Source organism: Magnolia sinica, chromosome 3 (genome assembly GCF_029962835.1).
Source record: "Magnolia sinica isolate HGM2019 chromosome 3, MsV1, whole genome shotgun sequence".
In the NCBI taxonomy this organism is placed as follows: domain Eukaryota; kingdom Viridiplantae; phylum Streptophyta; class Magnoliopsida; order Magnoliales; family Magnoliaceae; genus Magnolia; species Magnolia sinica.
The window spans coordinates 3,442,106-3,514,194 of NC_080575.1; the positions used below are offsets into that span (position 1 = coordinate 3,442,106).

General features: G+C 40.2%; 3 protein-coding genes across 3 annotated transcripts in view; all 3 read left to right on the forward strand.

Moving 5' to 3' along the window:
- Positions 1-5,397: 5,397 nt before the first annotated feature.
- Positions 5,398-37,017, forward strand: LOC131239310 (alpha-mannosidase At3g26720-like). The gene is made up of 29 exons (XM_058236953.1): positions 5,398-5,675; positions 13,748-13,831; positions 13,927-14,015; positions 15,141-15,315; positions 15,709-15,828; positions 16,500-16,583; positions 16,660-16,731; positions 17,375-17,488; positions 17,880-17,980; positions 18,381-18,474; positions 18,580-18,747; positions 19,118-19,207; positions 21,220-21,285; positions 21,389-21,445; positions 22,824-23,052; positions 23,142-23,281; positions 25,414-25,479; positions 25,655-25,714; positions 25,988-26,059; positions 28,462-28,509; positions 28,792-28,911; positions 29,063-29,128; positions 30,691-30,803; positions 31,475-31,559; positions 32,939-33,049; positions 33,328-33,423; positions 35,893-35,940; positions 36,145-36,213; positions 36,702-37,017. The coding sequence occupies exons 1-29, from the start codon at positions 5,481-5,483 to the stop codon at positions 36,924-36,926; spliced, it is 3,057 nt and encodes a 1,018-aa protein (XP_058092936.1). The 5' UTR covers positions 5,398-5,480; the 3' UTR covers positions 36,927-37,017.
- Positions 37,018-43,252: 6,235 nt separating this feature from the next.
- LOC131239312 (uncharacterized) lies at positions 43,253-55,596 on the forward strand. Its single transcript, XM_058236956.1, has 9 exons — positions 43,253-43,559; positions 47,644-47,690; positions 50,185-51,588; positions 52,437-52,525; positions 53,121-53,223; positions 53,305-53,409; positions 53,826-53,937; positions 54,076-54,264; positions 55,234-55,596. The coding sequence occupies exons 1-9, from the start codon at positions 43,268-43,270 to the stop codon at positions 55,389-55,391; spliced, it is 2,499 nt and encodes an 832-aa protein (XP_058092939.1). The 5' UTR covers positions 43,253-43,267; the 3' UTR covers positions 55,392-55,596.
- A 14,985-nt stretch (positions 55,597-70,581) lies between these two features.
- The window catches only part of LOC131239313 (transcription factor ICE1), a 6,130-nt gene continuing 4,622 nt past the window's right edge, over positions 70,582-72,089 (forward strand). The window contains exon 1 of the mRNA XM_058236957.1: positions 70,582-71,880. Within this exon, the coding sequence (XP_058092940.1) occupies positions 70,768-71,880 (1,113 nt within the window). The 5' untranslated portion in view covers positions 70,582-70,767. The remainder of the gene's footprint in view (positions 71,881-72,089) is intronic.

Here is a 72,089-nt window from a genome sequence, read left to right on the forward strand (position 1 = left end):
GTCATTAGAAGAGAAAGTTGTTAAGTTGAAGGTATCCTAAGATAATTTGGCAGAAAGTTACAAAGCATCTATGAAATATATACGGAAATATTTTCATCGCATTACCAAGGGACTTCACCAGATTAATCATTCCATACCTCCTCCATCTTCCTCTGGATCCGATTAGGCTAATTTACATTTTTTTAAAAATATTTTTGGATTGTATAACTTTAACTTTGTGTGTGCTTGCTGATCACTCTCAAACTCTACTCTCTTAATGCTTGTTAATGGCTTTTTGATAACTCCTTTAAATGATATGTTTATATGCATTTTCTTCTTATTATTCTACTGATTTTGTTGTGGTTAATTGCTTATAATCACATGAGTGATATTGTCTTTGTCATTTTGTGTCAAAAAGGGGGGAGATGATTGATAATTACTAACTGAGTAGAATAAATGAATGTTGAAACGCATTATATGAATGTTGATATATGTTTGGAGTTTTGCATTGAAATGGAAAATGTATATGTTATAATACAAGAGAAAGCTCACATTAAGGGGGAGTAGTAAAGTTTTTTTTGCACATTTATTAAAGTTGCACCAAATTTTATACAACATAGAATACAAGATGTCATTCTAGTTGTTGTAATAAATATGCTTTGTCACGAATTTGACAAAGGGAGAGATTGTAAGTGCTATATTGTATAAAGCACACCTTTATTTGTTAAATTTTATTTAGACAAAACAGCTTATAAAGTGGTGCCTCTAATGTAGATCATGATGGAAAGTTCAAGTCAAGTAATGGATTAGGATGGAAAGTTCAATAAGTTCAAGTTCTACTAAAGATCTAGTAGAAGATCAAGCTCCATCTTCAACTTCAAGCTCTATTGAAGAATCAAGTAGAACAAGAAGTTCCATAAGGTTCAGGCATCCTATCTACTTAAAAGTTCAGTCTTTTCAGGTATGACAGACCCTAGAAAGACCTTAGGCTTAGGTTCTTTAAAAACATAAAGTTAAATGGGTTTTTATATTTGTGATAAGCTAAAGTTCGACAAGTCTAGGCTAAGGTTCGACTAGTCTAAGCTGTGGCTCGACCAGTCTAAGAAATCTTCGACCATTCCAAGTTTAAATTACAGAAAAATAGATTTTTTCATTACTTCTTTGACCAGTCAAGCAAACTGCTTGACCAGTCAAAGAGGGGCGTTTAACCAGTCAAGGGTTGCTCGACTCGAAGTCCAGCAACTGAATCAATTTGAATTTTTGGCACCCTCGACCAGTCGAAGACCATGCTTGACCTATTGAACAGAGCCCTCAACCAGTCGAGTAGGGCCTTTGACCCATCGAAGTTTTGTTTTATCCGATCGCGCTCAAATTTGAAAATTTGTTGGAACGAAATCCAGTTCTTAGACAAGTCGAAGCAACAACTTTTCTACTTATAAATAGAGGGCTTCTCTCAATCCTACAATTCAAGTACATCAAATCCATCATCAAGAGAGATAGAAGTCCCTATTATACTCAAGTTATTGCATGGTATTTATAAATTTTTAAATAGCTTATTTGTTTTAATTCCTATATCTCTTATTCCTTGAATTTCATTTTATGAAGAGAATAGATACTCTTATTTGAAATCTTGAGGAATTCAAACAAGTAACCTTTGTTTGAATCTATTTAAAATTAATCTAGAACCTTGAACCTTTGTCTATGTGACTGAACATCGAACAATCTACAACAAGAGAAGTGGTTCTACGGCTACATCGACTAATATATCTTCAAAGGTGAAGATAAGTATATTCTGTCTTTTGTATTTTGGTTTTCTTGAAATAGATAGAAAATCTCATTTGTTAGTTTGTCCGAGATAGCTAGAAAATTCTCAAATAAGGGTTTTCTTGTTTATGATAGCCATTTAAAATCACAACTGTATCGGGTTTTAAGGTGACTCTGGAAAAACCTTGTTTATAGTAAAAGCTAATATCACGTGGATAGTGATTATTGAGAGTGGAGTAGGTGTGACTATTTGAGAACAGTTATTGTATACACCGAACCACTATAATTATTGGTGTTGTAGTGTATGGTTACTTTTGCATTTGTAAAGAATGTTTGTAATTTCATTTATGCAAAAGTAGTAAATGTTTGTAGTAGATAAAAATTTTTTTCCTCTTGCTTGATTTTAGATCTTGATTCTTACAACGTTCATAAAATAAGATTGCTCTACCTAAACTTTGTTTTGGGTGTACGTTGTCATAAGAATCAGTTTGAATCAATTTTTCAATATTAGTGCGATTGAGATTTCTGATTTATTTATTATTTCAGCACTTTAATTTTTATTTGACATAATCTTATTCACCCTCTCTTTAGGACTTCTTAAGCTCGCTTTTTCACTATTTTATGGGCCCCATGACCCATCTGTGTCATTAGTCCAAATTTGACGGTAATCGAATGTCTATATTGACCTTGGGAGCTTTATTTGCGATCGATAGTCACTGATGTTCGATCAAGGCCTCAATTATACGGATATGAGTAGAGAAATATCCTTAACTCATACCTCAAGTTCAATCGCAATTTAATGGTCGGAAAGCCATAACTTCACGAAATAGTGGGAGGTTCATTTCACTTAAGTTTCAGGTTTTAGCCTTGGGTATTTGCACATTTCAAGCACTCAGCCACTGGCCTAAGTTGTGCAGTTTTGGGTACTATCTTGATTCATCATCCGCGATGGACGTCAAGCCGGTGAGACGGACATTGTTATATAGTTTTGGAACTAGTAGCTCACTAACGAGCGACCTAGAACTTGTTCAGATAATCGGGGCATTTCTATAATGAATTAAGTATAGAGATTTTTTGTGCACAATGGTTAGGGTTTGGATTAGCTAAGTTCATAGTGTGGCCTATTCGCAATTAGCGGAAATAGTGATTCGCTCATAATCACCTTAAAACATCAATTTTTAGGTTAAACGGATAATTGGGTTACTTTGGTTTGTTAATTAAAATTTACTCCTTAATTATCTCAATTTTGGATAGATCTTTATTTTAATTGTGTTCGTATGTCTCGATTGGTCAGTAATAGGTTGACTAAATTTGATCTCTGGATAAACAAATTATGAAGTTAGACTTAATGTTTAAGTAATTGAGGGATTCGTTGACTTCCTATGGTTGATTAATCAGATTCATTTGGTTCTTTATTGGTATCACGTGCGTGTAGGCTCACCTCAAGTATCAAGGGTCAGTACGTAACGACGTAGGCTAATTAAAAAAATAATACTAATAATAAGAATTTTTTCAAAAATTCAAAACGAACATACTGAGTGTGGATTATTTCCATCTTTCACGTGCGATGCGACATCCAAACTCGCCTAACAAGTTTCTCGCAGCACAAGAACTAACCTCTGGCAAAACCCGTACCATCCATCCATTAGGTGCATTGTACGTGTATGTTTTTACTTACCAGCGAATATTCATTGTTTTCTGTGGTCGGACCCACAAGATGAGTATATGAAGCTGATTTTTGCAAGAAACAATCCTCATGATGTGTCCAACCTATTAGTCGGGTTGGATCTTGTACATAGATGACAGGTTTGAAGATATTTACTAGATGGACCGTAACTTTCAGTCCAATCTGTTGCACCGGAAACCTTTTGTGCATGAAATACTCGTACCAACAACGATATCGTCTTTTTTCCTCGAAGTCTGCGACTCAAAGCAAAACCAATCACTACTCTTTTATCATGTATTAATGCTTTTACAGCAGTCAAGAGGACTAAGTCCAACCGGTTGGACGGTAAGATATTGTTCAACCCAGTGAATTATTTCCAACCTTGGTGCGTGCGACATCCAACTCGCCTAACAGGTTTCTCGCACCACAAGAATCAAACTCTGGAAAAACCCAGACCATCCATCCATTAAGTGCATTGTACATATATGTTATTACTTACTAGTGAATATCCGTTGTTTTCTGTGGTGGGACCCACAAGATGAGTATTTGATGCTGATTTTCGTAAGAAATAATCCTCGTGATGTGTCCAACCTATTAGTTGGGTTGGATCTTGTACATAGATGACAGGTTTGAAGTTATTTACTGGATGGTCTGTAACTTTCAGTCCAATTTGTTGCGCTGGAAACTTTCTATGCAGAAATCACTCCTATCGACAACGATATCGACGATCACGAGTCTTATCTTGTATTAATGCTTTTACAGCGGTTGAGAGGACTAAGTTAATACAGCACTGCCAAGCCCAAAGTACACGACAAGATTCCGGACAGTTGACTAAGTCAATGCCGCAATGTTAAGCCCAAAGTGCACGTTAAGATTCAAGATAGTTGACTAAGTCAATATAACAATGCCAAGCCCAAAGTGAACGTCAAGATACAAGGTAGTTGACTAAGTCAATATAACAATGCCAAGCCCAAAGTGCACGTCAAGATTCAAGACAGTTGGAGCCTACACTTAAGTGCTGTGCACGTCAACTACACGCCTCGAGCTCCGAGTTGTATGAACAGTCCAAATGAGATCAAAAGTACATGGCCCTACAGTGATGTATTTATTATATTCATCTCGTTTATCCATTTTTCATGATCATTTTAGAATATTTGGAAAAAAAATTAAATCATATTTAAAGCTCAAATGAACACATTGAAAATAGCAGCGAGGATAATGATTTTCACAATTAAAAAATTTCATCTGAATCGTTCCCAACCCGATCTAACTCAGTTTTCTTGACCGAGTCGAACTCAGTTCAGGTCAGGCCAATCGTGAATCGGATCGGATCGAGTCAGATGTCTCAAACTCGATCCCGTATCGGATCGAGTTCGGGTGAGGCCATTGAGATTTCGGATCAATCAAGTTGGACCAATCCGATCCGACTCGGTCCGATGCCAAGCTCTAACTCAAGAGGACTAAGTCCAATCGGTTGGACGATGAGATATTGATCAACCGAGTGAATTATTTCCAACCTTCACGTGCGTGAGACATCCAACTCGCCTAACAAGTTTCTTGCACCACAAGAATCAACCTCTGGCAGAACCCGGACCATCCATCCATTAGGTGTATTGTATGTGTACGTTTTTTTTTTTTTTTTAGTTAGCTTGTTAATACACACCCATGTCAGTACACACACTCCATGTTAGCCACCCCCACCAGGGATCGATACCAAGACCTCAAGTGTTGAAACGATGTATCTCCACTCAGTCTACCAGTTGAGCTATGGACCATGTGTACATTGTTACTTACCATCGAATATCCATTGTTCTCTGTAGTGGGACCCACTAGATGAGTATATGAAGCTGATTTTTGCAAGAAACAATCCTCATGATGTGTCCAACCTTAGTCTGTTTGGATCTTGTACATAGATGACAGGTTTGAAGTTATTTACCGGATGGACCGTAACTTTCAGTCCAATCAGTTGTACCGGAAACCTTTTATGCGAGTAACAACGATATCGTCTTTTTTACTCATATTCTGCGGCTCAAAGCAAAAACAATCACTGAGAACGCTACCTTCGGCATCAATGACGATTACGCCGCTGCTTCTAGTTTATTTCTCGGCCTTCCTCTGTACGGAGGCGAAGTACATTGCTTACAATACGTCGCACTGGATCGTGCCCGGGAAGATCAACGTCCATCTTGTCGCGCACACGCACGACGACGTGGGATGGCTGAAAACCGTCGATCAGTACTTCGTCGGATCGAACAATTCTATCCAGGTAAGCAGCTTTCTTGTTTTTTTTGTTTTTTTTTTTTTTTGTTTTCACATCCAACTCAATGGACCAGAAGGTCATCGAACTTATGCAGCCAACGTGTCGCACGTGTAAGGCGCCCCTGGCGCAAAAATCAAGCTGATCCATTCATTTGGTGGGCCTCACCGTAGACTACACCGAACAGTAAATGGATACAATGTACGGCCAATGGATGTAGCCGACCTACAAGCATGGCCCACCTGATTATTTTCACAATGATCTGCAAGGTGGGTCTACCTTTTCAGCGACTAGGAAGCCTTGTATGTGAGATTAGTTAGCTTACATCGGAATGCGTGTGGGACGCAGATTGTGTAGTAACTCACCAAGCTATAGCATGAGTAAACTCAGTGGGGTCCACCTTGATATATGTGTCATTATCCAGTCCATCCGTCCATTTTTCCAGTTCATTTTAGGTCATGAGCCAAAAATCGAATCATATCCAAAGCTCAAGTGGACCACATCACAGGAAACAGTGGGGATAATGACATCCACCGTTGAAACCTTCATGACCCTCGCAGTGATGTTTATTTGTCATACTACCTGTTCATAAGGTTTCACGGACACGGATGAAGGAAAACACACAAATATCAGTTTGATCCAAAACTTATGTGGGCTCAAGAAGTTTTCAATGATAGGCATTCAATTCTGACGGTTTCCCGTAGTGTGGTCCACTTCAGCTTGGGTTATGTTTCAATTTTGGACTCATGCCCTAAAGAGAGCTGAAAAAATGGAGGGATGGCGTGATAAGATACATACATCACGGTGGACCCCACAGAGTTTATGTTGGCGATTGTGTTGCAAAATCACACAGATCTAGATTTAGGATGACAATTCAAGAGTATCAAGCAAACACAAGAAAACACAGCGATTTTACATGAAAAATTCTTGCGGGAAAAAACCATGGCAAAAAGCGATAGAATTTCACTATGAAAGCATATATTATAAAGAGACATGACTTACCCAATTCGAACAACCTCGAATCTTACCCTTTGCAAACCTTAAAACCCTTTAGAAATCTTTAAAAGCCTTAGCATTTTTTTAAGAAAAGCCCTATGGACTCCTATTTATAGTTTAAGAAACACCCCTTTTTGCACCGACTTGGAATAATCCGGAAACCGCTTCAAATTTACACAGTTCACGTGCAGTTTGCGTAACCTTCGACTAGTCGAAAGACCCCTTTGACTAGTCGAGCGTCCCAAAAATCCCAAATACATCGTTGCTGGACTTCAAGTCGAACTATCTTCGATTGGTCGAAGGGATCTTCGACTAGTCGAGCCAGCCCCTCGACTGGTCGAGCATCCTGGACCAAGATTCAAGACATCCTCTTTAACAACAATTTCCACCATGTCTTCAATCTTCAAACGTGTATCTTCTCTTATCTCTGCATCGCATCATAGCTTTAATCAACGCTTCTCATGCATACTCCGTCCTTCTTTTACGCCATCGTCAAGCCTAAAGAAGTTGTACGGAACTTGAACTTCTCTATAGGAACGACCTTGTGAGCATGTCTGATGGATTTACGCTGGTGTAAATCTTCTTCAGTGTTACGCCTCCTTCTTCAAGCACCTATCGAATAAAGTGGTGACAACATCAATGTGTTTAGTACGTGAGTGATAAACAGAATTTTTAGCCAAATTGATAGCGCTCTCGCTATCACAGTTAACCGGTAGGGCTTCTTATTGAAGTCTCAACTGATTTATCATGTCACTGAGCCAAACACCTTCTTTAAACGCTTCCGTCACTGCCATATATTCTGCTTTGGTCATGGAAAGAGCCACCACGAACTGAAGCTTCGACATCCAACTGACTGCTCCACCTGCTAGTACAAACGAGTATCCTGAAGTAGACTTTATGGAATCCACACTGCCTGCATAGTCTGAATCCACATACCCTACCAATTTTGTTCATGTCTTCTTAAAAGTTAAAACGTAGTCTTCTGTACCTCGAATGTATTGAAGTAGTCATTTCACCGCTTCCCAATGTTGTTTGCCGGGGTTTGACATATATTTGCTCACAACACCGACTGCCTGTGAAATATCCAGTCCCGTACATACCATAATATACATTAAACCGTCACCATATTTGAATAAGGCACATGAGACATAACCTGTTTTTTCTCATTTGATTTAGGACATTGTTCTGAGAAAAGCTTGAAGTGAGCCGCGTGGGGAACGCTCACCGACTTTGCTTGGTCCATTCCATACTTGATCAACACTTTTTCAAAGTTTTCTGCCTGTGATAACCAATGCCTGCTCTTCTTACTATCTCTATGAATCTCTATGCCGAGAACCCTCTTTGCAGCCCACCGATCTTTCATCTCGAATGTCCCTGATAACTGAGTCTTTAGTACATTGATTTCAGACATATTATGGCTGGTGATCAACATATCATCAACATACAATACCAGGATGATGAATTTATCATCACTCATTGTCTTGTAACAGACATAGTGATCGTATTCACTCCAAGTAAATTTTTGACTCAATATGAAAGAATCAATTTTTTTATACCACTGTCTGGGCAACTATTTCAAGCCGTACAATGACATCATTAACTTGCAAACTTTTTTATCTACCCCTTTAACTTCATAGACCTTTGGTTGCTTTATGTAAGTCTGCTCTTCCAACTACCCATGCAGGAATGCAGTCTTGACATCCATCTGTTCCTCGAGATCATATTGGGCAACCAACGCCAAGATGAATCTGATAGACACTTGCTTAATCACTGGCACGAATATCTCTGTGAAGTCGATTCCTTCTCTTTGAGCATAACCCTTCGCTATCAACTTTATTTTGTATCTATCCTGTTTCCTTTTGAATAATCACTTGCATCCAATCATTTTTCGGCCCACTGGAAGCTCCACCAGCTCTCATGTGTGGTTTTTGTGCAACGAGTTCATCTCATCGTCCATAGCCGTCTTCCACTTTTCTACATCAGGCTCAACAAGAGCCTCCTAGATGGTAGATGGGTCTCCATTATCTGTAATGAAGGCATATGCAATATTAGAGTTGTCTCTGTATCTTGCCAATAATCTGCAATCACGCAGTGGGTTCCTTCTCACAGGTGGCTGCTCCACCTGATCCTGAACCTCTGTCTGCGCATTTGTCTTTGTCTGAGTATCATCTGTGTCGAACACGAGGTCTACGGTTAACATTTCTATTCCTCTTGCTCCTTTTGATCATTCTTATGGAATATGGAGCTTTCATCGAATTTGACGTCACGGCTAGTGATAACCTTGCATGTGACCTTATTGAATAACCTGTAACCTTTCACACCAATGTCATGGCCAACAAAGATGTACTTTTTGGCTCTATGATCTAGCTTATCTCTCTCAACTGATAATACGTGAGAGTAAGCCTCACAACCGAATATGCGTAGATGTGAGTAGTCAATTTTCTCACCACTCCATATTTCTCATGGGATTTTACATTCAATTGCCATTGAAGGAGACCAGCTCACCAAATAATAAGCCGTATTAACTGCCTCTATCCATAGGTCTTTACCCAACGCAACATTATTTAACATGCATCTGTCCCTCTCTAAGAGAGTTCGATTCATTCGTTCAGCCACACCATTTTGTTCAGGCGTGTGGCGTACTGTGTTTTGCCTAATGATCCCTTTATCTTTGCAATATTTATTAAACTCAGTGGAAGTAAATTCTCCACCATTGTCAGTCCTTAAGACCTTTATTTTTCGCCCTGATTAATTTTCCACCATTGCCTTCCAATGTTTGAATATGGTGAAAACTTCGGATTTACCCTTCATGAAGTAAACCCAAACTTTCCTGGAGTAGTCGTCAATGAATGAAACAAACCATGACGACCCCCCAATGGAAACTTCTGGCGATGGCCCTCATATGTCAGAGTACACATAATTAAGTACTCCCTTACATACATGTTTTCCAGTTTTAAAAGATAATATAGATTGTTTATCATATATACAATGCTCGCATATATCTAAATTAAAAATTTTAAAAGTTGGAATCAAACAACGATCAGATAGTACCTTCATGCCTCGCTCGCTCATGCGGCCCAGACGAGCATGCCACATAGTCTCGACTGCACCGAGAGAAATTAGACTTGGAATCTACAATAGCTGCTGCCGCTTTACCTGATGAAGTGCTTTCGATCAACCTGTAAAGGTTTTCGTGCATTTACTCTCTCATAACCACCAGTGCCCCTTTTGAAACTTTAAGGACAACATCAATACCAGTGAACCTACACCCTATAGTCTCGGCTGCACTGAGAGAAATTAGACTTTTCTTCATATTAGGAACATGCCTGACATCAGTCAAGGTACTCTCCATCCCATCAAACATCTTAATGCTCACTGTACCAATAGCCACAACATTACAAGCATTGTTATTGCCTATAAAAACCTATCCACAATCGCATTCCTTGTAACTAGTGAACCAACTTCGATGAGGAGTCATGTGATATGATGCTCCTGTGTCAAGTATCCACTCGTCTTTATGATTGTCGTATAAGTGACCAATCATGGAAACAGACAACATTACCACTACTTGTTTCTTCATCAGATGTGACAACATCGGCCTCTTTGGAAGGAGCCGTTGAATTTTCTTTCTTCGCTTTAGGATTTCTATAATCTTTCTTCATGTGTCCAGACATCCCACAGTTCTAACACTTTAATTTTCCTTTGCCTTTGCCCTTGGATTTGGATCTAGGTCTTGAAGATCTTGTATCTCGCTCGGAATCTCTACCCCTCGTAATCAGTGCATCAGAAGATGTCCCCATGTCGTCGTTAGCTTTCTCATGGTCTTCCCTTAAAGGGCTGAGATAACGGTGTCAACACTCAGGGTTTTATTTACAGTGCACATTGTGTCCTTGAATGACTCATATGATACAGAAAGAGAATTCAACAATATACATGCTTGTTTCTCATCTTTGACCGCTTCCTTCATATCCAGCAATTTACACATCAATTTATTAAAGTTACTGGTGTGGGCCTCCAGATTTTCATCCTTTGTCATCTTGAAGGTATAACACTGTAACTCCAAGTGTAGGTAATTTTCAAATGACTTCTAGGCATAGATGTTTTCTAACTTCGCCCACAAACCAACCGCAGTTTTCTCCCTCAAAATATTATAGAGAACTTCATCCGTGAGACATAAGTGGATAGAAGCTAAAGCATTACTATCAAGGTTTTCTCATTCTTCATCTTTCATGATAGATGTCCGCTCCTCAAGAGCCTTAATCTCGCCTTGCTTGGTTAATAGGTTAATCATCTTAACCTTCCATAACTGAAAAATATTTTTGCCTAAGTATTTCTTAATATCAAACTTGTCGTTTCTTATTATTACAAATCTCGCAAATTCAAATATGTGCCTCAACGATATCTCTGATACCACTTATTGGGGATTGTGTTGCGGAATCACACCGATCTAGATCTAGGATGAAAATTCAATAGCACCAAGCAAACACAAGAGAACACATCGATTTTACATAGAAAACCCTTGCGGGAAAAAAACCATGACACAAAAGCGACGAAAATTAACTATGAAAGCATAAATTACAAAGAAAAATGACTTACCCGATTCGAACAATCTCGAATCTCACCCTTGCTATATCCTTTACAAACCCTAGAACCCTTTAGAAACCTTTAGAAAAACCTTTAGAAGCCTTAACATTTTTTGAAGAAAGGCCCTAGGGACTCCTATTTATAGTTTAAGAAACACCCTTTTCGCACCGACTTGGAATAATTCAGAAACCGTCTCAAATTTACGCAGTCCGTGCACAGTCTGTGTAACCTTTGACTAGTCGAGCCAGGGCTTCTACTGATCGAAGGACCCCTTCGACTGGTCGAGCCCGTCCCTCAACTGGTCGAGCGTCCCAAAAATCCCAAATGCATCATTGCTGGACTTCGAATCAAACTATCTTCAACTGGTCAAAGGGATCTTTGACTAGTCGAGCCAGCCCCTCGTCTGACCGAGCATCCGGAACCAAGATTCAAGACATCCTCTTTTATAACAACATTTTACTCACTTCCCAATCCGAGTCCATTAGTCCAGGTTGGCATCCTGGTTCATCGCGATTAACCTATCTTTATACACAGAGTCGGTTGATTCACGTGGCTTTCGTTCTATAGGCCACCTGCCTCAAGATAGATTAGATGGACGGTCTGGATTCACTGACAGTGCAGCCCCGTCTGCACGACAAAGGGTGACCATGATCCAACACCACTTCATACTTGTATACCCTCAACCACACTCGGTGCGCACCGAGAGCTGTTGTGCACACGTATCTCCCTCCATTTAAAAGCATTCAACGGGACTCTAGAAGCATTTCAATATAGGAATCCTCACAAGCACATTTTGAATTGCGTGTTAAGATTCTTTGTGTGCACCAATTCTCGGTGCACATAGGCCATAGCTCACGCATTCGTCTGTCGACAACAAGCACAAAGACTGTGGTAGCTCCACTATTATTTTTTTTGCAAAGACGGCATTGCTCTCAAGTTTTGTCTCAATTATATTTGCACTCCAACTCTGGCTCAACTTATGTAATGGACAAATCCTTAATTTACACCGATTTATACTCTGCTTTGGTTTGCTCGAGCATGACATTTATGGGAAAGCCCAAGTCTGAGAGAATTGAGCCTGCTCAATCTTATCCATTCAGCCTTATGTGTTCCTTTTCAATTGCCAATAAAAGGGACCCAACAATCACAATTCAAGGGAGGGGGGAGAGCCCTAGAGTAATCAGACCCCTACAAAGTCTGAGACAAAGCGTGAGGTAGAGAACTCAAAATAGAGGCTTTTGTTGTTCGATTTCTCTTCAATTTATTATATTTCAATTTCAAAGCCAACGTTGAATTCTTAATCTATCCTTTTTCAGTCTGAATATTCTAACCTTGCTACTTTGAACACCTGAGGTAGTAGACTTTGCTCTGACATCATGTAAAGTATGCTTTACAGTTGTCTTTCTCGAGGATTTTCTGCATCAGAATATGTGACTTAAATGAGTAATATAAAGCTCTATGTTCCTTTTCTTTTCTATACTACATTCAGAAAAACTATTTTTTCTATAATTTCAATTTCATCTTCAGTTTATGTTTTGTAGTTTAGATATTTAAATCTTAGTATCTTACTAGAAGTTCACTAAATTCCCTTTGAAAGCGTATAACCTGGTAAAGTAGAGACCGTGTTTTACACAGGTGGTAAAAGTGTGCTCAACCTCTTCCTTTTCCATAACCGAAGCCTTAACTCAGAATTTATGGCGCAAACCTATCTAAGAGTCACTTGAGTCGGGAATTCTTCGGTTTTTCAATCTCTAGGCAATTCCACGGATTGTAACCAACCGTGAATTTTGGAGCCTTCATTTTGGCTAGTGGTAACTCCTATAGTGTTGATAAGTCATTTTGCCAACCTTATGAAAGTTAGTACAAAATCAAACCAAGTTTATAAATCAATCACACCCCCTAGGGCTCAACATCCAAAAATACAAGCATATTGCATAAAGTATTACGAATGATATAAGTATAATTATTAGCTTCTCTTATCAACCCCTCCGCGAAGCTCGGGTATGAAGGTCTTAACTATGGATTTTACTGGATTTGGATAGACTTCAGATCTGAGCCTTTATACATTAATGCCCGTATCAACCAAGCACCTAAAATCATTAAAATTCTCCTCTTGACCCCTCCGTGAGGTCAGGGTATAGAGGTCTTAGTTATGGGTTTCACCAAATCTGAATAGACTTCGGATCTGAGCCTTTACATGTTATCACCCGTATCAACTAAGCATATAATATTTTTTAGGTTTACGAAAGACGTATGCTCTGTGATTTACCGGGTATTCGGATTATGTTACATTAGAAATTTGAGTAAATTCTAGTTTTACGTATAAATTCATCATTTGACTTCAACAACCATCAGACGGTCCAACCCAGGCCACTAGTTGGCAACCCGAGGGAAAATTTTCCGTCAGTGTCCACAACTTCCCTTTGTATTTCTTCATGATCTTTTCCCCATTTGAACTGAATTTTACATGAAATGCAATGTATATATGTTTATATTGGCAGGGAGCATCAGTGGAAAATGTGTTGGATTCTGTTGTTTCTGCATTACTGGCAGATAAGAATCGAAAATTCATCTATGTGGAACAGGCAAGATTTTCTTCTTTCTTATACGAATTTCATTTCATGACCGAACGACATTGAACTAAGGTTGCCGGTTCGGCGGTTTTCTTTGATGGATGAAGGCATTTTTCCAGCGATGGTGGAGAAAGCAGAGCGACGCAGTCCAGAACATAGTGAAGAAGCTCGTAGATTCCGGACAATTCGAATTCATGTATAGTATCTCATGTTCTTTCGATCATTTACTTTCTGCCAACTCCGGTGTTGATCCAATGCATTATGAGGCATGTTAATGCAGGGGCATTTTCACACTGGGCTCGAGTGGGGTCGCCTGTTCGATGCAGGGGCACACTCGGGGTGGGTGACCCATGCGATTTGGGGCCCATGGGGGAGGTCTCGTGTTCGAGACTCCTTACCAGGGGTGAGTAATGCGCATTTCACACCGGGCTCGAGTGGGGTAGCCTGTGGGATGCGGATACACACTTGGGGTGGGCAGCCCATGTGATTTGGGGCCCACGAAGGGGGTTCGGCCGAGGTCCTAACCCATGAGATGTGGGGCCTGAGCTATGAGATAAAGGGATTAATTCGCCATACTCTAACAGTTCGAGCTTTTAGAGCAAGTGGTTAATTGTCCTACATCAAATTGGTATCAGAGCGGGAGGTCTCGTGTTGGGGGTTCGGCCGAGGTCCGAACCCATGAGAAGTGGGGCCTGCGCTATGAGATAAAGGGATTAATTCGCCATACTCTAACAGTTCGAGCTTTTAGAGCAAGTGGTTAATTGTCCTTCATCACACGTGATGTTCTATGATTCCGTGTCATTGCTGCATACGTGGCATACATGGACCAGATTGGAACCATTCTTTTGGTAGGTCCAATAATGAATGGCCTATAGACTGAAAATCAAAGTGGACAATTTTATTGATGGACCCCCTCATGTACCCCACTTCACATGGATTCCGCTTCACACGAGCCACCCACTTCACATGGCTGGGGCCCACCTCACACGAGATATCCGCTTCACATGGGCCGCCCACTCCAATTGTGCCCCTGCATCCCACGGGCCAACCCCACTCAAGTCTAGTGTGAGAATGTCCCTTCATTAGTATTCCTTAGTTATTTGATATGGACTGTCCATAGCGTGGGGCCCACTTTTGATGTCGACCGCTCATCATATGGGCCCCACCTTTGTGGACGACCCATCATGTGGGGCCTCTTTTGATATGGACCATCCCTTGATGGCCAGCATTGCATTTTACTGTAGGCACATGGTGACTGAGATTTGTGTTTCATCATCATCTTTATTTGATTTTTTTTTTTTTACTTTTTTTGGATTTGCAGCAATGGCGGTATGTGCATGCATGATGAGGCGGCACCTCATTACATTGACATGATCGATCAAACTACTCTTGGGCACCGATTCATCAAGCAGGAGTTTGGTAAGACTCCGAGAATTGGTTGGCAGATTGATCCCTTTGGACATTCTGCAGTACAAGCTTACTTATTGGGGGCAGAGGTATGCATTTTCAATGATCGAAGATCTTGTTTGATCTATTGATTTTTGGGGTCTTGGTTATGTCTCTTTCTTTTTCATCTCCCGATCTTGGTAAGACTCCAAGAATCGGTTGAAGATAGATCCCTTCATATACAAACACGCTGTTAATGCATATAGCACATGCAATCACAGGTCAGGAAGATCAATTGCATACATGTTTAAGCAATTGTATGAATCCTTTCGTGAATGTACATACACATACCCACATAGAAAGTTTAAAAGAAGATAAGGGAGAGCTCTAGCTGCATTTAAATAAAGAAGAAACATAATGGAATCAAAGAACGAAAAACTCCCAACAAGGTCTTTTGTTGGTCTCTGGGCTCAATTTCTCAAATGGGGTTGATCTATTTGCAGGTCGGATTTGATTCTCTTTACTTTGCTCGTATTGATTACCAAGACAGAGTAAAGCGTAAAGACCAGAAGAGTCTTGAGGTTGTATGGCGTGGTTCAAAAACCTTTGGTTCGTCTGCACAGGCAAGTGACTAATACTTATGTTTGTTTGGCAATTCAGCTAATGAAACGAGTGAAAACTCAACATCTTAAGTATCAGTGTTGTTACGCGGCTATACATTAAATCACTCGCATGTTTGAATTTACCACCAAATCGTGGTCGGCGGGATTTTCAAGACAATAAGGTAGACTTGGTATTTAATGCAGCATGGAAAAATGAAATGTGTGTTTGTGTGCGCACATCAATGTAGAACCTGTAATGTAGGGGCATTTTCTCACCGGGATCGAGTGGGGTGGTATGTGGGATGTAGGGGCACACTCAAGGTGGGCGGCCCATGTGAGGCGGAATCCATGTGATGTGGGGCCCACGAGGGGGGGTTCGGCTGAGGACCTAACCCATGAGATGCGGGGCCTGGGCTATGAGATAAATGAATTGATTCACCATGCTCTATCAGTTCGAGCTTTTAGAGCAAGTGGTTAATTGTCCTACATCAAAGTGATATCAATAAAAGGATTGATTCACCATGCTATATCAGTTCAAGCTTTTAGAGCAAGTGATTAATTGTCCTGCATCAACCTGCCTGCTTTGTATGCATGCAATGTGGCACTAGCCTATTTTGTTGTCTCTAGGAACCAGGAACTTTCAAGTGCAGTCTTGGTTTTTATTTTCATTTTTCTTTTTTTTCTTTTTGCAGATTTTCACTGGAATATTCCCTCAGGGTTACGGTCCTCCTGATGGTTTCTCTTTTGAAGTTAATGACAACTCACAAATTGTGCAGGTAAATACCCAGATAAGACCTTGATTTTAAATATACAATCACGGCTTCATCGTTTTGTTTGTTTTCTGCACTGAAGGATGACAATCTTCTGTTTGATTACAATGTCCAAGAGCGGGTGAACGATTTTGTAGCAGCAGCATTATCACAGGCAAGCATGAACTGTTGTTTCTTCACTCTATATGTAGCATTATCACAGGCAAGCATGAACTGTTGTTTCTTCACTCTATATGTAGCATTATCACAGGCAAGCATGAACTGTTGTTTCTTCACTCTATATGTTTGGATTTCTGACCGCCCTTCAATTACTTGAGGTTAACCTTGCTGCTATCCTACCTAACTGGACCTATCCAAGGTAGTTTGGATGTTGTAAAAATGTTGTGTGGATGGGACTCTTGTCCATGCAAATCAGTATCTGAAATCCTTCAGGTGGAGTAATGAATCATATTCCCCACCATATGCCCAAAAGGTTGCTGTATGATGGACTATGTGAACCCTTCCATTGATGACATGAAATGGATGATTAAGAAAGACAATGTCAGTCCATATTCCATGGGAGAACATGACGAAGATTGGATGGCTAGAATCTTCTAACCTTAGAGATCTTCGGGGCATGTCCATCCACTGTGATTTATTCAATGATCTGGATCTTACTATGTGCCCCATATGCATGTATCCAAAGTCCCAAGGACACCATACATGATCTGCTCAGGCTAAGGATCATATAATTCTGAATCATATCATCTTTCTTTAAACCCGAAATATTCCAACAAATTGCCTTTTGTTTTCTTCAGGCTAACGTAACTCGCACGAATCATGTCATGTGGACTATGGGGACTGATTTTACATATCAATATGCTACCTCATGGTTCAGGCAGATGGACAAGCTCATTCATTATGTTAACCTGGTATGTGTCTCTTTCAAAAATGCCCCCTAAAAAGCACTTAGACTAATGATTTGTAGATTTAAAAATCCTTACTTGGATATAATTCATGTTCATGGTGCCAATGAGGCACGTGTTCGAGATCTGTAACATTCATAAGCGGGTCTCACTGTTTATGTGCCCTGACCCGAAAATAAGCTGTCCAGCCATCAGGTGAGCTCTACTTGTATGAAAAAGTTAGATTCTTAAAAAAGGATTGACCATACCAGTCTGGTTTTTTGGACAACAACACGTGTCATGGGGATCTCTTACATGGCATGCATGTGCCTTTGTTTATGCTTTTTTGCTTTCTTTCACTTTATTGTTTCAGAATTCTTCCACATATTACTGAAATCAGTGTTTTGGATGCTTTAAGGACGGGCGTGTTAATGTCTTGTATTCAACCCCATCCATTTACACCGATGCGAAGTATGCAACAAATGAGTCCTGGCCATTGAAGACTGATGACTTCTTCCCGTAAGTGGTGTATTTGGAAAATGTTGCAATTTTCATAATACCTAGAGAAAAAAAAGGAGGGGAAGCATAAGGTGTTAGTTTACCATGCTTAAGATAGCGATAGTAATGGTGAAAGATAAAAGACAGCGACCCCATGAAGAGTAAAGCAACCTGCTAATGTTCCTTTATGCTCCATGATGTCTCTTTTTGGTGTCATTTGGCTTTGCCATCTTAAAGCATGGCAATGCTGCACCATAGCTGGCCTCAAAAGAAAAGAAAAAAATCATATCATATCATCATCATCATTTAAGCCTTATCCCCAACTAACTGAAGCCAGCTACGAGAATCCTTTTTTCCAGTTTTACATGAAAAACAAGAAGAAAAATCCAATCATATATCAGTTAAATGTTGAAATTTACAGATATGCAGATAATCCAAATGCATATTGGACAGGATACTTCACGAGTAGGGCAGCCATTAAAGGCTATGTTAGAATGATGAGTGCTTACTGTTTGGTAAGTCTTTCCTTATCTTTCAATCCATATCAAGAAGTAATTTTTCTCACTCTCCCTGTAATTGTGGAATCTGCATTGGTTTATTTGTTTCCTGTCTATAATCAGGCGGCAAGGCAATTGGAGTTTCTCAAATGGACAAATAGTTCAGGGCCCAAAACAGACACTTTGGCTGATGCTTTGGCAATTGCTCAACATCACGATGCAGTTAGCGGAACAGAACAGCAGCATGTAGCTGATGATTATGCAAAGAGGCTGTCTATCGGTTATGCAGAGGTGCAAGTTTATCTTGAGAAATGTCAAGGCTACTCATGACCTCACATCATGAGGTGGCCCCACTGTACTATGGCATGAAGAAAAAAAGGCTGGTCTGCTAATGAGGTGGGTCACATGTGCTTGGTAATGGATGGTTAAAAGCAATTGACCAGTGGTCCACTTTCGCAATACATGTGTGGCCTACCTGCCTATTTTGGAGCCAAGTCACATACATGTGGGTCCACCTAATGAATGGCTCATGTGCCACACTGGCAAGTGTCGGGAGAGTAGCGGCTTATTCAGCTTGGGCATTACGATATTCTTCAAATGTTTCTCTCAGGCCTTTTAAGCTCAAAACTGTCATATTTCTACAACAATAATTCTTTTGCAGGCGGCAGAGTTGGTGGAATCTACACTTGCTTGCTTGACAGAGAAGACACCAAATGTTGGATGTGACAAACCATTGACTAAATTTGAACAGGCAAAAATTTTAAGACTCTTTGCTAATGATATTTTTCCCATTTCGCATATAGCATTTATCATTCTGGTCCAGGCTAATTGCATTAGATATTTCTAGGCAATGAAGATTTTAAAAAATGCTGGAAATGAAGTAAAATATAATTAGACCAAGTTCCATAAAATGCTAAGGAAATTTTTATGGGGCTGTTTGGGGTTAAGGGACTTGGGTCAGCAATCTGTGAAATCCATGGATTTGTTGTTGGGATTTGCCAACTTCGTGAATTTCCCAAATCCACACCTCCATAAATCATGAGCTTAGGGAAAATCCAAACCCCTCCCAGGGAAAATAAAAAGGCATTTCCTATGCAATAATGCTCTACCATTACAAAAAATGCTCTCTGCTTCCCAAACAGTGGAGTTTGGAATTTGCTCAATCCAAATCCAATTGAAATCCATGAATTTGACAAGTTCATGGATTTACCAAATGAACAAGTTGTCGTTTTTTTCAAAGTATGATTGGAATTTTGGTTTTACATCCTGATGTTTGTTAAGCATATCTGCTTAAAATATCACCATAATTGAATTTTTCTTCACCTTTAACTATGAGCCACTTGGCGCATGTGTGGGCGGCATGTGTATGTCATGTGTCATACACCTTGACATGTGCACATCACATGTGGACAACATGTTGTGAGAATATTGTGTACATGGGATTGTGTATGCGTTATTAGTTGTAATATAATATGTATAAAGAAGCTCTAAATAAGCTTCCTTGTATAGTCTTGTAGAGTGGTTATTTAAACCCACCTTTAGGTTGACGAAATACAGAAAAACATTCTCCAGATTCTTGAGTTTTCATGGTATCAGAGAGAGGTTTTTGAATCTCCCGCACGACCGGCGCTCCTCCATTGATTTCGGCTGCACATCATCGATTCCAGCACTCCCACATCGAGATTCCGGCGGCCCCCATTGAGATTCCGGTAGCCCCCATCGACATTCCATTGGCCCCTATCGAGATTCCAGCGGCCCTAATCGATTCTGGTGGCCCCCATCGATTACAACGGCCCCCATCGAGATTCCAACGGGCCCCCATCGATTTCGGCAGCCCCTCCAAATCCATTGCAACAGATTCAACAACAACTCTCAATTTCTCAGATCCATTGAAACCCATCTCTGGCTCGCTACCTCTGTCTTCACATCTGGATCCATTGATCTGAGATTTGTTGAACCCATCAAGTCGATTATTCTCCATCAACGACAGAGAAGCTCTAAATAAGCTTCCTTGTAGAGTCTTATAGAGTGGTTATTTAAACCCACCTTTGGGTTGAAGAAATACAGAAAAACATTCTCCAAATTCTTGAGTTTACACATGTCAATGCCACATGGCAATATATGTCCATACATGTGGATGACATGTATGCAGCCCATGCAGTATTTGGCTATTGGGGTACAAACCGTACATGTATCTCTCCTTAGAATTCAAATCAAAGCAATCAAAAGGAAGAGGCAAGCATCTTAGGAAAAAAATGTGTGATGAGGTGTCTCTTTATTCAAAAAGCTGCCTTTATGTGTAAAGGGATGTCTAAAAGTCACTCTCTCTCTCTCTCTCTCTCTCTCTCTCTCTCTCTCTTTAAAAAAAATACGGGAGAGTATTCCACCATAGCATTCATTCCAGAAATTGATTATGAGACTATCTCCCTCTTTTCTCTTTCATTCTCTAATCATAGAGCCTTCCATCATACTAGAAATGAGAGTACTTGATAGTATCATTCTCAAGAGTGGTGTATCTAGCCCTTGCATTCATTTTATTTTGGCACATTTGTTTCAATATGTTCGGGGTTGCCTTTAATGGTGCAGAGTTATTGTTCACCATTCTGCTACTTGTTCACAGTCTATGGATTCGACTATAGAGGGTGCAATTATTTTCTTACAGATAGCGATTTTCCAGTGATTCAACCATGATAGCTCTATATTCTATTCCATTTCCATCCTCTTCTTCTAACTGAATGCTAATGGATGAGTTTCCCTTTTCAGTGTCCGCTTTTGAATATAAGTTATTGTCCTCCATCAGAAGTAGATTTATCTCATGGGAAAAGCTTGGTAGGTTCACATTTCTTCTTGTTTTTTTTTCAATGCTAATAGAAGAATGGAAATTGATCTTTACTTTTGATATTGTTGATTTTATGTAATTGTTCTTTTATAGGTTGTCATTGTCTACAATTCTCTTGGTTGGAAACGAGAGGATATAGTTCGAATACCTGTACGTATTTCATATCACCATGACTACTGCTACAGTCAGTTCATTTCAAAAGAGTACTTGTATGGTTTATAGTTTTTGTTCCTTCTAATATTTCAAGTCTGCACAACAACCATGCTCAACTTCTTAGAAATAAGATATTTTTACTGACCTAAATTCTTTCTCTCACTCTTTTGTCATTGATTTTCACCAAATTCAGCCGTATGCAACCTAAGGAGCCACTGCTCAGAATTGTTGGCATTTAACCTATTTCTTTTCTAGATTTTTACTCCACCTACATGTGCCTATAACCATAAATGCCAACCTCAAATCTGTGGAATGACTTGTCAGGTGGGCCACACATGTGAAAAATCCTGCAGACAACATCCGATGCATATGTGTGGTCCACCTAATGAGTAATGAGTGGAACAGCCTGATTCTTGGTCCCACTAATCGACACTCTGGGCCCACCTGAAGCACAGCTTGATTGCCCCAAACATGTGCCGGGTTGGCACATGTGGCCTTCTTTAGAAATTCATGTAGTATTATTTCTTTCAGAGTTGTGACACATCAAGCCATCTCCATCCTCTACACTCTCTACCCTTTTATCATCAGGGTAACATAAAAAAATAAAATTACAAGCCCCTAATGATAATAAAATAAAAGACATGTATCCTAACACGTAGGCTTAGCAAAACTCTTCTTTTTCTATGGTCACAGAGAAATACATAAATCAACTTCCCTTTCTCTTCATCTTGTAGGAGAGAACTCTGTATTCTGCAAATTTAGATCAACTTAGTTCTTTTTTGGACTTCACCAGAGTGCCATATAAAAGATAACATGAAAACCGTTATCTTAACACTGATACCAAATGGCTAATAGCAAACACATCCTTTTCTATTGGTCATAAGATCGACCTTGAAAGTGTGCCTTACAGTCACAGATTTAGCACCAGATGCACGCTGATTTTGTACCTCTAACAACACAGAATTCAAAACATCAATTTCAATTTCATTTTTGGATACCAAAATAAGCCACACATTATTACTATCAATTTAAGTATCAAAGTTTTTAAATAAAACCTTGTCAAATAGGACAAGCAGTGACTTTTTTAGCAATGGTGGTTTGATATGCATATACTTGCAACCCCTCCTGTTGCAAGTTGCAACCCAACCTTGTAGGAAGCATGCCTATTCATGAGGTTTTTTTTTTTTTTTTTTTTTTTTCCATGGTAAAAAATGATATTATTGAAGTATTTGAAGCCAGCTTGGTAGAATCCTACTTACACTGTGAAACTTACTGCAGTTTGTCATTGAACCTGTTGTCACTCAGGATTTTGATCTTGGGGGACTCCAACACTAGTTTTTAAGAATCCCACTCACACAGTCAAATTCTGCTGCAGGTAATCAGTGAGTCTGTTATTGTTCGGGATTCCATAGGAAGACAAGTCGAATCACAACTTCTGCCTCTAGCCAATGCTTCAGTGGGCATAAGAAACTTCTACGTTAAGGCGCACTTGGGTGTATCTCCGAGTGCTACGCCAAAATATTGGCTTGCATTTCCAGCAACTGTACCACCTCTTGGTTTCAGCACTTATGTAATCTCAAGATTCTCAACTGCAGAAGGGGCAGGTATAGCTATCTGATTGTCTCTTTGGTATTATTAGATTTCTAACTGGCTTGAAACTTTATGTGCTGATGCTTTTTTATTACAACTTCAGGCTCTAGTTCGACAGTATCAATGACGCATACAACACAAGGGAGTGAAAATGGAACCATAGAAGTTGGGCAAGGAAATCTAAAGCTTACTTATGCTGTAGATGGCGGCAAACTTACTCATTACTTAAACAAAAGAAGTTTGGTATGTATCATTGATAGCACTTCTTATCTATGTTTTTCTGTTTTATGCGTTTCTCACTTCTCTCAGTAAATTTACTTTATCCCAATCTGGATTTCTCTAAACAGAAAGTAATTATTGTTGTTGTTATCATTATTATATAATGCGAGCAGTTTTGGACATTTTGCCCCTACAATTAGTCGTAGGAACTTTGTTTATTAGAGGGTAAAACCATCATAAAAATGTAGCTGCTTGGCAAGGGATGGTTCAGATTTCACCCGCAATGAACCTTTAAACAGCTTAGATTCTTAGATTGTACCTACGAAAGCAAACCGAATTTCATGTGATTAGCCCATTCTTCTTTGCGTGTAGATGGCCGTGATGGAACTTCTAGGGAGCTGAGCGACAGAGGCTATGTGGGGCCACCTTGATGACTGTATGAAATCTACTTGCTACATCTATTGTGCCACCTTATAATAAGACTTCAGCCCAAAAATGAGGTAGATTGAAACTTGAGTGAGCCAAGGCACCAGAAAAAAGTGGGGATGGGTCGCCCATTGTTAAAAACATTCTTCTCTCTTTGTGGAGTGTGTATCCATGCCCTTTCCATCCATGCATCTCTCCTTTTTTTCTCTCCCCTATTCTCCCTACCCCTAATTATTAAGAAGATGATTTTATACCCATGTTTTTATTTTTATAACCTTGTTTTGTACTTGTGGTATTATTCTAGTACCAATAGTAGAAAAGGGGTGTGTGTCAAAAGGTGAGGGTGTAAATATCAGTTTGATGTAGGACATGAAATTTAGATATGATGTGCAAGAATTCAGGCTTAAGATCACGTAGTTCAGAAACAATTACACAAATTCCATATCCCATATGAAAGTCCAAACATTCAATTAAGGGGAATCTATGCGGGTCCAAGCCTACACATGATAGGGTTGGATCAATAAAAATTATGAACCAAACGATACTCAAAGATAAGAAATAATCGTTTACACATGCATAGTAATCAGTCCCTAATCCATGGGATTCAGAAATTCCAATTCGGGGAACCCTAGGGTAAGAAAATGGGCATAAAATTGGAGATTTGATTAATTTAGGGTTAGGTTTAGGGATTTTGGGTGAAAGCGGAGTGAAAGAGAGGAGAGAGACGAACCAAAGAAGTACCGCACGTGTGGAGAACAACAATGGCCCAAACGCACGTGCGTGTGATCCCGGCCGCACGTGTGTGTGATCCACTATTCAAAAAAGGCCACCTTGGCCTTGGTCCGCTAGGGATGGATTCCAAAACCCCCAAATCTCAGCTCAATCTAATGTACGGTTTATGCGTGGTGCTCCGCCGAAGTTTCAGCCTCCTGTAGGGCCAGTTTTTGAAATTCTGTTGTGGGGAGGAGAATTGCTGCAGTAGATGATTGATTTGAAGTGTAGATGATGGGGTGAGATGAGAAGAATGGATGGTAGAAGATGGGGGTAGAGATGGCGATGGATGGGAGCGAATCGGGATAGATGTGGCTTCGCACCACGGTAGTTAACCCTTCGATGAAGGGAGAGCTTCGCACCCAATTAGGCTTCACAACTCAAAGAGTAGGAAAACGCATAATTTTTATTAATCTTCAATAAATGAAAAAAAAAAGCTACAAGGGGTGCCTATTTATAAGAAAACCCTATATCCCAAAACTTGTGCCATGTGCGCAACCTATTACTTTGCGATGAAGTAAACTAAAATAAAAACCAAACAAAGAAATTTAAAGCGTTCATGATGTTCTAAATAATATAAATAAGCAAGACCTAAAATATGAGATCAATCCGACTAGTGGGCCACGATCATGAGATCCCATGGTGGGCTTTTCTTGACTGTCGGACCCACTCTTCTGAATCAAAACTTCATCTCCTAACTAGGAAGCCCTCCCTGGACGTCGTCATCGATTCAGATCGACGGTGGGGTCCTCCTTTTGAGCGTACGTGCGTGTGTGCGCGTGATGTCCCCATCACAGTTCCTCCCAATTGTTTTTGTTGCTCACATAATGTTGCAATTTAAATGTTCTTTCTAGCAGCTCATGGTTTTTCCAGAAGCTCATGAAACTATCTTCATGTTTTTTTTTCTTCCTTATCAGGATCTTATACATATCTAATCTATTTTCTATTTATTATTCAAGGTTAACACATTTCTAGAACAATCATTCAGTTTTTACCCTGGAGATGATGGAAGTGGTGATTTTCAGGTACTTGTTCTAACTTCTCCCACCATGTCTTTTTCTTCTTCTTCTTATTCTTCTCTCTCTCTCTCTCTCTCACTCCTTTTTTTTAAATTTATTTTTATTTTTATTTTGAATTGCTTGCATTATGTTTCCCAAAAGAAGATCAGTTATATGGTGATGTTTGTTTTACTTGTTGAAGGCTTCTGGAGCATATATCTTCCGTCCAAATGGTACATTTCCCATAAATCCTGGAGTACAGGTAAGTCATCCCCTCTAAAATGATAAGTGGCGTGTTTGTGTATTGATGGTTCTCAAGACTGACAGATTGCGTTGCCAATTTAATGTTGGTTGAGCTTTCCAAACTTCCGTGCTCTAAGTTTGCTTGGCAAACGCTGGCAGTTGTGATTTGGCTATAAACACACATGCAACCTAGCTATCCTCACAATATTATATTCTTAACGATGATTATCACTGAAGAACTGCTAGAACGTAGAAGATTTGGTTAATGTCAAGAAAAATGTTTATTTTGCAGGTGCCATTGACTGTTTTAAGTGGACCTATATTGGATGAAGTACATCAGAGAATCAGTCCTTGGATATATCAGGTGCTTTACCCGTGCTACAAGAACTTTACAATGTTTGTGTGTGTTGAACTTCATCTTGACACAAATATTTGCCAATACGGCTGTATCATAACAATATCAGCTTGATACAAATATGCAATATGGGGCTGAATCAGCCAAGGCCAAAAAAATTAGTCCATATCAGTGCCGGTACAGCCTTGATATGGGCATAAAGGCCTAAATTGTTTTTTCTTTTTTCCAAAATTTCTCTCATTTTTAAATTTTTTTTTTTTTTTTACTGAAACCATGGAGAAAGTTTAGCAAGTCATTTTAGACTAGATTTTGGCCTATTTGGGGAACTAAAATACAAGATTTGAATGCGATTCAATAAATTGAACTGGAATGGACCATTAGGGGAAAAATCCATCATTTTTTCCCCCATATTTCCTCGTTTTTAATGTAATGGTCCCTAAGTCACCAAATCATGCTTGATTTGTGACCAATTATGGCCTATTTGGTTGACTTTCAGCAAGTCAAGTTGGTTGAGAACTTATCAAAGAATAGTCTGAGACACCCTTATATACATTTCCAATCACACAAAAGAATGATACTCTCTCTCTCTCTCTCTCTCTCTCTCTCTCTCTCTCTCTCTCTCTCTCTCTCTCTCTCTCTCTCTCTCTCTCTCTCTCTCTCTCTCTCTCTCTCTCTCTCTCTCTCTCCCCCCTTTTCTCTAATATTTTTACACTAAATTTTTTGCATTTTTGCATAAAAAATCAACCATCACAGGCAAACAAGGTATGCGTTACACCCCGTATCGTATCGGTTGTCAACTGGGCTGATACGCCCCCTGATACCAATATTCGGAAGCATGCACCCATATCTTGTACAAAGCGTGCATATTGAAGCTACTATCAAGGGGCCACTGCTGTTACCATTACTATATGGGCCGTAACTGCAGTTATGGCCTCTCTTTAAAATTAAAATTTTTTTTTTAAAAAAACATTCTATCGGCCCAGTAATGGATTGTTACAGGTATGGCCAGTCCAGGGCCATTATGGATCGTTCTTTCCATAACAGGCATTCTAATGAGTAACCATTCCCACTGTTATTGTTACATAAGTGTTTTCTAATAATTTGCCACTGTTAACTTAAATCTTTCAATCTACTAAAAAACTTGATTGTGAAATTTTGCGAACAGTGTTCTGAAAGTCAAAACAAGTGCTCAAAATTAAACAAGAACTGATTCCATATAGTTTCTAGCAATGAATGTCTAAGACTGATTCTTAAATTATCAATTATCTAACTTAGCTGGCTAAAGATATGAGCTTGAAAATTATGTGTTTCAGCAGTCTACTTCAAACATAAGGGGATTGCATTCAATTGGCCGTGATTCTTACTACTAGTAATTTTTTGCAGTCTTACATTCAATAAACATCAAGGATCCAATAAACTACAAATACCAATGAACTTTCCACATCTCTTGGTGACCGATCAACCTCGATTTTTGTATCCTAGCTGTCTGCTAATTGTAGCTAATATGCTTGCTCTGCTGGGTGGAGAATAATCTTTTAACGACTGCGTTCCCATTCACAATTGAGGATTTCACTGGCTCTTTCAATGGCAATTGTTGTTTGGCCACAATGCTTGGAGTTTCAAGATCAGTTAGTTAGGAGCATATGCTGTTCAATTTTTTTTTTTTAATTTTATTTTAAAAGGAAAAAGTAAAAATAAATAAATAAAAATAAAAAGGATAAAAGGATAAAGGAAAAAGGAAAAGGTCAGAGGTGCATATTTCAAGAGGTTTCCCCATTTGCTAGAATAAACATTCTAAATATTTTTCTTTCCTTCTTTTTTTTAACTGAGATAACACGGGGTGTTTGGACTCATTTCCACTACAAATATACTTTGGAACCTGTGTACGAGATTTAGAATTGTCCATGATCTTCTTTGGAGCCATTTCCCCACCATAAGTCCATTGTTCCCATAGACAATTCATTACCATTGTGTAAATAAATTTTAATATTGGTTGATATGTGTCGTATTGACCAATACATATCAGTAGTCACAGATATGATGATAATACTTAGCATGTTTCAAAGGAAAATCACAAGGGAAAAAAAGAAGAAGAAAACTTATTAATTTAATCCTTGAACTCAAACCTAATTTATGAATATATAAGGATTTTTAGTTGAAGAGAAAAAAAATACACACACGCGCGCGCACACACACACACAAGGATAAGATAAACAGCATTTTTTTTTTTCAATATTTTTTGACATTTCTCCCCAATTTGTCTGATAAGTCAATTGTATTGGTGTCACCAGTACAAATATGATACCTGATAATTTGAACCATGGGTGTAAGATAACTGAATTTTTTATCCACTTCTCAGTTTCTTTTTTTATTTCGTCTTTCTGTTTGACTAACACAGCAACCGTGTGCAGATAACCCGCGTATACAAGGGAAAGGAGCATGCTGAATTCGAGTTCACTGTAAGCACACATTTTTTAACCTGTGAAAAGTTATGTTCACTCACAAGAGTAGGATTTTGAATCTTACTCTTCTGACATGTGCCGCTATGGCATGAGTGTACAAGATCCAGGCTGTTTTGGGCCATGTTATATCAGCAGTTCCTGGATTTTACACACACTCGACACATTGGCATGCGACAAAGAAGAGTAACATTTGAAATCCTGCTCTTCTTGCAATTATTCACTAAATGTTCTTTCTCTGCAATAATTTTGATAACACTGATATGATATCCTCAATTTTAGGTTGGGCCTATACCCATTGTTGATGGAATTGGAAAAGAAATCGTCACCCAAATTACAACAACGATGATGACAAATAAAACATTCTACACAGATTCTAATGGACGCGATTTTATTAAAAGAGTATGCTTCATACTACATTACCTGCATTTCACTAGGATGAATGAGCAATGCACTAGTAAGATGTGGACAGTTTGATATTCCGAGGGTTATTGCTCTGCATTTTTTATGCTGGTACTAATATAATTTAGCTAAAATCTTATTTGATCTGCAGATTCGGGATTATAGATCAGACTGGGACCTGCAAGTGAACCAACCCGTTGCCGGAAATTACTATCCAGTAAGTTTCCTTTATAAGTGAGATTTCTATGTAAGGGCTTTAATGAAATGCACCCTTTCTACGGTGAAAACTTGACCATCTGTTAGGGAGGCCGAGGCAGAACTTGAGATGGAGACCTGTTAGAGTATAGCATCCACTGATATGTAGAGTACTTCTAGGGCTTGTTTGATTTTCCGGCTCAAGTGTAATTACCATGTAAATGGGTAATAATTATTTACCTAGGTAATTACCACATCTTTCCCCATGCGGATGTGACAACTTACTTTTTTGACACTTTAATTGAGAAATTTACACATCAATGTGGGGCCCATCGTGATGTATGCTACTTATCCACACCGTTCATTTGTTACGCCAGCCGAATTTATGGAATGAGCAAAAAAATGAGGCAGATCCAAAGGTCAAGTGGAGCACACCACAAGAAACAACAGGAATCAAATGCTTACCATTAAAATCTTCGTGGGGTCCTTAAAAGTTTTGGATCAAGCTGATATTTGTGTTTTCCCTTTATCCACGCCTGTGTGACCCTGTGAACGGATTAGATGATTAAAAAAACCTCAATGTGGGCCCAGTGAAGAAAATAACTTTCAATGGTGGACGTATTAAGGCCACTGTTTCCTTTACTGTGGGCCATTTGAGTGTTGGATCTGCCTCATTTTTCGGTTTATATTCCAAAATGTTCTAATAAAATAGATGGATGGTGTGGATATATCATATACATTACAGTGGGGTCCACATATTTAAGTCAACACTTTTGTTTCAATTTTCGAGGTGGAATTACTCTCATATTTTCAAACATGGTGAAAAAGTAATAATTACTTGTTTACCCTGATTTACACGGATCATGGAAAATCAAACTGGCCCCTAGGGAAATTGGAACAATTGGTTTGGGGGAGAACGATGTGAAGGGGCTTATATATATGAAAAATTAGAACAGTCGGACGGACAATCTAAGCCATCGCATTAGTTAGTGATCTTGGTTTCATTTCTTTCTTATCTTTAGAAGTGATGAAATTTCAAAAACAGAACTTTTCTGTAATCCTTTTGTTTCAGTCTTGCTCTCCTTGAGGTTGCATTTGGATGCATTATCAAATTGAATTAAGGTAGAAAATCACGTATTTGTAGTTTCCTTAGCAATCATAATGGTGGTTTGAGCTCCAAATTATAATTATATTACTTGCACATTCACTGAGGGTCTGAGCTCCAAATTATAATTATATTACTTGAAAGTTTGTCACGATAGAAACACAACCACAAGCTTATCATGTCCTCTTGATTAAACTGAATATTTTGCAATTCAGTTCACTTGTGTGCCCAAACACAACCTACATATGGGACAAACAATGATGTTTGATGGAATAGAAGGTCGTGTTGTTGATTCTTCTTCTTCTTCTTTTTCCTTTACTGTATGTGGCCTCTGCCTCACTTCTGAATTACATTCTTTTCTTTTCATGTGGGCTTTTAGACCTGTTTGTGGGCCATAGTCATTTGCAACATTATATGAAAGCTCAACATGTAGCTATTTTAGAGGATGACAGAAATATAATATAGGTTCTTTCTTTCAGATTAACCTTGGAATTTACATGGAAGACAACCAGACAGAGTTCTCGGTACTGGTAGACCGTTCGGTGGGGGGATCCAGCATATTGGATGGTCAAATAGAGCTGATGTTACATAGGTCTCTTCTTTGCAAATGCTTGATTCATTTATTGGAGCTTTGTTAAATTCACACACATGTGGAGTCCATTCCCTCTACATGCAGACAAATGCAAGATCCAAGCATTCAATCAGGTGCAACCCACCATGTAGATGCCCTGGCCCAAAAATGAGGTTGCTGTCTCATCCAGTGGGCCAGTGTACGAAACAAATGAACAGCTAATGAAAACTCGGTCAAATTTTTATCTGTCCATTTGTTCTGTATGTTGTGGCCTACCTGATTGGGGGACCCATCTATTTTTTGAGCCAGGGTGTCTAAATGGTGAGACCCACCACATGGACAACTTTTTTTTTCTTTTTTTCTTTTTTTTCGGTTAGCTTGTTAGTAGTTAGTACACACACTCCATGTTAGCCACCCCTGCTAGGGATTGATACCAAGACCTCAAGTGTTGAAACGAGGTATCTCCACTCAGTCTGCCAGTTGAGCTATGGATCTGGGTGTTCCAACTTTCTCGCAAATGCCAACTTGGTACATGAGTCGGCAATATAGGGACTGGGCTGTCCACATGTGGAACCGGCAAGCCTCAGCTTCTTGAATTATGATATTTTCTACTTGCCAAGAGAATTTGTGATGGTCAAGTTTATCATACAACATATTAACCAAGGTCTCTTAATTTTCGTTTTATTATACAGAAGGCTGCTTCATGATGATTCTAAAGGTGTTGCAGAAGCACTAAATGAAACGGTTTGCGTTGTTGATGAATGCGAAGGACTAACGGTAAGCTCATGTTGCACAACCCTCAAATCACAAGCTCAGATGTAGCTGTAACCTGTCTATTCTATGAATCAAAGGCTGATTTAGTTGCATGCTTTAGAGCCAGTTTGTACAAAGGTCTCCGAAGGAAGCGGTCAGCAAACCTCTCAGGACCCACTCACATTGCTTGGAAAAGAAACCTTGTTACTGATGGAAGGTACACTGCACAATGACAGCGTTTTCCTAGCTGGCAGAGTGGATTCGGCGAGGTTTGCAGACCTCTTCTTTAAGAAACCTCCATCCAAATCAGGTATTAATGTTATTTATAGATAATCCATCCCGTTAACTCCAGAACCATTGATCAATTTATTTTTGTTTTCACGAATGGCCCATATGTCTTGACACCATGGGTCAATTATTTCAACATCTCAAAGGTTCTTCAGCCATACTTAAACATTGGATTTCAAAAAAGGGTGTAATCCAACATTTTATCTACATAGAACATATTAGAGGTTAGAAGTATAGTTCAAAAACCGGAAAACTCGACTTGACTCGATGTTCAGCCGGGTCGGATTGACCTGAAGACTCGATTTGAATCAACTCGACGTCTAATAATTAAATTAAAATGTTTTTAGATTAACAATACATTTTTGAAATAGTATGAGTATAAAAAATGGTTTGCCTTCCCACAAAACAGCAAATGGCAGTGGTAATGATGTCCATACCTCATTCATGAGTTTGGTGTTCACTTGCCACCTCCCCTACTTTCAATTTTTTAATAAAATGTCATTCACTCAGTGAATGACTCAGTTCAAGTCAGGCCAAGTCGTGTCAAGTCAACCGAGTTGACGAGCTCACTCAATGTCTCGTTGAGTTGAAACCGAGTTTTGCTCAACAGCTAGTTTCTCGGTGACTCAGCTCGAAATCTCATTGAGTCGAGTTGACTCAGCCGAATTTGAGTCGAGCCCCTGAGTTTTAGAACTATGATTAGAGGCATGGTATGATGCTTTATAAAAAGAAATGCCGTTCCCTTGTTCAGCCCAGAATTGGTATAGGTTGGGCCCACCGTTTGGCAGGACCCGAACAGTGGGGCCCACAATAGTAGAAGCTGTTGATCTGCTTTGGCCTTGTCCGAATTTAATGAGAGCCTGGTCAGATGGCTAGAACCATATGATGGCGAAGATTTTTGTGGTATCTACTATCCATCATCTTCACTCTGGATGAATGATTTGGACAACCAAAAGGTAACCCCACAATTACAATTTGTTACATGTGGATGTATGTGTCATACCAATTCCTGATTGTCATTATGTGGAAGGTAAAAAAATGTGTTGCTGCGCCCAAAAAAATTAAATAAAGCAGAGGCAATTTTAATTCTGATGGTGTTGGTAATGTTTTGACAGGTTCAAGGAAAATTCTATCTTAGAATTGACCCTCTGGGTGAGGGTGCAAAATGGCGCCGGACAGTTGGCCAAGAGATATATTCTCCACTTCTTCTAGCATTCACACAACAGGTTAAAGACAAGTTGACTTGTTTCAAGTGTTACTAGTTATGGATTTGCTAAAGCTGTGTTTGGAGATCAGGAGTTCTTTGGGTGGGCAGGATTCTTTTCTGCCCAAACTGATCTTGGGAATGTTTGAGGTTGGACTTGAAACATTCCAAATATTCATTTGGGAGGAGAAGTTGAAAAAACAGAATCCATAATGAATTGCAATCCGTTCCCAAAATATTGTTCTGTCAGTCATGGCATATGCACATGCTAAACTTTAGTGATTGGTTCCCATTTTGTAGGATGGAGATAACTGGACGAGTTCTCATGTAACAAATTTCTCAGCAATGGAGCCCTCCTACAGCTTACCTGATAATGTTGCAATGCTCACCCTCCAGGTATGTGTCTTTTCATCAAACATGAAAATCCAATTCCCACATGGATGTTTTGTTGAATGTTGCTAAAGCAAAGAAAAAGGTATTATACAATCCTCAGGCCATAACTCGATAGGTTGTGCAGTACCTACATTTCGGGTTTTTAGTTGGGCTCATGGTTTAATGGTCAGCCACTGATATGACGGGCCTCATGCTAGATAGCCCATGCACCAAAACTCCCCAGGTTGAATGCTCTCAACTCATTAGCTACTTGTCTAGAAGGCCCCCTAACATAAGACATGACAGCTATAGCTGCTCACAACAGACCAGCTATGCCCCTACCCTTTAAAGGCACCAGCAAGCAATGCTAGCGGGAAAGGGTTGCACTTGGGCTGTATAATATTTAGCCTTTTTCTCTGTTGAATGTGAACCATTGACTCTATTTGTTGACTGCTTACAAAGGGTAAGGACTCCTAACCGAGGGATTTTGGTGCATGGACCGCTACAAGGTGGTCAACTTGTTGGATCACTGGATCTGGGTCCCACTTGACCCTACTTTACAGAGTCTACAGACTGAAAGCCCAAATGAGACTGTACAATCTTTTGGTCCAATCATTCTACAATACCTCAAAAAAGTTGAGGATGGTGCGATGAATGAATTATCGTGGTTAATGCAATTGATGTATAAACCGAAGTACTTAACATAATAGCTGTAATGAACTTAAGTTCTTAGATGGAATGTTCAAAACCATTGAGTAACTGCAAGTACATAAAGACTAAAGAAACTAGTAAAATTCTAATAGAATCTTAAATAATCATAACACAGCAACCAGAGATTGAACACTGACCAACTATTCCTCTTCTCCAATAGAAAACAAAATCAACAGTATTTAAGGGAAAATTGACCATCTTGACCCTTTCAGGTAATAGTATCTGGCCAAAAACACAGGACACTCCACACCCAACATAGGTGTCTTTATGCCAATGTTAGTGGTTTTGGAATTTTGAGTATTCATGATGTTGAGGTAACTTTGTTAACAGATATAGATTAAATCATGATGTGGCCTGTTCAACTGATATTTTTTCTGTTTTATAGTTGCTACATTTTGACCATAGATCTTCTCTTCTGCATTTGAATTACAGCTACCATTCTTTTAAGTGCATGTCCATGGAGCACTGATGCATCAGGACACAAGCAGGATATGAATTCGTGTCCTGATGCGCCAGTGCATACAAATGGGGTCCATGGTTTGGTGTTCCATGTCATTGGTCTGATGAGCCCCTACGTGTATGGGGATGCCCCAGAACTCCTCCAGATAAGATGATCCTAACCCTTTGATTGGTAGTGTACAAAAAGCTGTCTAAGAAAAAATACAGCAAGAGTTCAGAGGAAAAAAGGGGGTCTAAATTGAGACAATTTCCATCCACAATGGATCCCATCATAGTAATGGCCTGGATCAAGGAACATGAGGGCCAATTTTACTACATATACACTGTTCATGTCATGGTGCATCAGGACCTGTAATTCCTCCTACCCAAATCAGTTGTAACGAAGAAAAAAAAAAAAAAAGAGTCTGAATTGGATGGGTTGATCTGGGTGTTTTATGGGACATTTTCATCCACAATGGATACCATCATATGCTAATGGTCTGGATCATGGAACATGAGGGCTTACTAAGTTCACATATCAGGACCTGTAATTTCTCCCACCCAAATCAGTTGTATTTTTGTCAAGTCCAAATCATGCCAATCCTACATTTCGATCCTGAATGCATGGACCCTGTGTGGATGGTAAAGCTATTGCTGTTGCTTGCTAATTAGGTTGAATGCATAACCTGATGGCCCTCATTGAGTTTTGGGATATTTTAGCTAACCTTCATTTGTGTAGAGCATCAAGTCCACTTGCTCAAAAAAACTTAGCTGACTACATAGGAGAGTTTTTTTTTTTTTTTTTCCCATTTGAAGAAGTGGATCTAATCTTGCTCTAAAACCATGTAACAAATCCAATGGTGGGGAGAGAGAGAGAGAGAGAGAGAGAGAGAGAGAGAGAGAGAGAGAGAGATTTGTGTAGAGATTAGGTTCATCTCTCACATCCAAGCCTTTTTTATTACGAAACCATAAACAAAATAGTATGGTTTCCTGAGGGAACACTAAAATACCCGTGCACAATAAAATACTCTCACCCATACATCCACAAATACACAATCTCCTACAACTACTAAAAAACACACTGCACAGGCTTTTTAAAATTTGAAAAACTCAAATGAGTACTGAATCAAATCAAGCTTCAAGTTTCTAAAATGTTGGTATAGGCATGGTAATGGTGCTCATCCTGCTCGAGCTACAACAGTTGCTATTCAAATCTTTAATTTTCAAAACATCCTGATGAACGGGAAATGGAACAGAACACTGCTTGATATCAATCCTTTTTCTTCAAAATATCTTTTTTTTTCATGCTACTTGTAGTTCATCACATTCTGGGTGTTACTGCAGGAGCTTGAAGATGGAAGCACTCTTCTTCGATTGGCACACCTATACGAGGTCTCACTTCTTCTCACTTTCACTCAACTAACCATTAGAAACTGCTGTTTTGTCTATCATTTTCTGCCATATTTAAAAATTTTCAGTGACATTGTAGTGCAATATGTTTCTATGATCTGGGTCTTCACAGTATTTTTGAAAAACTGCCATCTTTGTGTTTTTTTCGCGTGATTCTATCTTCTGCTGATTGTATTAAAATGCAAGATGGGAGAGGACAAAGATCTTTCAGTTATGACGAACGTGGATTTACAAAAGCTGTTCCCAGGCAAGAAGGTAAAGAGAATAATGCACCCAGGTGAACTTGAAGCATATGCATGAGATGTCATGTATGGCGACATTGGTAACATGCCCATCTAATTTAAGACATGCACCGTAAATGCATTTTGGATGCATGTCCAATGTGTCTCGGGGTAGCGATGGGTCAGCCCATGATCGGCAGATCTATTTATTGGGCCCAGAATTCAGGCTGTGCCAAGCCCATTTACTCATCAAGCCTGGAATTTGGGCTGCGGCTTGTCTCATGACTAGTGTAGATGGACATGAACTGGAAAAGATGTCATAACTAAATTCACGTCTGGTGTGTTTCTCCGGTGGGCGAATATCAGGCCCAGTCTAGCCTGTTCATGGGACTACGCTCATCAGCCCAATGTTCCAGCCCTGTACCTGTCTGATATGGTTATTTCTGTTTTTTAAATCTGAATGTCCAATGTATGACTGAACTTGAACCTTTTTTTTTTCATCTGATTTGAATTTTTCTTCAGATCATCAAAGTAACAGAGATGAACTTATCTGCTAATCAAGAAAGGTCAGAAATGGAAAGAAAGAGACTAGTATGGAAAGTGGAAGAACCACACAAGGAAGAAACCAATATGAGAGGTGGGCCAGTCGATCCATCTAAGCTGGTGGTGGAGCTGGGTCCCATGGAAATCCGTACTTTCGTTATAATTTTTGACCGCAATTCATTTGTCAAGACGGTCAATCGCTGAAAGGTATTGAAGAAAAATTCCATGGAATTCATACAAAATTTTTGCTGGAAATCCACATCGAAAGCTCGCTAATCTATATGAAACCTTTCATGTGCAGCCACTATCATAAGAAACCAGAGCAGTGTTTGGTGAGGTTTGATCTTGAACTAAAGTATAAGAGCACATTTGGATGCACCATTGAATTGAAATCAAATCGCAATTTCTGCCTGTTCCAAATTAAAACTATTTGCAAGAAATATAATACATTTCAATGGCTACTTACTCATGATGAATTCTAGGAAACATCAATGACTATTGTCATTACCTACTGATTGAATAGAATCTCACAGTTCCATTTAACTTTGCATCATCCAAACATGGCCCAAAGATTTTGATATTTTCAACATTAGATTCTACCTAAAACTACCACTAAAGTAGTGAGACGGTGGTTGTGATCTTGAAATTTAAATAAGAATGTGTTTGTATTTGCTTTGCAGGTAATCAGAACAAATTTTTAGGAATAAGAAGTGAATCTTAGGAGTCGTTTGGCACCTTGGATTTGGAGGTAAAGGGAGTGTGTTTCAATTCCAGGTAGCTACTTTTTTTGTTTGGAAGCCTGTGGAATAGGAGGTATTTCAAATAAATTGATGCATTTTGAAATATGCTAGGATTCCAGAGTAATCTGAAATGCTTTTTGGCTCCTTTTGAAAGGCAAAAGAGTCTCACTTGTAATAAAAGTATAGCTTGCATGCTGCTTCAAAACAATTTAATTGTCAGCTGCATCACTAAAATCTTCGTGATCTTTATGTTTGTGGCTCATCCAAGGCCTAAAATTATCTCATTTTTAGCCCAAGAATATATTTCCATAGGCTTATTACTGTCATTCCATCAAATATTACACACACACACACATTAATTTGGAATATGAAAGCTTATTTTCAAATCCAGGTCTGTAAATATACGAAAGAATTCAAATGTATTCTAAATACAAGCTTTCAAATGAAAGATTTGGATTCCAGAGCATTTCAACCAGGATTCAAAATCACCTTAATTTTAATATAATTGTGATTTGGATTCTAATGAATTCAAAATCAAAGCTCCCAAATAGACCATTAGATTGATCATTCATGAAAATGAAGAGGTTGAGAAGGATGTTGCTCATAGAAATAATGCTAAGTGATGGAACCTAGTTAATGAGTCGGGCCAGGCCAGCTCAGCCCATTGAGTACAGGGCCGTGAGCCGGTACGACCTCCCATTTGTTATGTTGCGAGGGATTTGGGTAATTTCACCAACGCGGCCTGTGTATATCTAAGCCCATGCGTATGTGCTATAAAGCTCATGCACACGTGACCCACGTGCCAGCATGATACGATTGGCCCAAGATCTAATCCATCCATCATAACAGCATCATGAGATATTGATGCCCTAGCCCAAGAATCATCTTGATCCACTGGTCAGGTGGGCCATTGTTTGCAAAACAAATGTACATATCTGAGTGAGGAAAAGTAGAGTCGGATGGCCATGTGCTGTGGAAACTAAGAATTGCATGTTGAAGGTTATAAAAAGCAAATGAAAGCCTAGAAGGATATTGGTGGAGGTTTATATAAAAGGACGTGGCAGCTCAATCAACACTCTTTCTTATGGTGTGGTCCACCTGAGATTTGAATTTACTTCGTTCATAGAATCAACACTATTTCCTATGGTGTGGTCCCCCTGAGATTTGGATTTACTTCGTTTCTAGGCTCATCCCTAAAATGAGCTGTAAAAAACGGATGGCTGACGTGGATATGCAATACATAAAATAATGTGGACCCCACGATCAGTGCTGCGCGTGTTGGGTTGGGACGCGGATCAGCTACTGACAGGTTGAGTAGCGAGACCTGCTGCTACGGAAGTGACGTCACCAAGTTCTGTGGGGCCCTACCATGATGTATATTTTGTATCCACGCCGTCCATCCATTTGAAGAGGTCATTTTAGGGCAAGAGCCAAAGAATGAGGTAGATACAAATCTGTAGTGGACCCCACCACAGAAAACAGTGTAGAGAGTGATTCCCACCGTTGAAACCTTCCTAAGGCCCACCGTCATGTTTATTTGAAATCCAAACTGTTCACAAGTTAACACAGACATGAAAGAAGGCAAAACACAAATATCAGCTTGATTGAAAACTTTTGCGGCGCTTAGCAGTTTTTAATGGTCGACGTCACTCTCACCCCTGTTTTATGTGGTGGGGTCCACTTGAGTTTTGGATTTGACGCATTCTTTAGCTCTTGCCCTAAAATGATCTCTCCAAATGGATGGACGGCGTGGATATAAAACATACATCATGGTGGGGCCCACAGAACTTGGTGACGTAACTTCAGTAGCCAGTCTCGCTGCTCAACCTGTCACTACCTAGTCCACGTCCGTTGGGTGGAGGCCTCTCGTGCTAGAATACAGCCTCACGTATTGCAATAGGATGCGTCGGGTCTTTAGCCGTTCAATCTGGTTTATCTTCCAATGATCTAAACGGTCCATACTATGGGTCTCTGGTTTATCTTCCAATATCATTTCAGCGCTTCGATAATTTGGCCCTTTAGGTTTGAACATCAACGGCCATTATAATTTGGCTCTAGCATAGAGTGGCCCACCTGATGGGTTAGACGAGCTTGAATTTTGGATTGGTAATCTTCATCTGATTAGTTAACACGTGCGCTGAGCATGGTGATGCGTGTCTGCAACCAAGTCCAGATAGATTTATGGTGAGCACATGGCATATCATGCCATCCTCCACCGAATGAAGTGACCTTTCTTGTGTTTCGCCAAAGAGGATGAATTCTGTAACGTGCTGTTCCACCCGAAATGGTAGTTCTCCGTAATTCCTCTGCACGTGTCACGTTTTGCATCTCCTGGGCATGTACCGTGGGCAGAACTGCTTAAAATGTGCACCGATCTGATGAACAATAGAAAACGTTGAGACAGCAAGAACCAAGGGTCCCTGTTCAACGAGGGAAATGCCCATTGATTGAATGGTCCAGATCATCTTCTACGACTTTTAGGCCGCTGCCACCTTAGGATGGATATCGGGTTCGGGCCTACTTCTGGAATGAAAGGGAGACGGTACTTGCAATACAACTCCGTTTGTCGTTTTTTAGCTTTGTTGGCGGAGGAGGAATTTCCAGTTACCGTGGCGCATGAAATGTATGGTTCGACGGGGCTCGGGTTTCAAGTGTCGAGTCTCATGTTTGTGATCTGGACCGTTGGTTTGTTGGATCCACCGTGGATGGTCAATGCGACAGAAATCTCCCAAACGAGAGAAGGGATGATTTAGATTAAAAAATAAAAATAAAAACGAAACAGTAGTGCGCGTTCGACGGAAAATGGACCAATGATGGTAGATAGCCTGTCCAAGGTGGGTCCCACCATATCAAATGTCTGAATAATCGAAATCCACGTGAATTAGACCTTTTGCAAAAGGACAATAGATAGTGGGAGAGGTTTGCTAGAATACATCGGACCTATTACAACAGGATCTGGGACCGTTCACAAGATTGGCTGCACCATGGACGGCGGATATCTAATAAAGGAACTCACTGATTGGAACAGGACAGTACTTTGATGTTTCACTTGTGATGTTGCTTTGTGGGCCATTAATTTTCAATTTTAGGATTTTCAAACGGTGAGGATATTTTAGGCAGCTACCTTCGTCGGTAGTGACCCTGTGCCAGCGTTTATTGCTGGAAAAGCTCTGTGGACCCCACCATGATGCATGTCTTTTATCCATGCGGTCCATCCATTTTTCCAGCTCATTTTAGAAGACGAGACAAAAAATGAAATACATCCAAATTTCATGTGAACCACATCATAGGAAACAGTGGTGATTGAAGGCCTACCATTAAAAACTTCCCAGGGCCCACTGTAATGGTTATTTTCCATCCAACCTGTTGATTAGGTCACGCATGCCCGAATGAAGGGAAAACAGGAATATCAGCTTGATTGATAATTTTTGTGGCCTCCTCCAAGAAGTTTTTAATGGTGGGCGTTCAATCACTGCGGTACATCAGATATTTTCAGTACACACATCATGGTGGGCCCACATACCTTTTTCAGCACCTACGTCGCTGTATCTCGTCAGATCAATGGTAGGATTAGTATCACAGCATGTCACCAAAGATCCAACGGCTATTCCAGACGTATCCTATGGCAATACGTCGGGATTATTCTAGCAAAAAACCTCAAAGAGGGATTTGGAGGGAGCTGCGTGTACGAAAAGAGAGACTCGCGGCCTCCTCCAGCAGTCGCGCCAACCGTTCATCAGATGGGCCTCACTATACAAACAGGCTAATTCGTTCTTTATTGGGCTGCAAGTCTCTTTGTCGGTTAATCTCCTTTAACCAGCGTTTCATTCGAACACGCAGAGCCCACGTAATCATGGCACCAGTGTAATTCCCGAGGCATGGTACAGATAGCGCGAGGCCCACTTGATGAATGGCCTGTATCTCGCGGAAACGGATTGGCTACTCCCCCTGACACCAGCTCCGTGGCTGGTGGTCGGTGCTCTGTGGGCCCCACCATGATGTATGTGTTTCATCCATTCCGTTCATCCATTTTTACAGATCATTTTATTGCTTGATCCCAAAAATTAGAGGGATATAAATCTCAGGTGGACCACACCACATGAAAACAATAGTGATTGGATATCAACCATTAAAATCCTCCTAAGGCCCACTATATTGTTTATTTGACATCCAATCTGTTGATTAGGTCATACAGGCCCAGATGAAGAGAAAAAACAAATATCAGCTTGATCCAAAACTTTTATGGCCCCCAAAATGTTTTTAATGATCGACCCTCATTCAACACTGTTTCCTGTAATGTGGTCCACTTGAGACTTGGATATATCTAATTTTTGGACTCATATTGTAAAATGATCTGTAAAAAACAGATGGATGGCATGGATGAAACACATACATCATGGTGGGGCCCACATAGCACCGACCACCAGCCATTGGCTGGTGTCAGGGGGAGTAGCCAATCCGTTCCCGTATCTCGCACGCTTGCAACATCGGAAAGTAAAGAGAGATTTGCATGTGCATGCAACATCGGAAAGCAAAGAGAGATTTGCACGTGCACGCCACATCGGATGCATAGATCATCACCGTCGTATCTTTACTTTACTGGGTAAAGACGGGGAGCCGATTCGGTTAGGACGTGGACCGTGGGCCATCTTGATGATGAATTGTATATCCACGCCGTCCATCCGTTTTTCCAGCTCATTGTAGGGCATGATCACCAAAATGAAGCAGGTCCAAATCTCAGGCGGACCACACCACAGGAAACAGGGTGGTGATTTAATGCCCACCATTAAAAGCTTCTTAGGCCCCACCGTATTCTCTTTTATTTGCCATTAGACTGTTGATGAGAAACACAAATATCAGGTAGATCCAAAAGTTCTGTGGCCCACGACTTTTTTAATGGTCAATCACCACTGTTTTCTGTGGCGTTGTTCGTCTGAGACTTAGATATGCTTCATTTTTTGATCCGTTGCTTAAAATGAGCTAGCAAAATGGATGGACGGTACAGGTGTACAGCAGATACATCAAGGTGGGCCCATGGTCGCCGCATAACCGAACTCGGTGTTACCCCGATCCCACCGAATCCGCTCCCAGAAGGTGGCACAAACATCTGGTCCCTAGGATTAGATGGGACCCAAGGGAACGGTGGATATGGATCGGTTGCAAGTTTATCTAACCCGTCCACTGCTTCTGTAGAAGAGGAGTCCACCTAATGGATCGACCAGCAGCATTTTCATGATGTGGCCCATCTAGTCCACGGACCAGATTTCCACATAGCTACGTTCTTAGCACGTGCGGGACCCACCGACATCCCATTGTAAAATCAGCGATCATTGCGAGTCTCGTGTTCCATCACAACACTGTGGGCAGTTCCGTCATTTTAACTTCCCATCCTGTAACATTCTCTATATATTCGCGGCTCTGAATCCAGCGCGTGTCGCAGCCCACTGGGGCCCACAAGTTAACTGGTACGACGATCGTAACCGTCCATATTATGGAATCATCATATACAGACCACTATGAAAACTTATACTCAGGGAAGATCGTGACCATCATTATTTATAGATGAATTCCTTTCAATGAAAAGGAGTTTTTCAATGGCTAAATTTCAAATCTAGAAATCAAAGGCTAGAATTATAAATAAAACTTTACTATATGAAAAATACTTATTCTATATATTTTAGAAAATATGAACGGTTCACATCACCAGACCACTTTGAATGTGGGCCCAGTGGATGGCGACACACACTGGATCCTGAGTCGCGAGGGAGGTAATAAAAGGGATATTCCATCAAAGATGCCCGATAAATGTCTCTCAGTTCCAGGAATTCCTCTTCCTTGGAAAGCCCCCTCAGCTGTTGCAGCGCATACACCCTTTCTCCCGTATATAACATTTTCATGTCCATCTTGCCCACAGACGTCCAAAGATCCTCACCGTTGATTCCTTCTCTTTCTCAAAGCCCTAGCTCGGATCATGGCCTCTTTCGCCCCCTTCAATCCCCCAACTCTCCGATCGTCTCCGATACCGACGCCGCACCAGCTGCCATCGTCGGATCGCCGCAGATCTTTCCATCTGAATCCCTCTCGATCGGGAATTCCAGTAAGATATTCCTTTCCCTTTTAATTTCGTTTTGTTCTTCTGATTTCTGAATTCGTCTCTTGATTCTGCGAAGAAACCCTAGATTTCTGGCTCGGAACTGCATTGACGTTGAATGGGAATTTTCTTGATTTGGGGACACTGAGTGCGAATTGTCTTAATGTGGTTGTTTTAGGTGGGGTGTTTGATGCAATTTTGCTTTTGTTAGGTGGGAATTGATAAATACACCCATCTTTTTTGACAAATACGCCATTTTTTCTGCTTAGAGTGATGCATCAGTCACACTTTGTACTGATATTGCCAAAATTAGAGACAAAGGTTGCATCTTCCAAGGTGTAAACATTGGCTCTGTTGTGGTCTTTGTTGCTTTTGTCTTTTGGTCGTGTGTCGGTTGGTGTGGCCCGGAACCTGTACATATGGCAGAAGGGGTTGGGATCTGGACTATTCATTAGGTGGGGTCCATAGTTCAAGATTGTTCAGTGAGAATCCTTCAAATGGTTTTGATCGGATCATGGTGGCGGTAGTGGAATTGAGAATGTGGGGTGGGAATGACGCCTTTTTGCAGAATGATGGGTTTGGCTGCCATCCCAAATATTTATGGGATTTTAGGCATCCCCTTCAGGACTCAGCATTTAATGAACATGCTAAAACATGTTTTCATAAATAGCTGGTTATGGAGGGTCTAAAGAAGCTCTATGATTTTGATGAATTGCCATTATAGACGTGGTTGCGATGGAGGAAACATCTGAAGGATGCTGTTATCAGGAGGCAGTCTCAATGAGGAAAAGTGATCTTGGGGGGAACTTGGTTGTGCCAAACATGCTTGGTGGTTGACTCTTCTCTTGCCAAGGAATTCTTGGTGAGGCAGGAATAGAAAGACCAGAGCAAGAATGCACTTTATTTAGAAGAGCCGCAAATTCATCGATCTCCTCATCCTGAAGAAATCTTCTGCATGGAGTTCCCAAACCACCTTTACCCCCACAAAAGAGAAATAATTGGAAACTAGAACGGAAGGGTTAGGAGCAAGGCTGTAAATACTAGGAAAGTCTTCTTTCAGCAGAGAGTCTACTACCCACACGTCTTCCAAAAAATGGATCTTCTTTCCATTGCCAAGAGGAAAACCGACACCAACAAGGAATGCTAACTTGGCGGAGATAATGCCTCTCCACAAAGTCAACAATCTGTAAAGAGAAGAATCCCTAGTCCACCACCCCGACCTCCGTGCACCCATATTTAGCTTTGATAACGTCTTTCAATAGTGACCCTTCTTCCTTCCCGAACCTCCACAACCATTTTCCTAGCAATGCCAAATTCATAGCTTTGAGATCTTTGATTCCTGCACCACCTTCTTCGTGAGATTTGCATACCTCATCCCATCCCATGAGGTGAATTTTTTTATTTTTATTTTATCTTCCATCCCATGCCATAGGAAATCTCAACATGACTTCTCAAGCTTAGACAATACCAACGCCAGACACTTGAATAGAATACTGACATGAGATAGAGAGGAAGATTCGAGAGAGCTGCCTTTACGAGCGTTATGCGACCCCCTATAGGTAGCAACATTTCCATCTTGCTAGATATTTTTCGAATCTTTCGACACTTTTTCCCAAAGGTACTTTGGTGGTTTACCACGTTTCCAAGATAAAATTTCCATGATGAAGTATTTCCATCATACTAACATATCCATTACTCTCATCATCAAGGAGGTTCCTTCGGAATGTTTGATTCCACATTATATGTTCCCCCACCCTCGATGTGCACTGAGCGATGAAAGCATTTCTCACCCTCACCACCTGGCGTGAACATGGGAATGGCGACTTGGAAGGGTATTCGTCATGCGTGCCTCACCAAGATGTGTGGAAATTACAAAAATCAGCCTAATCTAAAACTCATGCAAGCCACACTGTGAACCTAGAGTTGTTAGATGTGATTTTACATTATTCCCCATGGTGGTGCATGCCTGAGTTTTGTATCTGGTCTGGTTTTTGCATGTACAGTGAACATGTGGGCCCACCTAACAGATGGAGTGGATGTCAAACAAAGCATCGTGGGTCCCACAAAGCTCGAGTGTTGTACCTTGTACTATAGTTCTTGTAGGGGATTTTGGTCCTTTACTAGAGATTGTCTGATCATTGATATGGACTATCCATTAGGTGGAGCCCAGCCTTGATGACCGATCCCTATTAAATTACTTCTATTGATTGATCTTTACCACCACCACCACCACCATCGCCTTATCCCAACTAATTAGGGTTGGCTACATGAATCATTTTCCGCTATTTTACTAAACCAAGGGCCATTGTTTCAGTTAGTGTTCGAATTGTCAGGATCACTACAAGTTTCGTTAGCCAGGGATATAGAAACAATATTGATATCGCCGATAACCGGAAATGTGGGAAGACATGGGGAAAACGGTGGAATTTTTTAGTGAAACTTCATTTGGTGTTAAAATACACGTATTTGCATATTTAGGGGAAAAAAAAAAAACTTGCCAAAAGAATGCATACATAATAATTTTCCATTACTGGGGGCCTAAGCATGTGTTGTTGTAAGAAATCAGTCCAACCATATCATCCAGCCCATTTATCCATCCAACCTCCAACCTTCCATCCAAACATCTATTGATATTTCAGAATATTGACAGCACATGATATTACCCAACAAATCGTTGACAACTAGAAAAGAAACGAAAGATTGTGGTCTCGATATCGACATGTTGTGATAATGATAATATTGTGATATTATTAATATTATCATTGCCAAATTGAACACCGCATACAAGCATGTGCCCACAAAAAACAATATGAAATGGGATTTTTTTAAAGAGACAAATTTTTGGTGATTTTTATACATTGGCGATATTATCAAAATATCACAGATACATTGGCGATACAAGTGACACCTTTAATTTACATAGTCGAAAATATTGGCGATACATCGGCAGTATTGATGCATTGGCAATACAAGCAACACCTGGAATTTACACAATTGAAAATATTGACGATATCGATGCATTAGCGATATTTAGCGATACATCGCCAATACCTAGAATTTCTTATACTAGCATTGTTATCAGTATCACTACCAGTGTTATCGATATCACCAAGCTAGAGATACAGATAATATTGAGGATATTTTGATAATATTGGAGATAATTCAAACAGTGGTTTCAATTAGACTATAGGCCTTCAAGTAATTTCTTACTACCTCCACCCATGTCGTTTTGGGCCTTCCTTTGCCCTTTTAAAACCTTCAACTTGTACCGACTCACTCTTAATCAGCGTAAGTCTTGGACTCCCTTGGTCTACATGACCAAACCATCTAGGTCGACTTTCTCTCATCTTATTACCTATTGGTGCTGCTTATAAGTGCCTTCAAATGCATTCATTTCTAATTCTCTCTCTCCTCGTCTTGCCATTCATCCATCTCAACATCCTCAATTCAGCCACACTCATCCTATGAGCATGTGGTTCCTTATCTGCCTAGCATTCTGTCACATAAAGCATGGCTGGTCTTGTACCTATCCTGTAGAACTTCCGTCTCAGTTTGAGTGATACATGACAATCACATGAAACTCTAGCGGCACATCTCCATTTCTTCCAATCCGCTTAAATTCTATGGGTAACATCCTTCTCAATCTCTCCACTCATTAGTTATTGACCAAAATATCAGAAGTGGTCATTTTGGAAAACTTCTTGCTCAGCAATATTAACCAATGCCTTATTCTGACTACCACTTAAACTTGTACTCCATTACTCTGTTTTAGTCAGATTAATTTAAACTCCATATACTCTGTTTTAGTCTAACTGACTTAATCATCTAGGAAGATATTCTTTTCCTTTTGTATGTTTACCAAAGATAATTACTGAGAATCAATTTTGCAAGAGCATTCATAGTAAACAATTCAAGAGAATTATTGATTGGGAATTAATTTTGTCATTGCTAGAAGCAATTTGAATTTGGCCCTTAGATTTGTCGCAGTGTTGCTTCCAAAATTTGACCCTTTATAGTTAACATAATGCATATTGTGACTCTTTTTGATACTTGAGCAGAAAATTAACATTTTGTGCAATTCTCTTGGCAGGTTCAATGGCTGCATCTTCAACCGATCCGTGTGGGTTTTCCAAGAAAGTAAGTTGCTGCCCCCACTTTGGTTTACTTTCCATCAATAGTTCGATGGAAGAAACTGAACATAGATGGAAGATGTACATGAAATCCTTTGGAAATGGGAAAACATGGGTTCCAATTTTCCATCCATTATTTGTTTTGTTTACATGTTTTGCATGGTTTTCACGTATGGTCACCTCATGTCTTCTCTACCTCAGTAACTAATGACATCTTTTTTTGGGAGAAATGATTGTCCACAATTTTTAGGAAAAGCTGGGAAGTAGAAATAGTTTCCAGGGATACTTCTTTTTCCCCTCAAATGGAGGAAAAGTGCAGTTTCCATGGTAACCAATCTCATTTCTAGGGCTCTCTACATTCCCAAATGCCCCCTTAGGTTCGTTCATTGCTTTGTTTTCCAGTTTCTTTTTCTTTTTATTTATGTTTGATGGTGCTTAGGTGGTAATTTAGATGGACACTTTGATGGATGTGGGGTCATGTAATATATTGGATTCATCATATTTGGAAGTGTTCATGTGAACCATGGCATTTTGTTCAGTTTTGTGACTCATAACCATTAGCTTACTTTTTCACCTTGCACCAAATTATGTCCTAAAATTGGGTAGTTACTGTTGATGGCTTTTTAGAAAGTTCTTTCATGGACCATAAATTTTTTGATGCCTTGAAACTAAAAACTTCACAAATAGGTTAGATCCTTCTTATGACATTTTTCATTGGGTTTTCCATAGTTGGATATCCAAACTCTAACCAAGGAATAGCTTTGACCATAAAAAAATTTTGCTTTGGGTCCTGTGGTTTAGGGCTGCTAGAGGGTTAGGCTTGTCTCGGATGCTAGGGTAACCATATTCGGACTCAACCTAAGGAATTGGATTTATGCTGTTTTTGGTTCAGATACCGGTTCTATATATGAGGTACCGAGAATTGAATGCCTCAAGAGGGTGCCAGATCTGAATCATCTTACATCCGAGCATTGGGTCCTGTCATGTTTAATTATGAGCACGAATTAGGATTCAGGATGGGGTTTGGATCCAGAGTTAGGTCCAGCATGATTTCTAATTAGATCCTTTTATTTTTTGAAAGATGACAGCAGACTTCATTAAAAGGGGGTGCGCTAAAAGAAATACAAAAAGCAAAACCAATTAGATCCTAATCCCTGCACGTGAATCTGACCCAATTATTAACTGGGCCTGAAGACTGGATCCAGATCCGATTAAATTGTTTGGATACTTTGGGTATCCATGGATTTGGGTACTGATTCACATACCTATTGTGGGTCCGGAATGTTCGGATACAGGTAATGTATGAGGTACAGCGTCTGAATCAGATCTGCTTCAGGCTCGTCAGGTCTTGTCAAGTTTACTTTCAAGCATGAATTAGGTTCATAAACGAACCCAATTCCAGAACTCTTTGGAATGGGGTATGGATCCAGATTTGGATTCAGATCGATACTAGAATCATGCCTTTTATAAGGTTGTTCTGAAATGACAACTAAAGAAAGGGTGAACATTGAAGATCATATATTCAGCTACCGACCTGGTCTGATGACTAATTGAATAGAAATCGTTGGACGTGAACCAGACCTGATTACCAATCTGGGAATATGGACCCAGATCTGACTAAAGTGTATAAGATACTTTGGGTGTCCATGGATATGGTGCCTGCCACTGACAGCTGTAACTGTGCCTTCTCCCTTGATCCTTACTCCATTGTGTCCTAGTTCTGTTAGTCGGATGACCTCCATCTGTCTGAATCCCGTACAGTTCTCAGGATAGACTCCAAGGAGATAGCAAATGTTTATCTTTAACCATTGTTGGTTTTCCGCTCCACCATATAATGCATTCTAGTAAACTTTTCATGTTTCTCTTTCTTAGTTCTAGGAAATTGACATGGCACATTGTCATTTGCACATCATGCCTTGAATCTTTCAACTGTACTTGCATATGTTTCTTTAGCACTTTGAAGGCATTACTGAGCTTGGAAGTTGTATTTGCACTTTATTTATTTTATTTTTTGAACTTTACCCGATAAGCTGTCTGCATATTGTTCAAGTACTTTGATGATACTTTATGAACAAATACAGAATGAGATGAATTGTGAGTGTAGCATAGTCAACTTGTTATCATTCCTTGCAATTTTATTTAAGGTTTAGCGTGATGGATAGTCCTGGTTGGGTGGATTAGTAGGAACTAGGGGCCTGCTTGTCAGATGTTTGTGATGCTTGATTGGTCAGCATGGCTGAAATCTTTCTTCTATCTGTTTTGAATCAGACTTCATTGCTGAGAGTAATTTTGGTGGACAACAAACCACATATTATCTCTTGTTAGACAATGGCCCCTTTTTATTTGCATTACCTCTTGTTTGATAATGAGCCCCAATTTACAGTTTCTTTTGCCTTCAAATAATGCCCAAATTGTGGATATGAGTAGATTATCTGGTGTTTTGGAGACTTGAAGTTGATGTTATTTAGTCACTTTAGCCTCACAGAATGTTACTGTGCCAGGTAACCAATGTAAGAACCCAGGATGGTAAGAAAGGCTCATATGGCCACAATCATGGCAGCACCTCTTTGCGGAACCGCTCTGCTGGTCGAGGAGGGTTATCTTCCCAATTCAGGTCTGATCATTCTAGATCCTCTCAACGCAATGGGAAGCAATCTGGAGCTGTCAGTTCTTCACATGTTGATCAACCAGCCACAGGCCCCATTAGTCCTCAGAGCAGTACAGCACATTCAATGGCAAGAAAAAACCAGATGATGAATGGTAACCACTTGCTGAATTTTCATTACGATCCCATCTCTCGTCCTCAACCAAGGATTCCTCCTCCTAGAAAGCCGAGGAAAGTAAGGCCTTACAATAAAGACCTGTTCCTACAAGCAAACTTCAAATTTGTTGTCTTAGATTCAGGCAATTACGCAACTGGGTCTATGGATCCAGATAAGATGCTGCAGTGGGAAGATGTTGTTTGTGTGAGGTACTCCACCCCATTCTCTGTACAGTGCCCAATATGCTTGGAAAGTCCTTTATGTTCACAGATTACATCGTGCGGTCATATATTTTGTTTCCCTTGCATTTTGCGGTATTTGTTGATGGGTGAAGAGGATCGTAAAGGTGACTGCTGGAAAAAATGCCCCCTTTGCTTTATGATGATATCTTCCAAGGATTTATACACTATCTATATTGACCATGTGAAGCAGTACTGTGTCGGTGATCATATAAATTTTACACTTCTAACTCGACCGAAAGATTCATTAATACCCTCTCAGAAAGATCATCAGGAGACGAGTTCTATACCGTACAGCAGCGATGGTCCCTCCCAGAAAGATCATCAGGAGACGGGTTCTATACCGTACAGCAGCGATGGTCTGTGTGATGCTTTTTCTAAGTTCCATTTGACATCAGATGTGGAACTCTCAATGCGGGAAGCAATAATGGAGCTCAATGATTGGTTAGCTAAAGCAGAATCTGGGCTGGTTGAGGATTTGGAACAGCTTCCATATGTTTGTGCTGCATTAGAGCAATTTGAGCAGAGGAAAAAGTGTTGGGCTGAGCATCAGACTATCAGCGGTAGTCCGCCTTTAAGGAATTGCACTAATTCTGTTCTTAAGGTCTGTAAATACAACTGCAGTAAGACAGAATCTCATGCAAATGCTGATGAGGCATATTCTGAAGCATGTGAATCTGCACCTGATACATCATGCACAGGTTGCAAAGATGAAGCAAGTGGGAACAGCCTATCTATGGAAAAGTTAGGTGGGGATGATTGTGTTGTTCTTCTTGTTGATCTTCCTGAGTCCTTTGAAGGTCCAGAAAAACTGTCATCATCGTATGATGAGGACAGAAGTTTTCGAAGGCATTCAAATGGCTGCAAAGATGTGAGGGAGAAGGACCTCTACACCTTCTACCAGGTAATTGAGATTTACTTTTTATTTCTCATCTATCTTGCTTAAGTAAATTGTAACAGTCTGTAAAAGAATAGGAACGTGTTAAAATTATGTTCATTTTGACACGTGCACATGTACTTGTGGCCCTGCATTTTTTTACATATGTGCCATTGCTATAATAAGCAGTAAGAAGTTGAAACAGAAGGTGAAATCAGGTAGCAAATGCGAAGTCAACCTAACACTTATCGGACTAGAGAGGCTTGTGGCATAATGAATGACAATTATCTTTGAAATAACTTCTGCTTCTTTCTACTGAACCCAAAGCACCAGATTTGCTCTGTGGTTTAAGCTTCTGCGTACTTTGGCCATAAAGTACTATAGGATCCTTGACTGGAGGTTTTGCACAATGTACTTGGGTCTTCAGTTTGAAGACCAAAAAAAGAAGCCTGTGGTTCACAGTGGATTTATGATGCTCTGAAAATCTCCACAATAGAACAATTTTAGCCACTCAATTTGTCGTCTACAGGCTACAGGTAGATAGTTTGAAAGAGAGAGACAGCAACAGCCCACCTTCAGCTGAAACAAGCTTCAGGATTGGTGTCTGGGTCTTCCGGGTCTTCCAATCAGGGAGATTTTTCAGGCATTATTTACAACATCCACTGTGGGACACAACATATTAGTGGTCTGGATTAATGAACCACTCTGTTCTCATATTTGCGAAAACCAAATTCCTGCGTACAGTGCACAAAGCCTCGGATTGAGAATCAAATATATCCTCTTTAGCCATTCCGATACCTTAATGTTGATTGGGCAATGGAAGTCGTTGTTTATTTATTTATATTTTTTTTATGCTTTGTTGATATTTGGTGCAGGCAGTTGATGGTCAGCACCTCATCCTTCATCCCTTGAACATGAAGTGTCTTCTTCACCGTTATGGGAGCCATGATTTGCTTCCATCTAGGTATGTTGAGAACAAGTAACAGATCTTTGTATCTGCTCCCAAAATGTGGATTGGAAGTTCCAAAATGGTAATTGTTCACAATTTCATATCTTTAACTTCTTCGAGCCTTTCTTTAATCATTATGAGGATCATTGTTGTAGTATTTTCTCTCTTTCTTTATTTTTTTATTTTTTTCTTTTTTGGAAAGTTGACTAATTTTATTAATAGCAAAAGAAACAATAATGGAGGGCAAAATTCTTGTTGTGTTTCCTAAAATGATTCCCAGCTATGGTATGGGCATATCATGGGTAAAACCAATTGACACAAGTAACATGTCATCTGCTACCAAAATGGAGATTAGGTTTAAAATTATCATGGTACATAACTTCAGTTGGTCCAAAAAGGTCTATTTCAAGTCGCAACTGAAAATAGGGAGCCTCATTCAGTACCCAATGGATAAACTCTCCAAGCAAGGGATGGAGGGAGGAAATCTCATTTACTATCCAACGTATGAGATAAAATAAGTAGATTTCATGCTTGGAATTCCCTCTGATGCCATGCAACCTTTTCTTGTTAGCGTCACGTGTCTCACAAACTAAAAGTAAACTAATCACAGAATTGGTGGAGAAATTTTACAATTGGAGACGGTGACTCAGTCAGAAGCCATGAGGAGGCGCTATCGTTTCTTAAGTCATTTTTCCCTAACGACTACATTCCAGGTACCTAGCTATTTAATTAATAATTTGATCAGATATTTTTTGTATTGCTTGTTCTCACTATTAATCACTGCATGTTTGCAGCTTTGTGAAATTGATCTGAGTGATATCTTGCCTCCTGATGCTTTGTCACCATTCATGGATGAAATTAAGAAGCGTGAAAAGCAGCGGAAGCGAGTTGCTAAGAAGGTACTGTCATCTGTCCATTTCTTGTGGATTATGACAGCCGTGGAGTCCACTTCTTTACCTTGTTAACTACTTGGACCATCTAAGTTCTCTAACCATCATTTGATGGTTCTTGCAGCGGTCATGCATTTTATTTTTTCTTGCAATCTTCATACATTTTTCTTGGCTTTTTTTCTCTTCAGGGCTTCATTTCTTTCAGTGTATATGGTTTAATGTCGTTTGAAGAACACATGCATGAAGTTTAGATTTTACTCACCAGCAGGAAGAAGGAATACATCTTCATTTTTCTTCTGTTTTCCACATTTTGCAAAACTTACTACAAAGATGTGCTGATCTATGCCTGCCGAAATTCCTTTAGAAGGTCATGTTTTTTAATGCAACATTTTGGCATATTCTGGACTACGCTTTCTTTTCTCCAGGAAAATGAAGGGAAAGCTAGAGCCGAAGCTGCTGCCTTGCAGGCAAGACTAATTCCACATGAATTTAGACACTCATACAATGATGCCACATTCTCTATTGATGACTTTGAGGGTAAGATTTTTCGTTGCAACGACGGTTTGGAATTATTTTTTCCTAACATCTCAGTTGCGCTTCATAGGTCTGTTGAGAAGGTTTTCATCTAATGAGGTCCTGTTAATGATATACTTTTTTCTTTTCCCATTTAAAAAGCGCTAGGAAGTTCCTCTGTGGTAACATCATCCACAAGTCCCCCTGTCCTTGGTGAAAGGAAGCTGTTCTCAGATGTGACGCGGCTAGGATTTGCTGCTGCTTATGATTCTCCTTCTCTGAAAGCAGAGGAACCTGTTGTTGATGCTTCGAGCAGCATGGAAGCAAGCGGTGGACCTTCTAGCCTAATTGGTAAGTCTGCTGGTACTGTTAATAATGCTAGGTTTGGTAAGCCCACATGCATATAGAACTGTGCTCATCCACATGCTTTCATGTTTGCTAATATCGCAAACATGTGCAAGATGCTGAGATCTAAGCTGTCCATCTGGTGGGATGCATTGTTTTATGATCTTACCTCAAAAGGTTGGCTAGTCACTCAGGTGGGTCACAAAATGTATGAAAATGGATGGTTAGCAATTTTTTTCTAGCCATCTGGTTTTTATTTTATTTTATTTTATTTTATTAACACACGTACACACACCCCTTAGTGGGATTTCACCACCTATGGATACTCGAACCCTTGACTGGGTGTTGAAACTCCCAAGAGTCTACCACTGGAGCAGGAGTAAGGATCCTCTAGCCATCTGTTTACTTTGTACACTGGCACCTGAGGAGTGGCCTATTTTAGGACAAAAGATGTAAATGGTGCAGGAGTGTGGCTGAAATGAGGATGTTGAGATTTGATGACCTATGATTTGGCTGTGGAGATAGTCTGTAATAGAGTGGAATGGCAGAATGGGGTTCAAGTAGCCAACCCCATATAGTTGGGATAGGGCTTGGATGATGATAATGATGACGATGTAAATGTCGTGGCCTGTGACGGAAAGCTCAGATCTCGCTTACAAATCCGTATTAGCATCTCTCTCATGCCTTGTGGATGCGCAACCTTAACTCGACCTAACCTGACCCGAATTTGCTCAACCTGAATTCTGATTGGGTTCGTGTTTTCCAACACGGGGACCTGGACAACCTGACACCAACTTGGGTTTGGGTTAACCCAACCCCAAGTTGCAGCCCTATTCCCACGTGCATTCTAGGCCCATACCACCTCATGTAGGCCCAGGCAAAGACTCCCGTCCATGAAAAACAAGTTCTCTTTTATTCCTGCTTTTTCTTAGCCACTTGCAGTTAAGCGAAGAGTCTTTTCCATCTTCTCTGCAGGTTCAAGGAGCACGGTGGCCACACCATCATTTGCTAATATCATATCCACGCTCCCGTCTGCTGGTGGCCCAGAGGCTGCAAAAATGAATGGATTTGGAAAGAAAGGCAAGAAACCGAGTAGGGTACTCCTCTCTACAGCCGGTGGTCGGCGCTACTGAAACTGTGGGGCCATCATGCCTGAGTGAACTATGTATTCAGTGGTGCCAGAGATTGTATATTTGAGTGGTAAATATTAGGGTCTTCAGAATAATAAAAATCAACCGAGTGTGGATGATGATCCTCATTTGTGGATTACCAGAGATTCTCAATCTGTCTGCGTAGTTGTATTTCCGTTTTGTTTGTAGATATTGGTATGTTTGAAGAGTCCAGGTTCGAAATGTGTGGGTGCAAAAAGGGCTGTATGTATGGGTGCTTTCCATGATTGTCAGTTTGCACAAGTGGGTTTCACTGTCTGGTAATCCAGACAATTGACGTGTTGGGCTTCAGCGAGGGTTAACCATGCTTCCAAGGTCTCCGAGATTTTGAACATCGTAGCAGTCTAGCTTGGGCTTTTTTGGAGTCGAACATGGACCATTGCTGTATTTTCTTTTATGAAATGTCTGTTCCCATGCCACAGACTTTTTGGAGCAGGATACATCAGACTGGGGCCCGAACAAACCAATGGTCCAGATCTCTGCGCCATGTGCTCACTAATGACATTTCTCTGTGAGAGTAAAATACAGCCCAGCGAAGGTGAAATTCTTAATGCTGTGGGTGTGATTATCCAGGACGCGAGTTTCCGCTGTCCGTCTTTTCATATCTTCCACTGAGGTTGTAAGTATTCCATCTCCTCTGTTGGCTTCCACTGTTAGATCCAATAGTCTTATGGTCCACTCAATTAGATGGTTGAACTCCATGGCGCTGATTGCTTGTGACCCCCACTGCAGGAAGTCAGAACCTAGGTGGGGCCCACCATGATGTTTGTGCTGTTTTGCCAGCTCATGTTTGAACGTGAGCCCAAAAATGTGGCAGATTCAAAACTATACGGAAAACGTTTTGAAGGAAATGCCTACAGTTCAAACCGTCTTGGGGTCGTCCATGTTGTTTATGTGCCATCGAAACTGTTGATAAGGTCATTCCCACTGAGATGAAATGAAAACATATTAGCCTGATCCAAGACCTTTGTGGCCCACGAATGTTTTGACGGTGGACTCCACTAATTCTGTGGTGTGGCGCACTTGAGTTTTGCATATGACTCACTTTTGGGCTGATGTGCTAACACAAGCTGCCAAAATGGAGGGCCCGGGTGGATTTCTTACAGGCATCATGGCTGCAGCCCACCCTCGCAGGCAATCGGCGTCCTTAGCTCGGTTTGGCATTTTTTGTGATCGAAGTTCCCAGCTGCAAACATCCCGATTTCCGACTAGATTCCATTGGCATATACATCCCTTCTCTCTCTCTCTCCTCTTTTCCGTAGGGGCTATTATAGTAGACCACAGCAGGACCCACTGTTTAGGTGGGACGCTGCTTCGGTGTATCGAGGTGAGTGAGACCCCTGACTCTGGGGCTCACCGTAATGTAACTGATTACATCCGTGCCGTCCATCCATATTGAAAGCTTAATTTTAGGGCATGATCCAAGAAATGAAGCAGATCCAAAACTCAGATGGACCGTGGTACATGAAACTGTGGTAATTGGTCATTAAAATCTTCTTGTGGGCCACAAAAGTTTTGGATCAAGATGATATTTGTGTCTGTCTCTTCATCTAGGTCCCTGTGATCTTATCAACAGGTTGGATGGAAAATAAACATTCTTCTGGAATCCATCAAGTTTTTAATGGTGGGGATTCAATTACAATTGTTTCCTGTGGTGTGGTCCACCTAAGAATTGGATCAGCTTCATTTTTTTGGTATAATGTCCTAAAATGAGCTTTTTAAATGGTTGGACGGCTGAAATTTTGTATGGAAAATGTTCCTGTTTAATTTGGTTTTGATCATAAGTTAACAATTTTGTTAAAAGAAAAGGAAATGTTCGGATTTATTGAAGTTTCTACTGAAAAAAAAAATGTAGTGAGAAAACATGTGTGTATATATTGCATATAAATAAGATTAAAATACAATTTAAAAAAAAAAAATTCAAATGGATAATTTTAATATGCATCACATTGGTTTTCAAATAGTGGTAATATTATTATTATTTTTTAATTCTTTTAGAAGTAATCCCCATGCACGTATTCACCTCAGGTATAAAAAAAAAAAATTTTAAATAAAAAATTACACCTTTCTCGATGGTATCAATGGTTGGTGACCGCTAATCTCTGTTTTTTAAAATCATTTTGCAATTTTTACTCCATGTAAATCCCAAAGTTACTAGGGGAGGTAGTGCTTTTTGAGAAGGAAAATTAGGTAACTTCTAACATTGTTTTTCTTCAAAAAGCAATAATTTTGAAATTTTTGGAGCTCACATGGTAAGTGTATGATATCCAGCCTATTAAACCGACACACCCAACTATAATAACCATACGGACTGAAATTCTTTTTGATCGTCCGTGTTGATGTTTTTAAGCGGTGTGTATTAATTTTTTTTGGGTGGATCATCTTATGTTTAGACTGACCAAACTTTTATTCTTTTGAGCACTACCATGGATTATATCTACGGGACAAGTTGGATATTATAAAAATATCACATGGGCCCACAATTTTTACTTTATCACTCTCTAAAGAGAAAAACCGCGCTGTGGCGTTTTGGTAATTTCACTTCTCAAAAAGCATTTCCCCTATGCTCAGATTCTTGGTTGGCAGAGACACTATCAGGGCAAAATCCTAATTTGTGAGGAATTTCAGGGTAAAATTCTCTTTTTAAGAAAAAAAATATATATATTTTTTGAAAACCAACATTTTTAATTAGGTTTGTGGAGTTTTAAATGTTAAAGCAACAATGTACGCCCTTTTACCAAATAATTCGGAGTTTTGCTAACTGTGGTTATTTTATCGCGGTGTTATGGTACCACATGGGGCGGGTTTTCTACCTTTTAAATGAAGTTTAGATGATGTTTGAAGCTATTCAAGTTCTCCTTACAACTGTATAAAAGTTATAATATGATAATCATGCTTAATTGATGATCCTGAGCTCAGCCTTTGCAATTGGAACATGCACCAATAAGGGATTCATTTTAAATATTTTAAATTTATTTTATATGCAATCATTTAGGGAAAAAAAAAAAAAAAGTTTCTTTTCATGGGCTCTGCCGTGTGAATTTATATCATAAATAGTTTAGATCTTCTATGATATAATACAAAAGTTATGATCTTATAATCATACTTCACAAGTGATCCTCTTGGATATAAGATAAATTATTAAAGAATTACTTTTCAATATTTCAAATTCATCTTCATGGATAATCTTTTGTTAAACATGTTTCTTACAATGGCCCGTGTGGTATAGGATTCAAAACAATAACTGTTTACATCCTCGTTTAAGATGCAAATCAAAATGTATGATTCTTGAATTTGAAGAGATACCTTTACAAATTTACGTTTAAATATTTCAAATTCATCCATTTGTTAAACTTATTTCCTATGATGGCTCGTGTAGCATAGAATTCAAAACAAAAACAACTTAGACCATCATTTAAGATGCAATTCAAAATGAATGACTCTTGACTTTGAATATAAGTCATTAAAACTTTACTTTTCAATATTTCAAATTCCTCCATCTATTAAACTTAATTGTTATGATGGCTCGTGTAGCATAGAAGTCAGAACAAAAATATCTTAGAGCATCATTTAAGATGTAATTCAAAATGAATGACTCTTGACTTTGAACATAAGTCGTTAAAAATTTACTTTTTAATATTTCAAATTCATTCACTTGTTGAACTTATTTCTTACAATGGATCGTGTAGTGTAGAATTCAAAACAAAAACAGCTTAAACCATCATTTAAGGTGCAATTCAAAATGAATAACTCTTGACTTTGAGCATAAGTCATTAAAAATTTACTTTTCAATATTTTAAATTCATCTACTAGTTAAACTTATTTCTTATGATGACATGTGTAGTATAGAATTCATAACAAAAACAGCTCAGATCATCATTTAAGATGCAATTTAAAATATATGATTTTTGAATTTGAACATACATCATTAAAAATTTACTTTTTAATATTTCAAATTCATCTTCACACGCAATTATCCATTAAAAAAAACATGCTCCTTGTGACGATAGCCATGTAGCATAGAATCTAGAACATGAACGGTTGAGATCATCATTCAAGGTGCTTTAAGGTGTGAAAACCTGCAAACCTGTCGTGCAGGGAACTGTGATAGTGGGGACTCGGTATCCTATCAAAGTCCTAGATAGAGAACACGTGTAGGGCATAGAAGTGTGCCTTGGTGGGAAGGTAGGTTGGGAAAAGCAACCGCTGAAAGTACACCCAAAAACCAAACTCTCTCACCTCAAACCAAATTGACTATTACATGAGAGAGGGATTCGCTGGCTTTAGGTGCGGTGTGAAATAGAGGGTTCACGAGAAACTTGGGGAAGGGCATCCCCCGTATCAGTCAATATTTATTCCCACGTCTGCCAAACCAAGCCTCTCCAGTCCCTGTGGGCCCCATCTTCACCATTTTTTTCTTATATGGTGGTGACTCTTACATGGAGCACTCCATTCTAACCTTAAGCTTTGTGTGGCCCACTACTATGTCCGTTTGACATTAATCAACTATATTGGTAGATCTAACTCAAGTAAGCCGCAACACAATGAACGGTGGAGATTGAAAGCCCACCATCAAAACATTTGTGGGGCTCATGGAAGTCATATATTAGGCTTGATTGTTTGTGTTTGCTCTTAATCCTGGTGGGACCAGATATGTGAATGGGTTGGATTGCATATAAACATCGTGGTGGGCCAAAGGAAGGTTTTAATAATGACCATTTGATACACTCTTTCTTGTGACGTGGCTTACTTGAATTTATCATGCGAAATTGATAAATGGAGTAATGTCATGGTAGGCTCATAGAGCTTATAGGTCTCGTGTATTAACCATATTGTACAAATCATGGGGCAGGTTACCTTTCAAATCACGCTAATCAAAGCAATCCTAATCATCCTGACTATCAGATGGTTGGATTGATTTAAAACAATGACCGGACCAAATTCAAAGGACAAAATCAAATGGTTACTATCTTCTCCTCAGTGAAATTTTTTGGTTTATGCTGCAATTCAAAATTGGGCCAGTGATTTGGACGGTCTGGATTGTCTTGAAACTGTGTCATGTGTATGGTCGAAGAGCCACCACTATTTTTTTTAAGATAGGGATGAACTATCATTGGAGTCTCTATCTCTTTCCTGTCCCATTTCTCTTTAAATGCCGCTCCCCATCTGATGCAGACCCCACCCTATCCATCCAGTCTCTTAAAAAAGCATATGAGATTGAGGGGAAAAGGACGCACTACACGTGCCAGCGTGTCACACGTGTCAGTGATACACCGTTCTGTATTTATCCTAAGTGCATGTCTATCCCAACATGCTATCCGTTCATCAGGTGGGACCCACTGAAAACAGAACACTGAAAAGAAAATTTCCAATGGCTCGATTTTAGCACTAAAAATCAAAGGCCAGGATCACCGATGATGTGAGATTATGGACTAACAGATTGTGTGTGATAGTACCGAGAATATGGACGGTTCAAATCACAGGATCATCTCAGCATGTGGGCCCCAGTTGGTGGCGGTGCATGATTTAAGGCCTGGAAAATGGTATGTGAAAACCAAAATTTGTGAACGGTCCAAATTCAAAAAACAAAAGTTCGAGTAGTTTTTTATCACGTGCCATCCATCCGTAGAACGGCCATATTAGTTGGATGGTCTAGATTTATCGACGTTAAAGCCACCTGTACGGCATGAACCATGCGTCGTTAGTTGCACAACGGACTGTCTCCCAGTTTGCACTTTGCACCGGACCGGAATCCTCTTCAGACACCTGTTTTACTCACTGCGTAAAACACCCAAGTCTGTGGGCCCCACCATGTTGTAAATGTAAAATCCACTCCATTCATCAGGTTCTGTCCTAGATTTTAAGCCCCGGGAAAAAAAATAAGCTAGATTCAAACGCAGATCGGCCACAGTACATGGAACAATTAGATGGGATGCTGACCGTAGGTTTGGTGTGGGTCCACCATGGTGTGAATATTTCATCAAAACCGTTAATCATCTATAACCTGCATGGATGATGACAATATACAAAAATCATCTTGATAAAAAACTCATACGGGCCACACCATGTAAACTTACGGGCTTTGGAAGAAAGTTTAAAATTTTCCCATTGTCGTGGCTCGTATATGTTTTTAATCGGGTTTATCTCATTCAATTTCATGAAAATAATGGTTCTTACGAATGGACGGAGTGGATTTCACGTAAACAAAATGCTGGGCCCCACAGATCTTGGTTGTTTTACGCACTCAGTAAAACATATCCGGCCTTCGTTAACTAATTTCATGAGCGGTTGGTAGCCGTACACATCCAGCTACGTGTCACGTGTGTGAGATCTGAGCTTTCCATGATCTACACTTTTTAGATCTTCTAGCATAAAAACGAGGGATTCGGATTCCATAGTCACCGCTCCATGTCAGTCTGTGGGCCCCACCATGATGAAAGTGTTTTATCCACGCCGTCCATCCATTTTTCCAGATCACTTTACGATACTAATCCAAAACTGAGGCAGATCCAAAGTTCACGTGGACCACAGAGTGAAGATTGAATGACCACCGTTAAAAACCTTTTGAGCCGTACAAGTTCTGGACCGAGATGATATTCGTGTTTTCTCAACATCCAGCTCTACGTGACTTTATAAACGGTTTGGATAGCAGACAAATATCGCAGGGGGCCCTAGGAAGGTGGCAAACAAGTATTGTGGTGGGCCCAGGAAGGTTTCAACCGTTGGTGTCATTATCTCCGCTGCTACCGTGGTCCACTGGGCTTTGGATCTACCTCATTTCTGTAATGATGCCATTAAATGATCTGGCAAAATGGTTGGACGGCGTGGATGAAACACATACATCATGATGGCCCCACATAGCTTTTCCAGCCAGTAGCATATAAAAATAAATAAATAATCAATGGCCAAAAATATCCTTAATGGCTGTGGCCCACCTGAAAAGTGAAATTGTCTGTACTCTATGCAGCAGAATCCTTAACCTTGTGGCCCACCTGAAAATGAAATTGTCTATATTTTAGGCGGAAGATCTGAGCATTATTTTCGGACACCGATTGTCCACTGACACTGTCAGTAGCAACTCGCTACTCGATTGTATGGTGTTCCGTGTACCTCACCATAATTTATTCGTTTTACCCATGCCATCCGTCCATTTCTTCCGCTCATTAATGAGGTAAATCAAAATTTCAGGTGGACTACACCACGGGAAACAGTAGTGAGTGGTGATTGAAAGCCAATAGTTAAAAACTTCTTGAGATCCGGTAACTAATGTTTGTGTTTTTCCTTTGTCAAGGACGTTCTAGAGGTGTATATGAGTCAAACTGGCTCGACTCGGCTCAGCCCACTAGTTGACCCAGCTTGATCTCGACTCAACTCAATCTTCCTCCCTGATTGGCCAGCTCAGCTCAAATTGGTCAATAGCTTGAGCCGGCTCTAGCCAAGTTTGCCCATGTGACATTTTCACAAACACAATCTCTCACTCCATGAAAAATAACAATAGTAGTTTTTTAGGTATTTCATCAAACATCCTGAAAACAATATTAATTTTTTTTAAAAAAATAGGTATTTATTTAATATGCATATTTTTCTTGCCACCGGCCAATATTTCATCAAATACCTGGTTAACAACATCAATGTCAAAGTAACCAAGTCACTAAACTGATTCGATCCTACTTTGCAGGCTTAAGCTCGAGCTCAAGTTCAATTCCAAAATTTTTGGAGCTTAGAGAATCAGCTCAACTCAACTTGAACTCAATTTCAAACCAAGTTGAATTGAGGCTTTTAGAGCTGAGCCGAGCAAGCTATCAGTGCTAACTCGGTTCATGTACAGCCCTAACGTAATCCTCTGGTTGCATGGAAAAACCCATTACGGTGGGCATAGGAGGATTTTTAATGGCCGTTCAATAAACACTTTTACCGAGCGGTGGTCTACCTGAGACTTAGATCTGCCTATTTTTTTGCATCATTTCTTAAAATAATGATCTAAAATAGGCAGATGACGTGGATAAAAACAAATATATCAATGTGGGGCCTACAGAGAGCACGTGGCACTGGCAGTATCAGCACGCAATCCGCGTCCATTATTTCCAACATTAAGGAAATCTCAGATCTCACATACTAATTATCGAAACCAAACACACGTTTGTTTATTGATATGAGCTATGACTGTACACGTGTCATAATGTAACTCGATCTAAACCGTCCAAAATATTACACCCGCTGTAGATAGGCCGTTCACCCAAATTTAGATTATTTGAGCAATGGTTCCCTCCAATCACAGTCCATTTATTTCTGGATTCTTACTGCCGATTATCTTTCATCTTAACCGTCCATCGTTCATCTTCCTATGAATTATTGTACTTAAATGGCTTACAATCCATCCAAATGGGGTCCATGATTTGGACGGCTTAGTTTGCTTTACACTTGCCACGTGGACAATTTTGTCAATACACGTCTACCAATGCTCTCTCTCTCTCTCTTCCGAAAGAATGTAACGTATCTAAGATTCTCATTAGCTGCTTTACAAGAGAAATTGCTACAATAATCCCCTGTTATGATTACACCCCTATTTTTAGGTAATGACCAAATCATGATTACTTTCTCTAAATGACATGAATACCCTTTCTTTTGTAATAATGAAATCTTATACGGGAAGTGAGATGCTCCAGTGCTCTTGGAGCACCGTAAGTTATAGTACTCCTAGTAGCATTGGAACCGTTGGATAGTCCAATTCATTGATCTGGACTGTTCATTAGGTCGAAAGCATATTTCATGGGCTACCATGCAAACATCACTCTAATCTAGCATATTTTAACCATTGGATCAACTGATTTTATTATATTGACGGTCAAGATCATGTCATAAATACAAATAGCACTCTAATCTGGCCATGAACGGGTTAGACAGCATATAAACATCACTGTGGGCCCAGGTAGGGGTCAACAGTGGGCAGTGGACGTTTCCAACTTTCTATCCCATTGTTTCCTATGATGTGTGGCCCACTTGAGTTTTCTAACAGCCTCATTTTTTGGGATACGATATAACATCAGCTAAAAAGTAATGGACGGATCAGATGTCACATATATATCACAGTGGGCCTCACTTAGCTCGAGTTATCGTTTCCATTGGAAGCGGATCAGGTGTTACCAGGGTAACATCATAGTGGGTGTTTCCCTGACCGTGGGCCCACTTTAATGCTTTTTTTGTATATCCAATCCGTCCATCAGTTTTTAGAGATCATTTTTATGGAATTTTCTAAAAAATTAAGCAGATTAAAATCTCAAGTGGAACACACCACAGGAAACATTGGTCATTGAACGCCCATCATTAAAAGCTTCCTAGAGCCCTCTTTAATATCTATTTTCCATCCAATCTGTTGATAAGGTCACATAGATCTGGATGAAGGGAATACATGAGAATAATCTTGATATAAAACTTTTGTGGCCCACAAAAGTTTTTAATGTTCAATCACCACTGTTTCCTTTGGTGTGGTCCAATAAGTTCTTTAATTGCTTAATTTTTCGGTTGTTACCCTAAAGTAATCTATAAAAACGGATGTACGGCGTGGATATACAATAAATACATGAATGTGGGCCTCACGGTCAGGGAAACGTTTACTTTACTAGGTATTACGCGGGTAACACGTAATCCGCTCCCCGTTGAAACCCGCCAGGTGTACGCTTGGGGTTCCAACTCCTGTGAGTCGAGACGGACCATTCGCGTGGATTTACTTCGACTTTGTGGCTCCGATCATCAGTCCACCAGCCCCATTTTCATCCAAGATCATCTTCGTTGTGTGACCCACCTTTCGCGCAGTTGGGATGTTCTGGACAATTGTTGGAGGGAAAACAGGGCTGTATGTGAAAGACTGAAAGTTCCCCTATTCCTGCTACTCGGGCAGAATACGATGCTCGATACACAGGCACTCAAACATTGCATACGCGGCATGCATTAAATAAAATTTAAACGACTAAAACGTGCATCGCAGTGTCGCTAAAGCACCCTCGTAAAATCAGAATCGTTGAAAAATCTTATTCTCTGATTCGTGGACACACGTTTTGTTGAAATAGGACCATTGGATATTTTCCATGTGCACCGTTCGATTAATGTCGACTAATCCGCCAGTCAGATAATTAAATTAGAGTATATTGATACATCCAATCTGAGAACCATAATTTGGACGGTTTAGATTGATTTAATTGAATTACAAACATAATTCCTAGTGACTGCGTATCATCCATCACATTCCTCTGGAGTACAAAATTCCTCGTCCAACCGTTTCATGGAATTGCATGAGAGGAATGTTGATTTCATACACCGCCTACAAGTGCCAGCTAGAACGTAACGAACTGACGCAGATTGCGTGGTGTGCCTGCAACAACCGACCTCCGAAGTGGGAGGACTCTGTGGGACCCACCGTGATGGATGTGTTTTATCCATGCCGTTCATCCGTTTTTTCAGCTCAATTTTAGGCTATAAGCACAAAATTGAAGCATATCTAAAACTCAAGTGGACCACACCAAAGAAAACAGTCAGTATACCGTTGAAACCTTCGTAGGGCCCACAGTGATGTTTATTTGTCATCCACCCGTTGAAACCTTCATAGGGCCCACAGTGATCCAACCGGTTCATAATCTCACACCGACTTAGATGGAGGGAAAAAAAAATCAGCTTGATCCAAACTTCTGTTGACATGAAGAAGTTTTCAATGGTATCATTTCAATCCCCAATTTTTTCCTGTGGTGTGGTCTACTTTAGCTCTGGACATACTTCAATTTTGGGTTCATGCCCTAAAATGAGTTGGAAAAATGGTTGGACTGCATGGATAAAACAAATACACTACGGTGGGCCCCACAAAGTACGACTCAATCTGCAGCCATTGAACATGAGGCAGCGTAATTGATGGACGGGGTGGATCTCATGAAATGTCCACTCACGCTGCTCGAGGTTCGCTTCTGGGAACACAGCCATTCGACCTGCGAGAACACATAAAATCATAGAGTCGTGGATTACATTCAAGGTCCATATTTAAAGCCGTAAGGATCTTTTTATGATAAAAGGAGGACCGTTCATCACCTATCAATGTCGAGCCTTAGCTCCTGAACGTGGATCTCATACCCATCCGAGTGGCTGAGCTGTAATGGTACGATTTCACTTAAGTAGTCCAGAGACTACCTTCGTTCTTTTTTTTTTCCACCCTCTAAATTTCTTTTGAGAACATAAGACACAGAGAAATCAAATGATTACACTGTGGAAAGCTTTTCTAACGAGGAACTGTTGTAGAGGTAGCGACAGTATGGTAGTCCGTGTGACTATTTGAATCTATGGCATGGTGAACCTCCATTGTACATGAGGCCCACCGTCAGTGGCAGTCGTTCATCTTGTGCATCCACATAACTGAGGACCGAAATCCAGGCCTGTTGGACAATCGTATCCGTCCAATTAATGGACCTGGGCTTGTTGAGTTTCAATTGTTGGCCTTTTAGGTTATTACAGGTGTCAGTGGGCCAACGAGAGGCCCACTTGATCATCCAACGGCTAGGAATTTCCATGTAGGATCATCCACAGGATGGAAAAACTGACGGACGGATCAAACTACAATAGGGTCGGCCCCACGTGATATAGAGGTCTACATTTTCTGGTACTCCTTTGAGTTGCCAGCCGGCCCAGCCATTCCTGTGGTCTTTTTTCTATTGTTTTGTCGTTGGAAATTGCCCGAAAGACTATCTGCCCATGCAACGTTGGCCTCGGACAAAAATTGGATGAAAATAAAAATGGTGGAACGAGGAATACCGAAATGAAATAGGGATCCAGCAGCTTGGACCATATCGGTGGGCCCGGGAGCCACTTCAAGAGTGAGATCCTTTCGCTGGATTTGCTGCATACGGTTTTTAAAATGATCCTGACCATTTAAAATTGCACTTGAAATGCTAGCATTAACCTTTTGATTATTTTAATTGTTTGTATATCCAACGGCTAGGATCTACTCTCTCAATTGGTCAATCAGCATACATCTTGAACGGCTCCGACCACCCATGCAACCGGGCCAACATGCGGACCACGGTTTCACTGTAATCCACGGTCTACCGTGACCGGGCCCAAAAAGGAGATGCACTTCTTATCCGTCGATTGGCTGAGACCCACGTCACACTACACAACAAAGCGAAGTAACAGACTCTAAAAGGAGATTCTTTTCTACTCTGACAGAGTGTGATAGACGATACGCATGCAAGTAGAAATCATCAAGAAATTGCATACATATAATCCAAGTATTTCAACTTCGACCGTCCAAATAATGGTTCCCATATATGGATTAATGGAGAAATGCTCTACTGCTCTCAGGCACTATAAGTTATGATGCTCCTAGTTGCATGGGTTTACTTGGACAGTTCAATCAACGAATCTGAACCGTCCATTAAGTCCAGAATGCATTCTTTAGGCGACAGAACAAGAATGGTTGTGATTAGATGAACCAAGCTATCTTTGATTTAACCTTATTTTTACAGCCATCCGTTTTCGAAACCATGGATGGGATGATTACAAGTTTCTAACAGAAGTGATTCTTTAGAATCATAAACAATCCATGGTGAGCCCTGGAAAATAGATGGATCGAGATGTTCATTGGACCTATTTTCTGTAAGTGATCTTAACCGTCCATATCAAATACCATTGATCAGATGGTTCTAATTTGTCACGTTAGTGTAGTGTTTGCATCCTAACCCATGATAGGTGCGTTGAACCTAGTGAACAGTCCAGATCAATGGACTGGCCTGCTTCAGTGTTCCAATGCAACTAGGAGCACTATAACTCACCTCTTTGTCCTATGAACTAAAAATACCACTCATTTGATTATCTGGCCGTCGGATTGGTGCAATGGACGGTTGAAAGTTGAAAATTATAGGTTATCTCTACGATCAAGTATCCACGAATCAAAGGCTAAGATTGTTCAACCAATTTTATTTTGGTACTGTGAATTAGCGAAACAGCGAGTTTCAGAATTTAGTCAATTTAACTTGATTTAATGTATGTTACGTGTACAATTTGACAGTGGCTTTGTATCAAGTGTCACAAGCAGCCCGAGTATCATGTTATTCGTCCTCTAAACCGTACTGTGGTAGAGCCATCACTCGACGGTGGACCTGAATTGCGTACTTCCCTGGGTCGGACTCGGTCCTAGCAGGGGCTCTGTGGGGTCGACCGTGATGTGTGTTTTATCCATGCAGTCAGACCATTTTAACACATCATTTTAAGGCATGAGCCCAAAGTGGAGGCAGATCCAAGGCTCAAGTGGGCCACACCACAGGAAGCAGTGGTGATAATTATGCCTACGTTGAAACTTTCGTACTACCACCCGACATGATGTTTATTTGCCATCCAACCAATTTGTAAGGTTAAATAAACCTGGACGAAGGAAAAATACAAATACCAGCTTGATTGAAAAATTTTATAGCCCTGTAGGCATTCAATACTAACTATTTCATGTGGTGTGGCCCACTTGTGCATTGGATATGCATGTTTTTTTGGATTATGCGTTATAATAACCTTTTTAAATAGACGTAAGGCATGGATTAGATACAAACATCTCTATATAGCCCGTGCTAGAACTGAACAGGTCTTGGCAGCTAAGGTTATACACAAGCCAAGCTAGTTCGTAAAGCTTGCTTGACTCAGCTTGACTTAGCTCTGATTGACTTGGCTTGAAAGGCCGACTCAAGCGAGTCAAGCTTATTTATTAAAGCTTGAGTTGAGTTTAAGCCAAGTTCAACCATGGTGTATTTTAACTCGACTTGACTTGACTCAAAGCTTGAGCTCTAGTTCGACTCGACTCGAGTAATATATTTTAATAATATATATTATATTAATATTAAATTATATATATATATGTGTGTGTGTGTAAAAAAAAGAAGTTAAAACTTAAAAGTTTTTACTAAAAAATCCTACTTAATCTTTACTCGTCCTCATTCTCTCTTTTTTTTTTCCCTTACCCTACCGAAGTAAACTCGACTCAGCTCGAGATAAACTCAACTCGACTCGAAAGCTTTAGCAAACAATCCAAGCTTCAATGTTGAGCTTGAGGGTGAGCCTGAGCTTGAGCTCGAACTCGAGTATAGCATAGACGAGTCAAGTCGAGCTTATCCCACCTAGACTCGACTCAGCTCGATGTACAACCCTACTGGCAGCGGGCATGGGACGCAAACGCAGAATGCGTCCTGCCCCCGTCCAGACAATAATCCGTCAAGACAGGGCTATGTGGGGCCCACGTAATGTAAGTATTTTATCTACGCTGTTTATTGCTTCTAACGGATCATTTTAAGGTATGATCATAAAAATGAACTAGTAGACCAAACAAAACGAAGTTGCAGTGACAATAATACCTACTGTTAAAACCCTTCTAAGGGCTACCAGGGTGTTTTTTTACCATCCAAACTATTCATAAAGGCCAGGTAGACGTGGATGAAGTAAAGAATAGATATCATTTTGATTCGAAATTACTCTAGTTCTTGAGAAGTTTTTAATAGTGCAATTTCAATCCCTAATTTGTGGTCCACTGGAGATGTTTACCTGCATCGTTTATTTTATTTTTTTTTTCATCTTAAAATTATCTTTGAAAAGCGATGAATGGCATGGATAAAACACTTACATTACAGTGGGCCCCACAGAGCCCTACCCGGTGGATTACCGTCTGGGGCGGGAGTAGGACGCAATCCGCGTCCCCGTGGGCAGTAAACTTGGCTTGGTAACGTATCATTTGGGACCGTCCATCTGGTGTGTCCCACTATCGATGGCAAGTAATTTAAAATAAACATACATCACATGGTCTTGTCCATCCGATCACTGTCAACTAAAAGGGACGGTAGGGAAAAAATATGACCATTGACAGTAAATACGTGAAAATGAATAAAGTTGTTGGATAGGATTTATTTTGAACCATGGTCCATCAATGGTGGGGCCCTCTATATGAGCAGTCGCGATGGATACAACACCATGCCACGTGTACCGCGGAGAGATGTCTGTAACGTAAGTTCTACCGGATCATCTTTCCACACTCATGAAGACATTTTAGTAATAAGCGTGGGCATTTTCGTGATTTCACTAAACTATTATAAGCCAGTTGCAGGAGACACAGACGCAGATAGCCACAGGTCTCAGCAGTGGAACGTTTCTTCTCTCTCTCTCTCTCTCTCTCTCTCTCTCGAAACGTAGCTGCTTTGAGAAGTTCCATCCTCTCGTTTCATCTCTCTCTCTCTCTCTCTCTCTCTCTCTCTCAACGAAGTTCCTTTGAAAGCTCCATCCCCGCTCTCTGAACCTCAGAAAAACCCAAAAAAAAAAAACAGAAGGAGAAATGCTGTCGAGAATCAATGGCGTTGCTTGGATGGAAGAAGGAGCAGATGAAGAAGACGCTGCTTCCTGGCCTAGAAACACTGAGAAGCACGACGAGATGGGCCTCTCCACCTTCAAATCCATGCTCGAAGAAGACTGGTATTTGAACAGTAATCCCACTCCAAATCCCAATCAAGCTCACAACGATTTCCACCCAATCCAAACACACCCAGAAATCAAAGATAATGCATTCCCACCCAACCCAAACCAAGACAACCTCCTCTCCTTCCCTCTCGACTCATCCTCGTCCTGCTCACCTTCCTCTGTCTTCAACCTCGACCCGTCCCACCCGTTCTTCCCGCAGCCGAAGAACTGCATGGCATCGCTCCTCGGTGCCGTCTGCAGCAACCCTTTTGAAGGCGGGTTTGATCTTGGTTGTGACGCAGGGTTCCTCCCGCCGATTCCGTCAAATTCCCCTCTTCTGGGGAGCAGGGGAGGTGGGTTATTGCCGGGGTTTAGCAGCTTGGGATCGGATAACCAGATGGGCGCGCCAGAGCTGAGCTCGGACTCCCAATTCCCGATGGCCCGCTTGCTCCCACCGGCTGAAAACACTGGTTTCGATCCAACGGTGTTTGGGGGTTTTGAGGGCTCTTCTGAAAACGCTCTGTTTCAGAACAGGGCCAAGGTGCTACGGCCTCTCGAAATTTTCCCTCCCGTCGGGGCCCAACCGACGCTCTTCCAGAAGAGAGCTGCTCTCCGCCAGAATTCGTCTGCGTCAGACAGCGTCCGTCCCATTCGGATAGAGGGGAATTTTATGAAGGGGAGTAGAGATGGGGAGGACAATAAGGAAAAGAGGAGAAAGAGCAGTGAGGAGGATGAGATAGATGATGCAAGTTTAGATGGTTCGGGTTTGAATTATGATTCAGACGAGGGCATGGAGAATAACAATGCCAAGGCAGAGGAGGAAGAGAACGCAAAGAACAGTTCGAATCCGAACAGTACGGTTACTGGTGGTGATCCGAAGGGGAAGAAGAAGGGGCTGCCTGCGAAGAATCTGATGGCGGAGAGGCGACGTAGGAAGAAGCTCAATGACAGGCTGTACATGCTGCGATCCGTCGTGCCGAAGATCAGCAAGGTGAGAATCCTTGAAAATCTAGCATTTGAATTTTTTTTACTTTTATGAGTTTTTTGTTTTTGTTTTCCTCCAAATGAGAATTTGAACTCGTGCTGTCGATATCTCCTTTATTACTTGATTTTGATTGTTGGTACTGATTTAATGGCATGATCATGGCTTCTTATGGATCCTGTGAATGGATCTTTATGTGTTCGATGAATTGTTATAAG

Excerpts from the sequence above, each read along its gene's own strand:
- LOC131239312 (XM_058236956.1), top strand. The coding sequence starts at position 43,268 with ATGTCTCTCAGTTCCAGGAATTCCTCTTCCTTGGAAAGCCCCCTCAGC. Across the intron at positions 51,589-52,436 it reads ACCTCTACACCTTCTACCAG|GCAGTTGATGGTCAGCACCT; the intron begins GTAATTGAGATT and ends TATTTGGTGCAG. Across the intron at positions 54,265-55,233 it reads TGGACCTTCTAGCCTAATTG|GTTCAAGGAGCACGGTGGCC; the intron begins GTAAGTCTGCTG and ends TCTTCTCTGCAG.
- LOC131239310 (XM_058236953.1), top strand. The coding sequence starts at position 5,481 with ATGACGATTACGCCGCTGCTTCTAGTTTATTTCTCGGCCTTCCTCTGT. Across the intron at positions 19,208-21,219 it reads CATTGACTAAATTTGAACAG|TGTCCGCTTTTGAATATAAG; the intron begins GCAAAAATTTTA and ends TTCCCTTTTCAG. Across the intron at positions 26,060-28,461 it reads TCAGTCCTTGGATATATCAG|ATAACCCGCGTATACAAGGG; the intron begins GTGCTTTACCCG and ends AACCGTGTGCAG.